This window comes from Eurosta solidaginis, chromosome 2 (assembly GCF_040869045.1).
Source record: "Eurosta solidaginis isolate ZX-2024a chromosome 2, ASM4086904v1, whole genome shotgun sequence".
Lineage (NCBI taxonomy): Eukaryota > Metazoa > Arthropoda > Insecta > Diptera > Tephritidae > Eurosta > Eurosta solidaginis.
In genome coordinates, this window is record NC_090320.1 from 234,085,952 (window position 1) to 234,158,040 (window position 72,089).

General features: G+C 36.8%; 1 long non-coding RNA gene across 1 annotated transcript; it reads right to left on the reverse strand.

Moving 5' to 3' along the window:
• Positions 1–18,023: 18,023 nt before the first annotated feature.
• LOC137242660 (uncharacterized) lies at positions 18,024–22,454 on the reverse strand. The gene is made up of 3 exons (XR_010950328.1): positions 21,973–22,454; positions 18,530–18,788; positions 18,024–18,468 (listed from the first exon to the last, which is right to left on the reverse strand). It is a non-coding gene; the product is annotated as an uncharacterized lncRNA (long non-coding RNA).
• Positions 22,455–72,089: the final 49,635 nt, after the last annotated feature.

Below are 72,089 nucleotides of genomic sequence, written 5' to 3' on the forward strand. Positions count from 1 at the left end.
TTTGCGGGGAAACCAAATTCAGACATAGCGGCATATAGGCAGCTCCTTGTCGTGCTGTCGAAGGCGGCTTTAAAGTCGACGAAGAGGTGATGTGTGTCGATTCTCTTTTCACGGGTTTTTTCCAAGATTTGGCGCATTGTGAAAATCTGGTCGATGGTAGATTTACCAGGTCTGAAGCCGCACTGATAAGGTCCAATCAGCCGGTTCACGGTGGGCTTCAATCTTTCGCACAATACACTTGAAAGGACCTTATATGCGATATTAAGAAGGCTGATTCCACGATAGTTGGTGCATTTTGCAGTATCCCCCTTCTTGTGGACTGGGCAAAGAACACTTAGATTCCAACCGTCGGGCATGCTTTCGTCCGCCCATATTTTGCTAAGAAGCTGCTGCATGCGCCTTACCAACTCCTCGCCGCCGAACTTGAATAGCTCCGCAGGCAATCCATCAGCGCCCACGGCCTTGTTGTTTTTCAATCTGGTTATTGCTATTCTAACTTCGTCATAATCGGGCGGGGGGACATATATTCCATCATCATCGATTGCGGGATCGGGTTCTTCATCTCTGCGCGGTGAATTGCTGCCTCCATTTAGGAGAGCAGAGAAGTGTTCCCTCCATAATCTAAGCACTCTCTGGACATCAGTTACAAGGTCGCCGTTTTCATTCCTACAGGAGTTTGCCCCGGTCTTAAAACCTTCCGTCTGTCGCCGTATTTTTTGGTAGAATTTTCGGGCGTTATTCCTGGTGGCTAGCAGCTCAAGCTCCTCGCACTCACGCCTTTCTGCTTCTGCTTTTTTCTTCCTGAAAAGGCGTCTCGCTTCCCTTTTCAACTCACGATAGCGTTCACACACTCCTCTTGTCGCGCTCGCTTTTAACGTAGCCCTGTAGGCAGCGTCTTTTCTTTCGGTTGCAACGCGGCATTCTTCATCATACCAGTTGTTTTTTCGTGGCCGCCGGTAACCAATTTTTTCCTCGGCGGCAGTATGAAGTGCTTTGGAGATATGCTCCCACTGCTCCTGTATTCCTTCAGGATGAGTTGTGCCCTCAGAGAGCAGGTGTGAGAGTCGAGTTGCGAAATCATTGGCAGTCTGTTGTGATTGAAGCTTTTCGACGTCTAGCTTTCCTTGTGTTTTTTGTTCCTTGTTTTTAGCCGCGTTGAGGCGGGTGCGTATTTTGGCTGCAACGAGATAATGGTCCGAATCGATGTTAGGTCCTCGGATCGTTCGCACATCTAAAACACTGGAGGCATGCCGTCCGTCTATCACAACGTGATCGATCTGATTGCGAGTATTTCGATCAGGAGACAGTCATGTAGCTTGATGTATCTTTTTATGCATGAACCTCGTGCTTGATATGACCATGTTTCGAGCACCGGCAAAGTCAATCAGCCTCAGTCCGTTAGGAGAAGTTTCATTGTGTAGGCTGAACTTTCCGACTGTAGGGCCAAAAACACCTTCTTTGCCCACCCTGGCGTTAAAGTCACCAAGCACGACTTTTATATCATGACGGGGGCAGCGCTCGTATGTGCGTTCTAATCGTTCATAAAAAGTGTCTTTCACCTCATCGTCTTTCTCCTCTGTCGGCGCATGGGCGCAGATGAATGATATATTAAAAAATTTTGCTTTTATTCGAATAGCGGCGAGACGCTCGTCCACAGGCGTGAACGCCAGCACTTGGCGACAAAGTCTCTCTCCCACCACGAATCCGACGCCGAAACTGCGCTTATTCGCATGGCCACTCCAATATATGTCACAATTTTTGATCTTCTTTCTTCCTTGCTTCGTCCAACGCATTTCTTGGATGGCGGTGATGTCAGATTTTGCTTTGACGAGGACATAAACCAGCCGGGCATCTGCACCAATCCCATTCAGGGAGCGGACGTTCCAGGTGCATGCCCTCAATTCATTGTCCTTCAAACGTTTGCCATGGTCGTCATCAATAGAGAGTGTATTTATCCGAGGCTTGTTGTTATATTTCATTGGAGTATGGTTTTACGTGACGGGTCCCAAGCCCAGCGCACAACCCGCTCAGCGGGGGTGAAAATATTAATTGGCACGTTTATATAGCGAGCCGCTTGCTCCAAGACAGATGCCCGCTTGCAGCCGCACCTAGAGGTGTACAGACGCTGCCGATGAAATCTTCCCCGGCTAGCCCTTAAACCGACTATGTCAGAGTGGCCTAGCCAGGTTGTCGCCTTCTCACATTAGCTCACCGCTAAACGGGTGTTTAGCGGCTACCCAGAGGATACTTGGCCGCAAGCGACCGGCAGTAGTGAGCTGCTTGAACCGCATGCAAAAGAATCGCTCTGGCCATTCCCAGGTGAATGGCGGTCAGAAGCTTTCCCCACTTTCGTGGATTTCTACACACGGCCCCATCCTCCTCCAACCACCACTTCCTATATCTGCTATCACTGGCCAAGCCTAATTTAAAAGCGTGTGACGCCAGAAGACAGTGTCCAGCTAGATTACACGTCCTCTCTTTTTATTGGTAGTAGTAACTTTTTAATCTAAATCCCAGCCCCGCGCTTAAATCCATGTCTTCCCGTTTGGTCGATCATTTGCAATTCTCGACTTCTCTATCACATGAAGCCAAATCAACCGACAATAAATATATGCAATGTACTTTTCGCCATCTTATACTGAATCGTGGTATTAGGGCTAGGTTAAGTCTGTTAAAAGTTGTTCGCTAGTAAGAACTTTTATACACTTGCCCCTATTCAAATCGCTCTGTTTTTTGTATATCTCCTGGATATATTTCTGTTTCCCTAACAGCTCGCATTTCCCTTACTTCTGAAATATTTACAAATCATAATATCCCGGAAGCTGATCTAATCACGTGCTGGCCATTAAATGTTTCTCATATTCAATTGCTTATGACAAATACTGCAAAGCGAAACCCCATCTCAATTCAACGCCTAATCAAATAACGTCACTCAACAAACTATACCGTACCACACACGTCCTAGCAACTTTAAAATTTCTATTTACAGTATTTTTGTATTGAGGTACTTTATTATAATGTATACGTGCTTACATGCGTTAATATGTAACCAAGTTTGTGCAGTATCCTTTGACCTATGTAAACTGTCGCCCAGCTGTTCTTCCCGCACCATATTTCTCTTTTTCTTGGTTACAATGAAAATAGACACTAAAAACCTGCATTTAAGTTAATGGTCTCTGGACCACGATATCCTGAATAGCTTAGCGATTTGTAGCCTTTATAGCTACAACAAATATTTAAAATTAAATGGAAGGGGGCGCATTCATGCGCAGCATAGAGCGGTGCCAATACTGATAGTAGATATTGATCCCGTAGTTTCGGGATATTATTGACATAATTTTGATGTGTAAATATCTTTGCTCACGGTATGGGGGAATCCTGAATCCTAGTCTTGGTAAGAGGTATGCTATGTCGGGGATACCTGTAGAATGTAAATGCAGGCGTAGTGTGTAAGATTGTTGTATATACTGTATGAGTTATCCGTTTTTTATCGAAAAGTTTTGGATTTATCATCGAAAAAATATCGATATGTTTTCAATACTTTCTTGATTTGTTTTCGGAATGTTACCAGTTTCTTAACGGAGTGGTATCAAAAAGTGATCGATTACTTACCGAAAATTTGTCGATATATCATGAAAAGGATATAAATATTTTTGGGAAACTTATAGATATGTTATCGGAGTGTTGCCAATTTGTTATAGCGTGTTATGTAAAAGTTATTTATTTCGTTATCCAAAATGTATCGATTTGGTGTGAAAAAGTTATCGATTTCGTATCGTGTTACCAATTTTGTATCGACATGTTATGGATTGGTTATCTTTGACCCATCTTTATTTCTTTGTAATGATACATTTACCTATAAAGTTTAATATAAAATCTATGACAAATGTGGAACCCTTCTATGACAAGCCGATAAGAAACCCATCGGTCGTTTTTAGGATTTTATTTATGCAATCTCCACTCAAACACAATTTACTAAGAACGAAGAAAACAGGTCTTAAAATAAGGAAAGTTGATATATCATATTTCACAATAGAAATCCTTCAATAAATCTGGACGAGTAATTTTCTTAAAATTAAAACTATTTTTTCCATCCTTTTCGGACAGCGTTTTATAATTTTTCAACGAATTTTTTATCGAAAAGCTATCGATATCATCTCTGCACCGAACCTGCAACGCTATCTGCACCGATTTCACCATCAACTCTACTACTTTGCATCCTCTTACAACGAATTTCCACAGTATCTGTACATACGGATGCTTCACCGTTTCTGATCCACTCTGCATGGCCTCTGGAACTATGTCTGCATCGGTTTCTGCATCAACTCTGCGCCAATGTGGTAGAAATACTATGCAGCGCAAAATCGATGCAGTCGGTGTTGCATCGGCAGAGTGATTTTTTGCAATCCAAATTGTAATTCAGCGTCAATCCAGAAGTAGTGCAGAAATGCCACGGCGCAATACTGCACAGATTGTTTCAGCGCAGATTCTGCACCACTTTTGCATTGATCCTGCGTGGTTCCTGCACAACTTTGCATTAAATTTGCGCCAATTCTGCACAGTTTCTGCGTGGGTTCTGCACTGATTCTGCACAACTTCTGCATTGATCCTGCACAGAATCCGCGCAGTACAGAATCAGCACAGAAGTGGTGCAGAATCGGCGCAGAATTAATGCAGTTGAGCAGTGTATAATTAATACAGAATCTGCGCAGGATCTGGTGCGGAACTGGCGCAGAATTAATGCAGAAGTTGAGCAGTGTGGAATTAATGCAGAAGTGGTGCAGAGTCTGGGCAGAAACCACGCAAAATTAATGCAGAGGTAGTGCAGCATCTGCGCAGAAACAACGCAGAATCCGTACAGTGAAGAATTGGCGCAGAATTAATGCAGAATCTACGTAGAACCCAAGCATAGTCTGCGCAGTGCAGAACTTGCGCAGAATTAACGCACAATCAATACAGAAGTTGTGCAGAATCTGCGCAGTATTGGCGCAGAAACCACGCAGAATCTACGCAACGCAGAATCGAGGGATGATCCTATAATTTGCTATGGAGTCCTTCACTCAGAGCCATCGTTGTCTAATAATGGGGGTATTGACTACCTGGTCCAGTACCCCTGATCATAAAGAATAGATGTGCGATGCACTCGCAAGTAAGATAGGTCCTAAAGCTTTTAACTTTTAACATCGGGATCCCGATTTTAGTAGCCGCAATGTATAGACCCAATTCTTTCACATGTTCATTTAGTTGTATATGAATTGATAATTGTCATAGCAGCTGCTAACTTTTACCAATCATTCTCTTATTGAGCCCCTCTCATCTTATTCGCTAGTGGTTTTTGCCTTTGCTGCCTGCAGTTGCCACCTTTTAAATTGTTGGTCTGAACATTTCGACCGGCAGCTGTTTTTTGAGTTGTATTGACCTTGTTTGTGGCCTTTTGGCGTAAAGCAAATCCTGGTTGGCTGACTTTTTATTTCATTATCCTTCATTGCTATCTTTACACACACACATATGTGGACATACCTGGCATGTATTTATGCATATATTTACTTTGAGATTATTAATAGTGTTGTTTGTCTGTTTGTCCTTTATGTTGCGTGTTTATGTTGGCCATGTGTCTGTGCAATTCGTTTGTGTCCTGCTGCCAATTGTTCTTAATAATAGAGTTTGTACGATTCATACCGCTGGTCTTGTAATTGCTCTCGCTGGTGCCGTTGGTAAGAGACCAAACCCGCAAGCTGACTAACTGACTTCCTTATTTTCTTCCTTGCTTCCTGTCTCCCGCTTAGAGGTTTATATTCACTATAGTGCATAATTGAGGTGAAAGTCAAATATGCAACTGTGAATGATAATGATGCCAATTTTCATGTTAAAAAGTGTTGTTAACAAATCATTCCCGAGATGGTCGGGCTTGGTAAAGGAATGTACCGGATTTGCATACGGCAAAGGAGCATCTACTCAATAACAATCCCCATGGCCTTCGGGGAGCGTCCTTATCTCTACAACAACAACAACAAAAACATGGGACATCCTCAAAAAAAAAATATGTATCGAGCTCTCTTCACAGTCTTTCAGACACTAGGTGGTCGGCTAGAATTGAGGCAATCATGACCATTCGCAAATAATGTTCCAGGATTAACACAAGCATTCAACGCATTACTTAAGCTAAATTTGACTGCACAAACATACGCCCCCCTGTGGGTTAGGGTTAGAATATGCGCACGGTAGGTATACCGGTCGTAAAAAGCGACCATAATACCATGGCTAACAATCCATGAGTAAGATGGTTTTACTCCAAAGGGAGCAAGGTGGACGCTGGTATCACCCTGTGGGACCCTATGCATGGTCTTTATAAACACTGCTACCGCGGGAGCAGGAAAAGCCAGTTGTGACCTGATGCACTGCATCGTACGATGCTTGTATTCAGGTCTAATCTCCTGTCCTGGGATGCCCCCCTGGTGGGAGCATCGCGATGGCTGTGGTTTCAAATAAGAGTTCACTTTATGACACGCTCTGGGTAGACTTGTTTTCCCTTGGGGCGTGCAAAGCCAAGGCAATTCGGTCTCTTGGTTGTCACAGTATACCCAATTTTTTTGAAAACTGAACCTGAGGGGCAGACGAAAGAGTTGGTCACATCCCATAATTGTGGCAACCGGAGTCTAAATGAAAGCCAAAATGACGCACAATATGGCGCATAATGTTTGTCAACGCAGTGCGGTGTTAAGCGATGTCGAGAGACATTCCTGAGGCAGGCACTCGGTACTAACAGGTGTGTGGAAAAGGTTGCATAATTGGTGTAGGCTCACACTTTTTGTCAACGTAGTGCGGCCTTTAAGCAATACCTAAGCAAAACCAGCTCCGTCGTCAACAATGTATTGTACATTGTTGTACCACTGCAGGACAGAAAAGGTTGGTCACATTCCTAAATTGCGACAAAACACAATATCTCAATCTGATTAACTTGTTAATCAGATGTCGAGATATCAAATCAATGAAAGAGGGATATTGAGGCAAGCACGGAACTCGCGGTGGGGTTCCGTGCAACCGGGTGCCCTTAACCCGAAATGGAAGGGGGATGGATAGTCCTCCCCGGCCAAACCAAGGCTGGTCGACTTGAACACCCAACTCACCGATTGGTAACAAATTGTTGGGCCGAAGATCAACGGACATTGAACTGTGTTTAACACCGTGGGGTAGGTCTTCTAAGATAGGTATCCACGTTAAGCACTTATCGCCTGCACAAGCATACGAAGATGTTACATCAACAAGTTCCAATATGTCTAGCTGTCCTCAATTTGGTCCAAAATACTGACTACCATTAATGAAAGAAACGTCGTATTCCAAGCTAAAGACGCCACCATAGATGTTGAGGTCCGACATCTAGATGCCTTATTAGGTGATTTGAAGTTCATCTGGAACCAATGGGAAACAATTTTAAACGAATGCAACACAGTTGTTATTCAATTGAACATCTCGCCAAAGTTTCCGGACATTCGAAAGGGAAAACCCAAAAGACGTTTTGAAGATAATGGAAATGAGATGATTACGGATGATCCAGAGTCTGATTTTAAAAACAATACATTCTTGGTGATCGTTGATTCGGTAATCACTGGCATTACTGAGCGATTTGCAGCTATGCGAAATTTGAAAAACGTTTTCCTTTTTGTAGTAATTTGAAGACATTGGATGAGACTACGGTTCGGGCGAGCGCTGCAAAATAAAGTCGAACGTTTCTCAAAGCTTAGAATACGAAATAATTCTCTTGAAATACATTTACGAAGCAAATTTTGATAAAGGTCTGTCACCATTGGAATTGCTAAATGCCATCTATGTTCAAAATCTGTATAAAATTTTCCCCAACATTAGTGTTGCTTTACGTATCTCTTGCTTTATACCTGCCACTGTAGCTAGTGCAGAACGTTCTTTCAGCGTCCTTGCAAGAATCAAAGACTTTCATAAATCGTGTTCATCTCAAGAGTGAGTTTCTGGACTTGCCACGCTTTGTGTTGAATCCGTTTCGGCAAGACAGTTAAATTTTGATATTATTATAAAACAAGTAAGGAAGGCTAAGTTCGGGTGTAACCGAATATTACATACTAAGTTGAGAGCTATAGTGACAACATAACCATGTAGGAAAATGAACCGAGGGTAACCCTGAATGTGTTTGTATGACATGTGTATCAAATGAATTTAAAGAGTATTTTATGAGGGAGTGGGCCATAGTTCTATAGGTGGACGCCATTAAGGGATATCGCCATAAAGGTGGACCAGGGGTGACTCTAGAATGTGTTTGTACGATATGGGTATCGAATTAAAGGTATTAATGAGGGTTTTAAAAGGGAGTGGTGGTAGTTGTATAGGTGGTCGCCTTTTCGAAATATCGGCATAAAGGTGGACCAGGGGTGACTCTAGAATGCGTTTGTACGATATGGGTATCAAATGAAAGGTGCTAATGTGTATTTTAAAAGGGAGTGGGCCTTAGTTCTATAGGTGGACTCCTTTTCGAGATATCGCCATAAAGGTGGACTAGGGATGACCCTAGACTTTGTTTGTACGATGTGGGTATCAAATGAAACCATTTTACAAAGTTTTTTTCTAAAGTTATATTTTGCGTCAATAAACCAATCCAAATACCATGTTTCATCCCTTTTTTCGTATTTGGTATAGAATAATGGCATTTTTTTCGTTTTTGGTAATTTTCGATATCGAAAAAGTGGGCGTGGTCATAGTCGAATTTCGCCCATTTTCAATAGCAAGATAAATTGAGGTAATATAAGTACGTGAACTGAGTTTAGTAAAAATATATCGACTTTGTTCAAGTTATCGTGTTAACGGCCGAGCGGAAAGACAGACGGTCGACTGTGTATAAAAACTGGGCGTGGGTTCAACCGATTTCGCCCTTTTTCACAGGAATAAGTTATCGTCCCAGAAACTAAGCCCTACCAAATTTCGCAAGGATTGGTAAATTTTTGGTCGACTTATGGCATTAAAAGTATCCTAGACAAATTAAATGAAAAAGGGCGGAGCCACGCCCATTTTGAAATTTTCTTTTATTTTTGCATTTTGTTGCACTATATCATTACTGGAGTTGAATGTTGACATAATTTACTTATATACTGTAAAGATATTAAATTTTTTGTTAAAATTTGACTTTAAAAATTTTTGTTTTTTTAAAGTGGGCGTGATCATTCTCCGATTTTGATAATTTTCATTAAGCATACATATAGTAATAGGAGTAACGTTCCTGCCAAATTTCATAATGATATCTTCAACGACTGCCAAATCACAGCTTGCAAAACTTTTTAATTACCTTCTTTTAAAAGTAGGCGGTGCCACGCCCATTGTCCAAAATTTTACCATTTTTCTATTCTGCGTCATAAGTTCAACTAACTTACCAAGTTTCATCGCTTTCTCCGTCTTTGGTAAAGAATTATCGCACTTTTTCGGTTTTTCGAAATTTTCGATATCAAAAAAGTGGGCATGGTTATAGTCCGATATTGTTCATTTTAAATAGCGATCTGAGATGAGTACTCAGGAACCTACATACCAAATTTCATCAAGATACCTCAAAATTTACTCAAGTTATCGTGTTAATGGACGGACGGACGGACGGACATGGCTCAATCAAATTTTTTTTCGATCCTGATGATTTTGATATATGGAAGTCTATATCTATCTCGATTCCTTTATACCTGTACAATCAACCGTTATCCAATCAAAGTTAATATACTCTGTGAGCTCTGCTCAACTGAGTATAAAAATTTGCAGCGAAAAAAGCAAGAAAAGCCACTCCTTGATATCCGAACCTTCTATATTGAATAATTAAAATTTATAATCATCATTATATTTATCTGAAATGTACTAAAATGTTACCACATAACTAGAAAAGATTTTTTGAAACAATATGTGGCTGTTAAAAGAGAATTTTATTTCTACGTTACAATAAAACAGTAAATATTCTGTGTAAATTTTATTTTCAGCTCTTAGTCAAAAATCATTTATGTAGTTGATGTGGCAAAATTAGTTTTGGATGTAATCCATCAATAGTGATTCATGAATGAGACGTCATTAATTCAAACTAATCAAATGTTTTAATGGACTTTTATAGGGGGCCCGTAAATTGTTTAGTCCCGGGCCTGGATTATCTCTCTACGGCCCTGCATATGAATATACGATTTTCGAGAAAACATATCGTATGAGTTTGCCAAAAGTGGCTTCACTTCGGATATCAGCATCTTCGGTTTTCAGATCTTTCTCGTTCAACGCTAACGCGGTGTCAGGATGAAAAAGACTCTCAACCAAATTACTGATACGAATCGCTACGTTTAAATAACTCTGACTGAGTATGAGTACACGATTTTTTATATCATGATCGAATATATTGGGGCATATTCATAATCGAAGGAAAATGTGACTAAGTTAGTTGAAGCATTTTTGACAGAGAGCACATATAAAATTGTGTCAAACAGTGTTAACTAACTTAAAATCATATTTGATTGTGACTTTGCCTATGTCGCGTTCAGTTTACAGAAAATTGTCTCATATAAAATGGCATGGTGAATCCCACACCCGCGCAGTAATGACATGGAATTGCTACAGCGGTTCGTGTCCGTGGTTCTCGCAGTTCGTTAGTATGCAATATAAATATCTATGGTTACAAGCAACAATCGCCTAAGTCTCAGACTACGCGGATAGGTACCGCTGTAGCTAGGCCGGGTTTGTATGGGACTTAGGCTTTTATTGCTTGTGAGCACAAATCTTTACCGTCAATCTGTTATCGATTAAATTATCGAATTCTCGCAAAGTAATATTGCATTGTCAGCGGAGTTATACATGCGTGCAAAATTATAACTCAATCGGACACCGGGAAGTGTATCAAATTTATAGATTACAGACAACAGCCAAGTGAAACTAAATAAAAGCTTATAAAAACGAAGCACCGCAGACAATGGCGAATATAGAGTAGAACATGATATTGGCTGCAATATCGACATAAATGTCCGAAATGCCATCACAAATATCCACCAACATGTCATCACAACTGGATGAACAGAAGACATATATGGCATCGCAACTGGAAGCGCAAGAGGCATGTATATCTGAAATGTCGGCAAAAATTTGGGAACAGGTATCATCAAAACTGGAAGCACAGGATGGAAAAATGGCTCAATTTCAGGCAGAATTATATGATTAAAAAGACGCATGGAGCAGTTACAACTAAATCGCCCAGCTGTTCCAGCGAGCAACGCGAAGGTAAAAAGTCAATCTTTTGCGGCTCTGTTCCTTTCCAGGTCTTTAAGCTTCAATTTAAAAAGCCGTCAGCAGTGAACAGCTGGAATGCTGAAGATAAAGTTGCTGCACTATTCGTGGCATTGAAAGGGCCTACAGCAGCCTACAGAAATCTTACTGACTACTCCAGAGTACGAACGGAACAGTTATGAAGCATTGGTGGCCGCTGTCTAGAGACGTTACGGAAGCGAGCATAGGAAACGGATATATCAAATTGAGTTGCAAACTCGCTACCAAAAAGCGAATGACACTTTGCAAGAGTGGAATACACCGAGAGGGTAAAAATCCAGAGCTTTATAAATGGCATACGGGACGTGGAAACAAAGCGAGCTACATACGCAAACCCAAAGCCAGCATTTCCTGAAACGGTATCCCATGCATTGACTAAGCAAACGGCCTCACTATTGAGTAAACCACAATACAGAGATCATCGTGTGGAAGGAGAAAGGCCAGATTGGGTAGACACAATTTTGGAAAAACTGAAGGGATCACAACAGAAAATGCCGGAGTTATGAACTGTTTCAAGTGCAGCAACCCAGGTTACATTGCACGTCTTTGCAGCACCGGTCCTAATAGTTCCAACAATATGGGTGGCCGTAAACACAGAGCTGAAAGAGATGAACAAGTCTCCAAGTCCACTCAATCGTTAAACTAAAGCGAGTCAGCCGCAAGAGGCGACAGCTAGCTCTCGCAATTGAGTGCCCCATAAATTTATCTCGCAAATTAGAAGAAGGTCAAGCAATCTTACTGTCGGAGGACATGTGGATAAAAAGGAACGTTTGGTGACTGTAGATACGGGTGTATTTCATTCAATCATTCTATCGGATTTAGTAAACAAGAAGATAATACCATTCCATGGAGCAAGATTGCGTACAGCCACTGGAGAAGACACCACGGTTCTAGGATAAGTAGCTTGTGAAGTCGCAATTGGGAGCGTCACGGTAGTACACAATTTTAAAGTGGCAGAGATTGTTGATGAAATCATAATTAGAGTGGACTTCTTAATAGACCAAGGAATCAAGATCGATATGCAAAGCAAGACGATGCGATATAAGAACACTTAATTTCGGCTACGAAAAAGGCTACAACAGTAAAAGAGTGCTGGTGGACGAGAATCAGCAAATACCACGAAAATCGGAGGCAGTAGTCTGGGCAAATGTTGATGGAGATTGTGGGACAAACAAATTGTGGGTTGTTAGTTTTATGTTGGCCATGCAACTTGTCAAGTGTTTTGTTCATTTTATTCACAAAAAACATATCACTGTAAACATTTCATACATCTCAATGACACATATTGTAGCATAGTTTGGTGTTGTTGCGGAATTTGTGCAAAAAAACGGAATTTCTAGCACGACCATTGGAAAGATCGCATCACAATTTTGTTTTTTTGTTAGAAACTTTTTACTAGCACTATGTTACCATTCCATTGCACGCTAGGTGTTACCATTCCTTTGCAGATGGCTGCTATCAAGTTGATGACTGCGTGTGGGGCGGACAGGGAGAGGCGGGAGTTTATGATCCTGATTAACAATGGACACGAGGTAAGATAGGACTGATGGTGAAAAAAAAAATTTTTTTTTAGATGGCTGGATCAGGTGCGGAAAACTGCGCACGGCGGGAGCTCGGGAGTGACGGGGTGCGGCTGGTGCTGTATAATGTACCGCGGCACTGGTCCGCTGATCCCCAGATAAGGGTCATTCTGTATCAGGAGGGAGTATGTAGGGTTTGCCACGTACCGGCGCCCTCGGTGTACCAAACGGTACCCGTCGGTCAGCTCCCTGAGCCTTCACCGACGGTGCAAGCACACCCGGGCCTATGCGATTGGATTTGTTTTTTTTTTTCTTTAGTGACTGAATTGGTATTTATGTCGTTATTTTCTTTTTAAAAGTATATACCAATTCAATTTAGTCCCATAAAATCCATCATCCCATCTTTGAATAGACATATCGATTAACAACAAGATGAGCCATTCAACTGTTGGCTGAGATTGCTAGTTTCTGAACTTTTTTTGAAATATGACCGATCATTGTTTCTCATATTCACTAATTGCTATATATTTTTAGTACGCACCCTTAAAGAAGGCAGACGTTATAATCTCCACGAACATACAAAATTTGTTTTGTAATACGTTAAGCCATTTAAAGTTTTAGAAGAGCTAGCTATTAAAGAAAATATATCATCTACAAGTATGGATCAACTTGAGGATACCAAAGATCATTTCGAAGAAGTTTATACGGAAGTAAACAGTTTGGATGCTATTGTCGAAACGCCAGATAAGCTTAAAATGCCGAAAGCAAAGAAACAGGAATGCTAACAAAGTGAGATACATTGCAGATGCTGTACACCAAAGCAAAAATTAGAAGTTAGTACCGGTGTGCGGCTGGTGCTGCATAATGTACCGCGGCACTGGTCCGCTGATCTCCAGATAAAGGTAATTCAGTACCAGGAGGGTTCACGCTAGGTGTTCCCGGTTTTACCGGTGGCAGGAGGGAGTATTGTTGGAGCGGGTGGCTGAACCCGTAGGATAGCCCCGCTTCCAATGTAGGGTTTGTCTCCACGTCCTATATTCGTGGGGTACTATGACAGTCCACCTAAATGGGCATATGGGGTTTGCCCCATACAGGTGATCTCGGTGCACCAAACGGTACCCGTCGGCGAGCTCCCTGAGCCTTCACCGACGGCGCAATCACCCCCGGGCCTAGGCGATTGGATTTGGGTTTTTTTTTTTTTAGTGAGCTGAATTTGTATTTATGTCGTCATTTTCTTTTAATAAGTACATTTCAATTAAATTTAGTCCTATAAAATCAATCATCCCATCTTTGAATAGACATATCGATTAACAACAAAATGAACCATTAAAAAAATCAATCATGTATAACTACACGTATTCGATAAGGTTAGAATTATTTCTTGACCTTTTTCCAAATTTTTTGAGTTTACTTTATGAAGAATATCCAACGTGAAAAAAATCTTTGATTGTGCGTTTAAATATGAGAGTCGCTTTCTCAGAATTTTTTTTTTAGCATTCAATATATTTTGACAACTGTATACATAAAATACATCTAACAAATTTTTGGTTTTTTAAAAGTAATCATAATTAATTAAACTTAATAAACTTGGTGGGCATGGATGGATTGTTCTAGTAGTGCATCCATTTTTTTTAAGATACTTAACTTGTTATGGTCCCCTTGTGAGAATTCACACTGTGAACGCACTAGTTGGTTAGTTAATAGGAAAAGGCCAGGATGCACCTCACTCATGTCTTCCTGGGGCGGCTGAAACGCTTTCCGTGCTAATTTCGTGCTGGTGGCATCGCCAAGATTTCCGTCTCATCAGCTGACTTTGGTCTTCTTCCAATTCACTGGCATAGGAATTGTCAAAAGGAGATGACAAAGACAAAACGTAATCAACACAATGCGCACAATTCACTAACGACACAAAAGTTGCCTCTGAATCCCATACGCTTATCATCAATACGGCGACTTTGAAATCTGAACATGGTATGGGTGGCAGGGATATGAGCCAACCATGGGGTTGAACGAAACGATATAGCGATAAAACATCGGTGTGTATCGATTAATCAGATAGTGGCAGCCATGCACGGAAGCTGGGTTCTTGGTTTATTTCTGTCTTTTCATTTTTGGTGACTCACGAGGAAAGTCGTTTTTGGTGTTGGTTTGCGGTTTTTTTGCTGCTATAGTCTGCGTGGTGACGTCCAACTTTTAAATTTTTTTTGTATGAAGACGAAATAACACTATTAATCATCGTATACAAAGTTTCGATAATTGTACGTAATTCTGGAGATATTATTGTTACTGAACGTTCGCCTACACATCAAATACAAATCTATAATCCTAGACAGTTGTACGTCTAGGCCAACGCAATAATTGCCGGCACAACAACGGCAGGCCGCCACACATAGGCTGCCTACAACATCTGTAACGACGCCGGCCAACGGCAACAATTGCCGGCACAACAACGGCAGGCCGCCATACATAGGTTAGCCGAACAACACCTGCTACGACGCCGGCCAACGCCAATAATTGCCGGCACAACAACGGCAGGACGCCATACATAGGCCAGCCGAACAACACCTGCTACGAGGCCGGCCAACGCCAATAATTGCCGGCACAACAAAGGCAGGCCGCCATACATAGGCCAGCCAAACAACACCTGCTACGACGCCGGCCAACGCCAATAATTGCCGGCACAACAACGGCAGACCGACATACATAGGCCAGCCGAACAACACCTACTACGACGCCGGCCAACGCCAATAATTGCCGGCACAACAACGGCAGGCCACCTACAACATCTGTAACGACGCCGGCCAACGGCAACAATTGCCGGCACAACAACGGCAGGCCGCCATACATAGGTTAGCCGAACAACACCTGCTACGACGCCGGCCAACGCCAATAATTGCCGGCACAACAACGGCAGGACGCCATACATAGGCCAGCCGAACAACACCTGCTACGACGCCGGCCAACGCCAATAATTGCCGGCACAACAACGGCAGGACGCCATACATAGGCCAGCCGAACAACACCTGCTACGAGGCCGGCCAACGCCAATAATTGCCGGCACAACAAAGGCAGGCCGCCATACATAGGCCAGCCAAACAACACCTGCTACGACGCCGGCCAACGCCAATAATTGCCGGCACAACAACGGCAGGCCGCCATACATAGGTTAGCCGAACAACACCTGCTACGACGCCGGCCAACGCCAATAATTGCCGGCACAACAACGGCAGGACGCCATACATAGGCCAGCCGAACAACACCTGCTACGAGGCCGGCCAACGCCAATAATTGCCGGCACAACAAAGGCAGGCCGCCATACATAGGCCAGCCAAACAACACCTGCTACGACGCCGGCCAACGCCAATAATTGCCGGCACAACAACGGCAGGACGCCATACATAGGCCAGCCGAACAACACCTTCTACGACGCCGGCCAACGCCAATAATTGCCGGCACAACAACGGCAGGCCGCCATACATAGGTCAGCCGACCAACACCTGCTACGACGCCGGCCAACGCCAATAATTGCCGGCACAACAACAGGCAGCCGCCATACATAGGCCGCCTACAACATCTGTAACGACGCCGGCCAACGGCAACAATTGCCGGCACAACAACGGCAGGCCGCCATACATAGGCCAGCCGAACAACACCTGCTACGACGCCGGCCAACGCCAATAATTGCCGGCAAAAGAACGGCATGCCGCCATACATAGGCCGCCTACAACATGTGTAACGACGCCGGCCAACGGCAACAATTGCCGGCACAACAACGGCAGGCCGTCATACATAGGCCAGCCGAACAACACCTGCTACGACGCCGGCCAACGCCAATAATTGCCGGCACAACAACGGCAGGCCGCCTACAACATCTGTAACGACGCCGGCCAACGGTACCAATTGCCGGCACAACAACGGCTGGCCGCCATACATAGGCCAGGCGAACAACACCTTCTACGACGCCGGCCAACGCCAATAATTGCCGGAACAACAACGGCAGGCCGCCTACAACATCTGTAATGACGCCGGCCAACGGCAACAATTGCCGGCACAACAACGGCAGGCCGCCATACATAGGCCAGGCGAACAACACCTTCTACGACGCCGGCCAACGCCAATAATTGCCGGCACAACAACGGCAGGCCACCTACAACATCTGTAACGACGCCGGCCAACGGCAACAATTGTCGGCACAACAACGGCAGGCCGCCATACATAGGCCAGCCGAACAACACCTGCTACGACGCCGGCCAACGCCAATAATTGCCGGCACAACAACGGCAGGCCGCTGTACATAGGCCAGCCGAACAACACCTGCTACGACGCCGGCCAACGCCAATAATTGCCGGCACAACAACAGCAGGCCGCCACACATAGTCCGCCTACAACATCTGTAACGACGCCGGCCAACGGCAACAATTGCCGGCACAACAACGGCAGGCCGCCATACATAGGCCAGCCGAACAACACCTGCTACGACGCCGGCCAACGCCAATAATTGCCGGCACAACAACGGCAGGCCGCCATATATAGGCCAGCCGGACACACCTGCTACGACGCCGGCCAACGCCAACAATTGCCGGCACAACAACGGCAAGCTGCATACAACAAGGGGTGAGTTCGTTCCGTGATACGGACAAATTAGGAATATTATACCTTTTGTTATTACTTTTTTATATTTCACTTAATACGGCTTAAGCCTTCAAAAGGTAAATGCATTTTTTTTATTAACCGGATGTTGTTTTAAAGTAATTTGCAGCGTCTTGAATGAGTACTGCGCCTTTGTCAGTTTTTTTAAGGCATGATATGACCTTTTTTCTGTTTATGGCGCAGGATAGCAGGGTTGGCAAGAACCCAGCCCAGCCGGCATGACTAGCCACAGTGCACCCCTAGATCATGCCGACTACCTGCCTTGCTGCTCCACTATAGATGCGTTACCATAACAAATTGCAGTCTTGTTAGCTTTCTGAATTATCGCAATTTAGGGTTCCTAGACTATTTAATCCATAAAAGGCAACTGGAATACCTCTTTAGAAATTTGAGTTTTTCGAAATCAGACAGAACTGGCAACCTTATTGTTCCACGATATAAGTATCTTACATATTCCAGAACATTCTTTGTCAGTGCGTCAGTCCTATCAAATTGGGAACTCACTACCAAATTACATTAAAAATGAACGCAATACCAGGCGCTTTAAATTGGCTTTATTGGAATTTCTGCAAAATGGACATATATACATAATACCGTTTCTTTATTTTTATATATATAAATTTTTTTTTCTGATTCATTCTTTTATATTTTTATATATTAATATCGTTGAGTTTAACGGGTAGGTAAGTGTTACGTCTGGTAGTAAACGTCACTTGAACGGATTTTGATTCATTGGATTTGATCCTCTATTCACTCAGCCAATGGGTTATTTTATTTAAACTTCCTTGGAGCTTGAGTGAAGCCACGCTAGGGTTAGGGTCAACGGCCAGCACCGCAGCATCATCGTCAAACGTGTATATAGTGACGCCTTCTGCTAATGAGAGGTCATACGTGTAAAGTGTTTAAAGTATTGGGCCCAGTACATTGCGGGACGCCTGCTAAGCACTCATAAAGGGAGTTCCAATTTTCTGCTCATGAATGTCAATGCAAAATCACTATTAAACTACAAAAAAAAAAAAATTATTATAAAAATAAATTTTAATTTTTAAAATTAAAATATTTACCAGTAGCCAACGCTTTGTTTCAAAAGCAGCCATTCAGCCAAAATATCAGACGTAGAGGCAGCAGATCCTCACTTTAGTCCTCCAAGGCATCACAAAAACTATTGCTGACATAATGTGTTGATCCGCTGTGGCACTCTTTGTCGTATCCTTGTGATATTTGCATTAAAAATGATCCTGTTGCCTAACAGAGATTCCTGCACTACATACATAGCTCTCTTAAATGGCTGCCTTTCATAAGCCTCCCACGTTATGTTGTGCTCTAAAAAAAATAGAAATAACAAACCAATTTTATACACTTATGGAATGTAAATGAGACTTTTTAAAAACATACAGAGACTGACTTATTAAATCGTGCAAAATTTAATTTCATAAAACCTAATGAAAAGTGTGACGAATTTTGAAAGTTCAAGTATTTTTTTTCACTATACCAAAAAATTACTTGTTGAACTTACATACATAATAATAAGTAATAATAAGTAAACATTTTTTGTGAAAGGGAAAATCGGGAGCTAGATTCAGTAAGTTAACTGGTATAAAAGAAAGGTGTACATTTCAAAACTAACACTTACTAACACTAGAATATGTCCCATAGTGCTTTTTATGTGGAACTGAACATTTATAAATATTAGCAAAAAACAAGTAAAGGTGTTTAAGTTCGGGTGTAACCGAACATTATATACTCAGCGTGATCTTCAATTGTACATTTCATTTCAGATAAATTACTTTTCTACATAACACGTGGCACCGCCCGTTTAAAAGAAAAATGTCTCCCCATCTCCTCTTACAGTAAAACTTGATAAGTGAAATATCATTTATTCAAAACTATTTTTTGCTAAGTTATGGCTTATTATTCTAGCCTACAACCCTTTTAAATTTGTTTTGCATCTAAGCTGCCGTGGTCTATAAACGATCCCATCCATTTTTACTAGAAATATTTTCTGCTATAAGGAAAATATGTGTACCCAATTTCATTACGATCCGATAATTTTTCTTCGAGTTATGGCTCCCTAAACATGGAAAATTAAAAAAAAAAAAAAAAATTACTTAGTCATAAAAGAGGCGGTGCCACACCCATTTTCAAAAATTTTAGTGTTTTCCAATTTAATGTTATAATTCAATTTAGAAAGTAAAATTCTATTGATACAAAGCTCTTTTTCGCTAAGATATAGCTTATTATTTTCGTCTACGACCCTTTTAAAAATCTTGTATATAAAAGTGGGCGTGGTCTTTAACCGATATCGTCCATTTTTTCTAGAAATATTTCCTGCTATAGGGAAAATTTGTGTACCCAATTTTATTACGATCCGTTAATTTTTCTTCGAGTTATGGCTCCCGAAACCAGGAAAATTGCTTAGTCGTAAAAGAGGCGGTGCCACGCCCATATTTTTAATTATGAAATTTAACCTATTTATTGTTATAAATCCACTTGGGAAATGAAATACCATTGATATAAAGCTCTTTTTTGCAACAATATAGCTTATTTTATTCGTCCACGGCCCTTTAAAAATCGTGTATATAAAAGTGGGCACGGTTCTTAACCGATTTCGTTAATTTTTCTCCAAAGCATTCCTTATAGTAAAGGCAACCTCTCTGCCGAATTTTGTTATGATAGGTTTAACGATTTTTGATTTATGATTAATATTTGTAAAATTGATTTTATTACAAGTGGGCGGTGCCACGCCCATTTTAAACAATGTTTCCAAATTTTTATCAAGAGTCTCAATATCAGTCCACATGTCAAATTTCAACATTCTAGGTATTTTATTTACTAAATTATCAGGTTTTTGTGTTTTCCAAAATTTTATATATAAAAAAGTGGGCGTGGTTATATTTCGATTTCGCTCATTTTCAATACCAATCTATTCTGGACCCAGATAAGCTAGTGTACCAAATTTGGTTAAGATACCTCAATAGTTACTCAAGTTATCGTGCTAACAGACGGACGGACATGGCTCAATCAAATTTTTTTTCAATACTGATGATTTTGATATATGGAAGTCTATATCTATCTCGGTTTCTTTATACCTGTACAACCAACCGTTATCCAATTAAAGTTAATATACTCTGTGTGCAAAGCACGCTGAGTATAAAAAAAATTAATTATATCGACTTTTAATCCATGAGTTAGTCCTTTTGCTATGAAAAGGTTTTGGATTTATCGTTTTTTATCGGATGTCATCGATTTGTTATCAAAAAGTTACCGATAACTTACCGAAAAGTTATCGATATATTATTAAAAGTATATCAATTTGTTTGAGGAAAGTTATGGATTCATTATCAAAGTGTTAACAATTTCCAATCCGCGTGTTATTGGCAAGATATTGATTTGGCTATCAAAAATGCATCGATTTGTGTTAACAGTTTGTTATCGATTTGTTACTGACGACTCATAGGTTTGTTATGATGCAGATAGCTTTAAAACTTTGATATAAAATCGACGAAAATTATTCGTTATCGGCAATAAGCCGATTATAAAACTGTATGGGTTATTACCAATAAGAAACCAACGAACCTTTTCTTTTTAACTTGAAAAAAATTTGTTTCCAGACCTGCATCTGTATGCTGACACATCGAATTTCGCGAATACTCACGCCTTTTTTTAGAACACCTAAGGACCATATAATTAGGCATAAGTTTTCTGACAACAATTATCAAATTAAAATATCATACACAAAAATTTAAGAAAGAACCGCTTCATTTAATTAGATTGCGTTCGTTTATTTTCACAAAAAATACTACGCTGACCTAACCTTTGCTTCACTCACTACTCAGAATTTGAAGATTTGTTTGATTTTATTTTAACATTCCTTTGTGAATGAAGACTTAAATAAATATCATGAACATAAAAATGACCACTAACTTTTTTATGTTAAACATAGAGTACCTATACTTACATACACACATACATATGAACCTAGGTAATGTCATAAGACTCAAAAAAAATATATATATATATGTACACAAGTCATTGTAATAATTTTTATTAGCTTGCTTATTTTTTATGACCATTCTTATTAAAAAAAACTTATGTAAGCTTAATGAATGAAATCATACCAGTGTAAGTTGGTGCTGGTTACTGTGCGGTGCAATGAATTTTTTAGTTAAAACAAGTTAAAATTAATTAGTTTTGTGTATTTTAATACTGAGAAATTATAACTATGGTGGCAGCTATAAATTTATAATTCTATAAATCACTTCTGTCTAGATTAAGTGTATTAGGGTTGGCCGATTTTGCTTTTCTTCAGAAATTGCATAGCATCCAAGCGAACACATTAAAGCGCTCCAATGTTTGATATGTGAGTGAGTATGTTTGCTACGTTTTCACGCGCAAACTTCTTCATAGATTTTTTCAAATTTTCTAAATTCTTAAATCTGCTGGAAAAGGTGCTTTTTTTGTGATGCACCCTAATATAAACATCAACGCGTCTTTTATGTGTACCCACCTTAAGTTTCCTTAGTTCGTCAGACCATTTACAGCCTTGCTTGTGATGTATGCAAAACACGAGTGAACCCATGATTGCTTGTTTGAGATCGGAACCAAGGTAAATCTGCAAAAGCAAGAAAACGAAAAAGAACTTTAATTAGTTTATTCTGCAAATAAATAAGTAAACTAAGGCGTATGAGAATATGGATACTTATGACCTCTGCTCTAGGTATGATAAGGTAAAGGATTTGGTCGGACTAGAGTTTTTGCGTTAAAGCTGGATAATTTGTTGCTGTATCAAAAGAACAAACAATCCACCTTTAACTCTAGGCGAATCAATGCAAGGTGATGGCAAAGCGAGTTCAGCCAAATTCGCCGTGCAGAAGAATGTCAAGTCAAAAGAAAATTAGCATTGATTTCGATTAACTGACACACCCTCTGTTCCCAAAATAACCGAAATTTTTCAAAATAAAAACAACCAGTGTACATTTTTAGATATTTCTTTTTTATTATTCAATATACTCTCCTTTCATTTCGATACACTTCTTCGCACGCTCATACAATTTGTCAAATGAGTCGGAAATGTCCTTTTTAGGAACCTTGCCTAGTTTGTCGGTCGTGGCCTTTTGAAATCGGTCAATTGAGTTTTATTAATTTGAGTAAAATTTATTTTCAATTCTGATTCTATTTTTCTTTAACTCTCTAGAATTTTATGTTTGTAAGAAAATTTTACAAGTATTTTAATTTTCCGGGGGCCCCAAACAAATAAAGGCCCCAGGCAACTACCTATTCTGCCTACTTGTTAATCTGGCCCTGATTTTGTATGTGGTATTTTTATTCAACTATCAATTTTTAAAATATTAGGAAATTCACAAGGTATGCTTTAATTAAATTTTATATTTGGAACCATGAAAACAACTCAAATCTTAAAGTTTTGCATGAATACGGCTGTTTCAAATACAAAAAGTAAGGAATGCTAAGTTCGTGTGTAACTAAACATTACATACTCAGCTGAGACCTTTGGAGACAAAATAAGGGAAAATCACCATTTAGCAAAATGAACCTAGGGTAACCCTCGAATGTGTTTGTATGACATAGGTTTCAAATGAAAGGTATTAAAGAGTATTTTAAAAGGGATCGAGCCTTAGTTCTATAGGTGGACGCAATTTCAGGCTATCGCCATAAAGGTGGACCAGGGGTGACTATAGAATGTGTGCTGTACGATACGGGTATCAAATTAAAGGTATTAATGAGGGTTTTAAAAGGGAGTAGCCCTTAGTTGTATATTTGAAGGCGTTTTCGAGAGATCGGCCAAAATGTGGACCAGGGTGACTCCGAAGATTTTCTGTCGCGTACCGCTAATTTATTTATATATGTCATACCACGATTCCAAGGGCTTCGCCCTGCAAAACTTTTTCATTTTCTTCTACTTAATATGGTAGGTGTCACACCCATTTTACAAAGTTTTTTCTAAAGTTATATTTTGCATCAATAAACCAATCCAATTACAATGTTTCATAACTTTTTTCACAATTAGTATAGAATTATGGCATTTTTTTCATTTTTCGTAATTTTCGATATCGGAAAAGTGGGCGTGCGCATAGTCGGATTTCGGCCATATTTTATACCAAGTTAAAGTGAGTTCAGATAAGTAAGTGGGCTAAGTTTAGTTTTAGATATATCGATTTTTGCTCAAGTTATCATGTTAACGGCTGAGTGGAAGGACAGACGGTCGACTGTGTATAAAAACTGGGCGTGGCTTCAACCTATTTCGCCCATTTTCACAGAAAACAGTTACCGGGATAGAAGCTATGCCATTACCACATTTCACAAGGATTGGTAAATTTTTGTTAGACTTATGGTATTAAAAGTATTCTAGACGAATTAAATGAAAAAGGGCGGAGCCATGCCCACTTTGAAATTTTCTTTTATTTTTACATTTTGTTGCACCATATCATTACTGGAGTTGAATGTTGGCATAATTTTCTTATATACTGTACAGATATTAAATTTTTTGTTTAAATTTGACTTAAAAAAAATTTTTTTTAAAAGTGGGCGTGTTCGTCATCCGATTTTGCTAATTTTTATTTAGAACATATATAGTAATAGAGGTAACGTGCCTGCCAAATTTCATAGTGATATCTTCAACGACTGCGAAATTACAGCTTGCAAAACTTTTAAATTACCTTCTTTTAAAAGTGGGCGGTGCCACGCCCCTTGTCCAGAAAGTTACTAATTTTCTATTTTGCGTCATAAGGTCAACGCACTTACAAAGTTTTATCGCTTTATCCGTCTTTGGTAATGAATTATCGCACTTTTTCGGTTTTTCGAAATTTTCGATATCGAAAAAGTGGGCGTGGTTGTAGTCCGATTTCGTTCATTTTAAATAGCGATCTGAGATGAGCACCCAGGAACCTACGTGCCAAATTTCATCAAGATACCTCAAAATTTACTCACGTTATCGTGTTTACAGACGGACGGATGGACGGACGGACGGACATGGCTAAATGAATTTTTTTTCACCCAGATCATTTTGATATATAGAAGTCTATATCTATCTCGATTAGTTTATGCCATTACGGATTACCGTTATGCGAACAAAGTTAATATGCTCTGGGAGCTCTGCTCAGCTGAGTATAAAAATGCCGTATATAGAAAGGATATATGCGGTCATCGTAGTGTGATGGTAGCGTGCTCCGCCTATCACACCGTATGCCCTGGGTTCAACTCCCGGGCAAAGCAACATCAAAAATTTTAGAAATAAGGTTTTTCAATTAGAAGAAAATTTTTCAAAGCGGGGTCGCCCCTCGGCAGTGTTTGGCAAGCGCTCCGGGTGTATTTCTGCCATGAAAAGCTCTCAGTGAAAACTCATTTGCCTTGCAGATGCCGTTCGGAGTCGGCATAAAACATGTAGGTCCCGTCCGGCCAATTTGTAGGGAAAATCAAGAGGAGCACGACGCAAATTGGAAGAGAAGCTCGGCCTTAGATCTCTTCGGAGGGTATCGCGCCTTACGTTTATTTTATTTTTTTTTTAACTTTGCTATCAACTTAACTCCATTATATGTGATGAATCGATGAGAGGTGGAAGTTTATTTGGTTTCTCCCGCATTACTATGACAATGAAATTAAGCAGCTTTCTTTCTTCAGATCTTTAAGTTTCGATAGACGATCTATAATTGTCACAGCGAGGAACTGCCTAGTCGCTCCGTTCTAAACCACCTCAATTTGTCAAACACTTCGTAGCAGCAGCACCTTTTGCTGCGACAAGGCCACCCTTACTTCGAACGTGACCCAGCGAAGGGAAGGCTCTGTCTGGAATGCAGCGCAATTCACACCTGCAAGTGCCTTAGTCACTCACCTACATAGTAGGGTTAAGCCCTCATACCACGGTCAAGTTGCCTGTCATATCAAAGGCTTAAGACTAAACTAAGATATTTACTTGCGCGGGTGTTAAGTCTGGGATGAAGTTGATGTATACTCTTTCTTTTTGATGCATTTATGTTTTAAAAATGTGGTACCGCTGTTTCAGAAGGCAAGTGGGAGTACCTCTCTATATTTGTGTTATGACCTATGCTGTGTTTGGTTAACAGGTCAAACTTTTGTATTTAAATCGTTGTCTTGTTACACTAGACGATAAAGACTGGTAAAATCAACGGAAATATAGGTCAATTTAACCGAAATTTCTGTCAATTTTTATCCATCGCAACAAGATGTTGAATCAACTGCGCGTAAATCGTTGGTTCGTAATTTACCGTTTCAGTAGTTAAATAAACAAATATTACTGTCGCTCTAAGAATACCAATCAAAACTGTTAATATGAGAGGGATTTCTGTTCTTTTGAAATTACCAGTGCAAACTGTTTTTAATTTTTAATAATCGGGGATTGCCCATATTACTTTTTTTTTTTTTTTTTTTTTGTTTTTTTTTTTTTAAATGTATGAAAACATTTATTTGAAGCAATTTTTTTAATTTTTATAATTTATTTAATAATTTGGGAAAAATTTAAACAACGTGACATCAGGACGGACAAGGCGACAGCTGTTTCGATTATACCTTGTAAATCTCTTCAAAGCCTTTTCTCCCGGTAGTGGGAATCGAACTCGCACCCCTACGATAGTTGAAATGGTTGTAAACGCATTCAGCTACGTCATGCCTGTTGTGAAGTCTTTCCCAATTGCCTTCTTTTTGCATATTTTAATCTTTTACACATTGCATACTTCGTATGCAATTATGTGTTAAAGCTATGCTTGGTACGGCGGTTTTCAAAGAAACTTTGGTTTTTGTTGCTGTTTTCGTTCTATTTATAGAACTACAACGAATTAACCAATTTTGTCTGTTTGTATGATTTTTAATAATCGGGGATTGCCCATATTGCTTTTTTTTTTTTTAAATGTATGAAAACATTTAGTTGAAGCAATTTTTTTAATTTTTATAATTTATTTGATAATTTGGGAAAAATTTAAACAACGTGACATCAGGACGGACAAGGCGACAGCTGTTTCGATTATACCTTGTAAATCTCTTCAAAGCCTTTTCTCCCGGTAGTGGGAATCGAACTCGCACCCCTACGATAGTTGAAATGGTTGTAAACGCATTCAGCTACGTCATGCCTGTTGTGAAGTCTTTCCCAATTGCCTTCTTTTTGCATATTTTAATCTTTTACACATTGCATACTTCGTATGCAATTATGTGTTAAAGCTATGCTTGGTACGGCGGTTTTCAAATTATCAAATAAATTATAAAAATTAAAAAAATTGCTTCAACTAAATGTTTTCATACATTTAAAAAAAAAAAAAGCAATATGGGCAATCCCCGATTATTAAAAATCATACAAACAGACAAAATTGGTTAATTCGTTGTAGTTCTATAAATAGAACGAAAAACTGCAACAAAACCAAAGTTTCTTTGAAAACCGCCGTACCAAGCATAGCTTTAACACATAATTGCATACGAAGTATGCAATGTGTAAAAGATTAAAATATGCAAAAAGAAGGCAATTGGGAAAGACTTCACAACAGGCATGACGTAGCTGAATGCGTTTACAACCATTTCAACTATCGTAGGGGTGCGAGTTCGATTCCCACTACCGGGAGAAAAGGCTTAGAAGAGATTTACAAGGTATAATCGAAACAGCTGTCGCCTTGTCCGTCCTGATGTCACGTTGCTTAAATTTTTCCCAAATTATTAAATAAATTATAAAAATTAAAAAAATTGCTTCAACTAAATGTTTTCATACATTTAAAAAAAAAAAAAGCAATATGGGCAATCCCCGATTATTAAAAATCATACAAACAGACAAAATTGGTTAATTCGTTGTAGTTCTATAAATAGAACGAAAAACTGCAACAAAACCAAAGTTTCTTTGAAAACCGCCGTACCAAGCATAGCTTTAACACATAATTGCATACGAAGTATGCAATGTGTAAAAGATTAAAATATGCAAAAAGAAGGCAATTGGGAAAGACTTCACAACAGGCATGACGTAGCTGAATGCGTTTACAACCATTTCAACTATCGTAGGGGTGCGAGTTCGATTCCCACTACCGGGAGAAAAGGCTTTGAAGAGATTTACAAGGTATAATCGAAACAGCTGTCGCCTTGTCCGTCCTGATGTCACGTTGTTTAAATTTTTCCCAAATTATTAAATAAATTATAAAAATTAAAAAAATTGCTTCAACTAAATGTTTTCATACATTTAAAAAAAAAAAAAAGCAATATGGGCAATCCCCGATTATTAAAAATCATACAAACAGACAAAATTGGTTAATTCGTTGTAGTTCTATAAATAGAACGAAAAACTGCAACAAAACCAAAGTTTCTTTGAAAACCGCCGTACCAAGCATAGCTTTAACACATAATTGCATACGAAGTATGCAATGTGTAAAAGATTAAAATATGCAAAAAGAAGGCAATTGGGAAAGACTTCACAACAGGCATGACGTAGCTGAATGCGTTTACAACCATTTCAACTATCGTAGGGGTGCGAGTTCGACTCCCACTCCCGGGAGAAAAGGCTTTGAAGAGATTTACAAGGTATAATCGAAACAGCTGTCGCCTTGTCCGTCCTGATGTCACGTTGTTTAAATTTTTCCCAAATTATTAAATAAATTATAACAGATTTAATGTTAAAATGAGACTAACAGCGAAAGCCGTAGAAATGACAGAGATTTTTGTTCATTCGAAATAACTAGCGTAAACTGTTAAATTAACAGAGTTTATTGTCTAAATGACACTTCCAGTGAAATCTATTAAAATAACAGATATATCTGTTTTTTTCTAGATTAATAGCGTAAACTTTTACATCAACAGACTTTTCTGTTCATATGGCATTAATACCTGTGGAAAAGTAAAAGCCGGATAAAGACATATTTAAACTTGCTACATACATAAGTACATATTCACACACGCGTTAGTGCATGCTCTAGCGAAAATAAGTAAGGAAGGTTAAGTTCGGGTGTAACCGAACATTACATACTCAGTTGAGAGCTATGGTGAGAACATAAGGGAAAATAACCATGTAGGAAAATGAACCGAGGGAAACCCTGGAATGTGTTTGTATGACATGTGTATCAAATGAAAGGCATTAAAGAGTATTTTATGAGGGAGTGGGCCATAGTTCTATAGGTGGACGCCATTTAGGGATATAGCCATAAAGGTGGATCAGGGTTGACTCCAGAATGCGTTTGTACGATATGGGTATCAAATGAAAGGTGTTAATGAGTATTTTAAAAGGGAGTAATCCTTCGTTCCATAGGTGGACGCCGTTTCGAGATATCACCACAAAGGTGGACCAGGCGTGACCCTAGAATTTGTTTGTACAATATGGGCATCAAACGAATGGTGTTAATGAGTATTTTAAAAGGGAGTGGGCCTTAGTTCTATATGTGGATGCCGTTTCGAAATATCGCCATAAAGGTGGACCAGGGGTGACTCTAGAATGTGTTTGTACGATATGGGTATCAAATGAAAGGTGTTAATGAGTATTTTAAAAGGGAGTAATCCTTAGTTCCATAGGTGGACGCCGTTTCGAGATATCGCCATAAAGGTGGGCCAGGGGTGACTATAGAATTCTTTTGTGCAATATGGGTATCAAATGAAAGGTGTTAATGAGTATTTTTAAAAGGGAGTGGGCCTTCGTTCTATAGGTGTTCGTCTTTTCGAGATATCGCCATAAAGGTGGGCCAGGGGTGACTCTAGAATTCTTTTGTGCAATATGGGTATCAAATGAAAGGTGTTAATGAGTATTTTTAAGAGGGCGTGGGGCTTAGTTCTATAGGTGGACGCCTTTTCGAGATATCGCCATAAAGGTGGACCAGGGGTGACTCTAGAATGAGTTTGTACGATACGGGTATCAAATTAAAGGTATTAATGGGAGTTTTAAAAGGGAGTGGTGGTAGTTGTATATGTGAAGGCGTTTTCCAGATATCGACCAAACTGTGGACCAGGGTGACCCAGAACATCATCTGTTGGATACCGCTAATTTATTTATATATGTAGTACCGGCCAAGATTTTAAGGGTTTTTTATTTCGCCCAGCAGAACTTTTTCATTTTCTTCTACTTAATATGGTAGGTGTCATAACCATTTTATATAGTTTTTTCTAAAGTTATATTTCGCAACAATAAAACAATCCAATTACCCTACCATGTTTCATCCTTTTTTTCGTATTTGGTATAGAATTATGGCATTTTTTTCATTTTTCGTAATTTTCGATATCGAAAAAGTGGGCGTGGTCATAGTCGGATTTCGTTCATTTTTCATACCAAGATAAAGTGAGTTCAAGTAAGCACGTGAACTAAGTTCATTAAAGATATGTCAATTTTTGCTCAAGTTATCATGTTAACGGCCATGCGGAAGGACAGACGGACGACTGTGTATAAAAACTGGGCGTGGCATCAACCGATTTCGCCCATTTTCACAGAAAACAGTTAGCGTCATAAAATCTATGCACCTACCAAATTCCAAAAGGATTGGTTAATTTTTGTTCGACTTATGGCGTTAAAAGTATCCTAGACAAATTAAATGAAAAAGGGCGGAGCCACGCCCATTTTGAAATTTTCTTTTATTTTTGTATTTTGTTGCACCATATCATTACTGGAGTTGAATGTTGACATAATTTACTTATATACTGTAAAGATATTAAATTTTTTGTTAAAATTTTACTTAAAATTTACTTAAAATTAAAAAAATTTTTTTTTTAAAAGTGGGCCTGGAGAAGGACCGATTTGGCTAATTTTTATTAAGCGTACTTATAGTAATAGCAGTAACGTTACTGCCAAATTTCATCATGATATCTTCAACGACTGCCAAATTACAGCTTGCAAAATTTTTAATTACCTTCTTTTAAAAGTGGGCGGTGCCACGCCCATTGTCCAAAATTTTACTAGTTTTCTATTCTGCGTCATAAGATCAACTCATCTACCAAGTTTCGTCGCTTTATCTGTCTTTTGTAATGAATTATCGCACTTTTTCGGTTTTTCGAAATTTTCGATTTCGAAAAAGTGGACGTGGTTATAATCCCATATCGTTCATTTTAAATAGCGATCTGAGATGAGTGCTCAAGAACCTACATACCAAATATCATCAAGATACCTCAAAATTTACTCAAGTTGTCGTGTTAACGGACGGACGGACGGACGGACATGGCTCAATCAAATTTTTTTTCGATCCTGATTATTTTGATATATGGAAGTCTATATCTATCTCGATTCCTTTATATATGTACAACCATCCGTTATCCAATCAAACTTAATATACTCTGTGAGCTCTGCTCAACTGAGTATAATAACGGCACTGCATCGTTTGTTAAACAACATTGGCGTCGGTTTCAAGAACTTTATTTCAACTTTTTCTTCAAAAATGTTTACCATATTGTTATATTATAATTATATTTATAATTGTGTACGCACATTTGATATAAAATGTTTCCATTTTCGTTGAATTTAAAACAAAAATCGGACAAATAAGTACATATGTATGTACATGCTAACCGAACTTCAATTGGGCGTACATTCAATATGCTGGCACACATTAAACATTATATGTACACTTTGTTACTTTGTCTTGTTAAACGCACTTTCATCAAATTTTATTTTTTATAATTTATTTAATTTAGTTTTGAACTTCGTAGTACTCACGAAACTGATTCTCCATTGTTTCAGTTGCAGCTCATTCTCAATTTCTTCTCTCGCATGTAGAGTTGTCACACTTGATTGTTTCGAACAAAACTTGTAGTATAAAGGTTTGACGTAACATTTTAAAAAGAGAACTTGTAAGTTATAGAATAGTAAAGAATCAAATCGCAGGAAGGTAATTCACAACTATAGTAACTTTACATGTAATTCGGCAAGTTTAATTTTCGTAACACTTTAAGTTGAAACGATTCCAAAACAACTCAAACTTTTATTTTGTCGGAAAAATCAACATTAAAAAAGGATGTTTTTTTTTATCTTATTATATTCGTTCGCGTGATTGAAAATCCATAAAAACTTGAACAAAATGTTACAACTTTGGAAAAATCCTCCTCGTTCAAGCAAAACTTTTGCAACAAGAGGGCGCAATTTCGCATTTCGCTTGGAGGAAAAGTGCAAAATTGTACCCGATAAATAGGTGTCCCGGTATCTCATAATTTTTTGCACAGTAAATTCAAAAAGGGTTTATTCGTTTTGTATTCATTACTGAAAAACTATTTTTTTGTTGTTTTCCCATTTTGTGTGTTTTTTAGATTTGATAGTTTTCTTATTTTGGTGTTTTTTTTAACAAGTGGCACCATCGTCATAAGTACAAAGTAGAGAGCGCAGTGAGCGTAAAATTCTCTTTGAAATTTGCCCGTGCCTTGACTATTGTTCGCTGTTGAAATGACCAGTGAGGTCAGTTGTGTTAACAGAAAAATCAGTTAGATTGATTAAGAATCTGTCAATTTTACAGAATTTTGTTAACTTAAGAGCCACAACTTCTCTTCTGTTGAAATGACTAGACTAATTTGTTCGCTTGACAAAGAACTCGGTCGAATTAACCATAATTCGATCAATTTCACCGAATCTCCTATAAGTCAAGAACCACAGAACTGATTTGTTGATTTTACTAGCACCATTTCTTTCAGTGTATACAAATTCACTTATTTACCTTTTTACTGAAAATTTTTTATAAGTATAACAACAATATTGACTCTCTCTCAACAAACACTCACTGACTGTCGAAAATAACAAATGTCATTATTTTTGTAGCTCAAATAATGTTGACATAGGCCCCAACCTACTGATTAGTTTCACTGATTAGATTGATGACCTGTTGGACTGTAAATAAAGTATTTATTCTTTAACATATGCATGTATTTAAAACTTATAAACATATCTACACATACGATAAATTGACTTTCTGAAAGCTGTTAATATTAAAGTAAATAATCAAGTGAGGTGATGAGTATACACCTTGAACGTGGACACATGAGTTGAAGTGGAGTCCTTACGGTCAATGCAACCTAACAATTCCCATGCCTTCACACATTTTCTTCAAATATTAGTTTGATTTCGTGATATGGTGTGAAAACTATTTTCAAGTAGCTGATATGATGTTTATCTTTTAATAACGCATTTTTTTCATTTTCAACCTTAAAACGCGATAACCACACCGCAAAAAATGAAAAGTTCCATACAAAAAAAAAAAAAAAACAAAATACTCAGAGAAAATTTCGTTTGTCAGCGGAATCCCGAAATCCCTACAGCCATCTTCATCCGGTTGAGTTGAAGCGATGCGGGCTAAGAGATCCGCTTGACAGTTGCCCGGGATATCACTATGGCCCGGGACACAGATGATCTTAATTATAAAATAGTTTGATGCAATCGCAAGCGAAGTCAGGCACTCCCAGACCACCCTCGATCACACTGTAGTTGAACTCAAGGCCTTGATAGCCGTATCATAGTCGATGTTAAATTCCTTAACCGTAGTAGCACTGGATAGGATTTCATCCACCGCATCCTTAATCGCAACAACTTCCGCTTGGAAGACGCTGTAGTGATCAGCCAACCTAAACTTGCGGCTTACATTTAGCTCTTGACAAAAGACATCCGCACCAAACTTTCCGTGCAACTTCGACCCATCCGTGAACAAGTTAACTGGTCCCCTGCCCCAGATGTGCCCTCTTCCCCACTCCCATCTAGGGTGAATGACTGGGGTGAAGGTTATATAGCGAGCAGTTATCGGCATACAATAGACCGTCCTGTCAGGGATAAAGTCGAACTTGGTAAGAAGGCTAGAGTGCCCGAAGTCAGAAAGCCTATAGCCCATATCACGAAGCTTTACCAACGACCGGGCTGCGGCCGCCTTTCCCGCAATATATACTGGATATATGTTCAAGTACAGTTGAGTTTTTTTTATACTCAGCTGAGCAGAGCTTATAGAGCATATTAATTTTGCTCGCATAACGATACCCAGTAACAGTATAAACTAATCGAAATAGATATAGACTTCTATATATCAAAATGATCTGGGCGAAAAAAGTAATTCATTTAGCCATGCCCGTCCGTCCGTCCGTCTGTCCGTAAAGACGATAACTTGGGTAAATTTTGAGGTATCTTAAGGAAATTTGGTATGTAGATTCCTGGGCACTCATCTCAGATCGCTATTTAAAATAAACCAAATCGGACGATAACTACGCCCACTTTTTCGATATCAAAATTTTCGAAAAACCGAAAAAGTGCGCTAATTCATTACCAAAGACGGATACAGCGATGAAACTTGGTATGTGGGTTGACCTTGTGACGCAGAATAGAAAATTAGTAAAATTTTGGACAATGGGCGTGGCAACGCCTACTTTTAAAAGAAGGTAATTTAAAAGTTTTGCAAGCTGTAATTTGGCAGCTGAGTATGTAGTGTTCGGTTACACCCGAACTTAACCTTCCTAACTTGTTTTAATTCAATTACAATAATATATTTAACATATGCTTCCGGTTTAAAACTTACTAAAATTTACCGGCATGAAAATTAAATTGCTTATTTGGCATTGTAAAACGAAATGCTCGAAACTGAAAAAAAAAAAACAAAAATAAAACAACTCACCAGCTGCTGCAAGTCCTCTGCCAACCGAAAATTTAATTCTACGTTGCTGTAACATTTCACTTAAATTTATTAGTGAATATACAAACTACAATCAGTTGTTTGCACTGCGCATATGAATACACAAAAAAATATGGAGAAAAAAATATTAATGAAAGAAAAATGTAAGCTCATATTGAAGTACGACTTTTGAAAGGGGCGCGTAGTGTTTGGCGAGTTGTTGAGTGGGCACACAAGAGTAGTGGTGGTGTTATACCCAATCTCATACCACAAATGGTCATGCAATGTTGCGTTCTACCACAAAAGAGCCAAGTGGGTACATAAAGGGGAGCGGCATGCATTTTGCAATGTACATAGTGCAGAGCAACACCACATCCGGTTGATTATGTAGAGTACAATGATATGAAATTAAAATGCAAAAAAAACACAGTTTTTGTAAATGCGCAAAACTCCAAAAAGGTCGATTTAATGGCCAAACGCACGCCGAGTATTTGCAATCATAAACTGCAGACTTTCGGTCGATTTGAACCGCCAGCTGTTCAGAATGGATAAATGCACAAAAAAATGTTGTTGATTACTGCTCGCAATTCTTTTTCTGCTACTTCTTTTTGCACTGTTTATAGTAAAAAGTGCGTTGTAGTTTTTCTGTGTTGTTGTCAATAAAGACCGTGGCACAATGAAATTTTTCATATAGATGCGTTTAACGCAAGCTTATGCATCCAGTAATATCGCCACAATCAACCAAGACGTTGCGCTTATAAATATGAAGGAACTTCAGATTTGGCAATTGAAGTTTATTTCGTCTTACCAATTCACACACAAAATTTCGCGAAGCATTGTTATAAACATTCTCCCTATACAACAAAAATACTTGCTAACATATTTTGTGTCGTATTCGATTGTTATATTGCAGTTTTTAATTGCGAAAAATGTTGGAAAAGTTACCAACGAGTGGGAAAAATAATTTCACTTGCAAAGTGTGCCAGCACCCTTAAACAAAGGAAATGTCAAATTCATCTTCTTATGCTTTGCTTGCAACAAAATTATTTGAGTTTTTTCTGTTTTTTTTCTTTTTTTTTTTTTTTGCATCCAATATATTTTGCCAACTGTATACATAGAATACATCTAACAATTTTGTGGGTTTTTAAAAGTAATTCATAATTAATAAAACTTATTAAACTTGGTGGGCATAGATGGATTGCACTCAGTAGTGCATCCATTTTTTTTAAGAATTCATTAATACAACTTAATAAACTTTGCGGGCATGAATTCATCAGTGTTGAAGATCCGTGATTGACTTTCTTTTCGACCAACTATTGCTGACCGGGCTAGAATGAATGGATTGGAGTGAGCTAGAAGCCTCGTGTTGAATGAAATAGCATACTTTTTGATTTCTTCACCTATAGTTGGAACCTTTAGATCCCGGTTTAGCTGGTTGTTAGTCACATTATAGGGTGCGCTTACAATCATGCTAAGGGTTTTCGTTTGGAATCTTTGGAGAATTTCTATGTTTGAGTTTGTTGCAGTTCCCCACAGTTGTATTCCATATGTCCAAATGGGTTTTATGATGGCTGAGTAAAGCAGGACTTTGTTATCAACTGATAATTGTGAATTTCGGTCCATAAGCCAATACAGATTTCTTAGTTTGATACCAAGGGCTTTTCTTTTGTTGAATATGTGGGTCGTCCAAGTTAATTTTCTGTCGAGGTGCATACCAAGGTATTTTGTTTCTTCGCTTTGTGGTATATGTGATCCGCCCTATGAAAAGGTGGCTTATGACTCAAAAAAGAAATTGCTAGAAACAACTGTTAAAGATAAACAATGCATTTCTTCAGGACGATTGTGCTCTTCTTTTTTTTTTTTGAGTCATAAGCCACCTTTTCATAGGCATGGGTCACATATTAATATCGTTGAGTTTAATGGGTGGGCAAGTATTGCGTCTGGTAGTAAACGCCACTTGAATGGATTTTGATTCATTGGATTTAATCCTCCATTCTTTCAGCCAGGCATGCTTAACGAACGAAACGATATCATTTCGTTACGATAATCAACGTTAATAAACGAAACGAAGTCATTTCGTTTCGTTTATTAACGTTAAGAACGACAAATTAACGTTAATTTGACGATCTTAACGTTAATAAACGAAACGAAGTGACTTCGTTTCGTTTATTAGCGTTGATTATCGTAACGAAATGATATCGTTTCGTTTGTTAAGCATGCCTGCTTTCAGCCAAATGGGTAATTTTATTTAAACTTCCTTGGAGCTTGAGTGAAGCCACGCTAGGGTTAGGGTCCACGGCCAGCACCACAGTATCATTGGCAAACGTCCCTATAGTGACTCCTTCTGCTATTGGGAGGTCACACGTGTAAAGTAGATAAAGTATTGAGCCCATTACACTGCTTTGTGGGACGCCTGCTAAGCACTCATAAAGGGTCTGCTGCTCTACACCTTGTTTAACGAAGAAATAACGATCTTTTAGATATGATTGTATAAATAAGAAATGTTTTATAGGGAGGGTGTACTTTACTTTATAGAGGAGTCCGTCATGCCATACGCGCTCAAAAGCTTGTGGGATGTCTAGAAAAGCAGCTGTGCAGTATTTTTTCTTCTCAAAAGCGTTGTATATTTGCTCGGTGAGTCTGTGGACCTGCTCAATTGTTCCGTGCCCTCTTCTGAAGCCAAACTGGTGATTGGCTATAATTTTGTGCTTTTCTATTATGGACAAGAGTCTTTTAAAGAAGAGAACTTCCATGATTTTTGAGACGATAGGCAGCAGACTAATAGGTCTGTAAGATGCAACTGTATCAGCTGGCTTTCCGGGTTTCAGAATCATTTTCATCTCATTGAGAGTTGGCTACTTTTTCATATCAGATGGCGCCAGTGTCGCTCGATCTATCGTTTTCCATAAAAATATGTACACTCTACTCATAATTCATAAGATTGAGTAAAACGCATCTATGTATATGAAAAACTGCTTATGTGACTGGGCTTTAAAGGATTGTGAATTATAAAAAACCACACAAAAAATAATAATATGTAATAAAAGTACAAAAAATTAACATAGTGCTGTCATAGAAAGTTCCCTTTTTAAATCTCATTCATAGATATAAACGTTTTTAGTTAAATAAAACGATCTTAAGGCGAATCCCGCCAAATTCAGTTGCTTTTCGTTCACCAGATAAGTAAGTAAAATAACACGGTCCATGCCGAAACGCTACTAATCCTTCTTCAAAGAAAAAATTTTCGACCAAATGTTACTTTTTTATTTCTTCTTTTCACTGCCACAGATTACGTACTATTTACTGTAGTTTTTGCTGCCATTACCATGTCGCGAACTATTGTCGGCATTATTTGTAGCCAACGAGTGACAAACATTTCCGCTTGCCTTTTTTAATTGACCTTATCATTGGTTGGCGCAGCATAGCTCAAACCTTGAGGCGCACATTGAGTGGCCTTTAAAGCGCAGTTCCTTGAGCAAAAGGCAGCTAGTATTGGAGGAAAAAGGAGGCATGCAATGTGTTGATAAGTTGCATCGCCACATCACAACATACTAGTAAAAGGACAAGTGCAGCAGCTTAGATGGGATAGTCGAGTACACAGACAGCGTCACATTTGCTAAAAAATAAGAAGAGGTTATGATGGAAAGAAACTACGAACGAACAATGGTTGAAGGTAGTGAATATATGTACTACATAATGATATGGCATGTTTGGACGTCAATGAATGTTAAGATTTCTTTTGAATACATTATTGAAATTTCATTAGAAACGAACTTCCGGCTTTTGAGTACCTCCTTTTTTTAATTTCGATATTTGAAGAAAAAACTTCTATGAAATTTTTAACTGAAACTATGCAAACGAATCTTAAAAACGTTTTCGAAAAAATTCGAACATTCGAAAATTTCGAACTTTGGTGTTCTCTGTACTTTTTTGAGTGTGTAGTTTTTATTAGGTCTCCAAAGTATAAGTTATAGGGCTCTTGAAATTTGCACATATTTTTCACAACTAGTTTCCGAGTTTGTTTTTAGATTTTCCTTCATCCAACGTGTAGGTAATTTTTTTTTTACATGGAAGATAAATTTACAACACCCTTCGGAAAAAAGTTGGTAGAAATCAACGCGGGTTTTAGAAGTCCTGTAACTGCTACTTTGTTAGACTAAAATTGATTGAGCATACTCAAAAAAAATTCACAGCACTTTAAATAAAGAGTTCAAAATTTTCGTAAAATTTCTTCAAGTTTCGAGATTGGTTCGCACAGCTTTTTCATATCTAAAATAATTCAGAGCACTCAAAATAAAAAGTGCGAAGTTTTCGTAAAACTTTTTCGGATTTTCGAGTTTTTTAGAAAACGTTTTTGAGACGGGTTTGAAGTATTTCCATACTCAAAGCAATTCCAAAAAAAGTTCGAAATTTTTGAGACGGGTTTGCAGTTTTCCCATACTCAAAACAATTCCAAAAAAAGTTCGAAATTTTCATAAAACTTTTTCGGATTTTCGAATTTTTTAGAAAACGTTTTTGGGTTTCTTTTTTATAGTTTTTCCATACGTATCGAAAACCATTTTCACTCAATAATATGAATAAATATGAAACTGTCAAACTATTAATACAAATTATTATAAATTATGGATATAATGTGTACGCATTGTAGAGGTTTAAAAAGTTTAAAAAATTGGATTTCGATCACGGATCGTAAAACGCGATACGTCCCCAGAGCACCCGAAATTAAAAGTTTGAAATTTTTGTAGAATTTTATCGAGTTTCGAACTTTTTCGAAATTATTTTTGAGATTGGTACGCATAGTTTTCCATAATCGAAAATTTAAAGAACTGCAAATAAAAACTTCGAGACTTTCGTAAAACTTTTTCGATCTTAAAATTTTTCAAATTATTTTTGAGATTGGTCCGCACAGTTTTTCCATGGTCAAAATAATTCAGAAAACTCCAAATAAAAAGTTCGAAATTTTCGTCAAATTTGCTTAAGTTTCGAATTTTTTTGAAAACTTTTTTTATAATGGTTTCCACAGTTTTTTCATACTCAAAATAATTCAGAGAACTCCAAATAAAAAGTGCGAAATTTTTTTCGAGTTTTGAACTGTTTTTCCATAATCAAAAAATTAAGAGAACTGCTAAAAAGGTCGAGATTTTGTTTAGTTTGCTCAGTTTTTCCATACTCAAAATAATTCAGAGAAATCTAAATAAAAAATTCGAAATTTTCGTAAAAAATTTCTTGAGTTTCGAATATTTCGAAAACATTTGTGAGATTGGTTCGCAAAGTTTTTCCATACTAAGAATAATTCAACGTACTCAAAATAAAAAGTTCGAAATTTACGTAAAATTGTTTAAGGTTTCGAAATTTTTTGAAAACTTTTTTGAAATTGGTTCGCATAGTTTTTCCATAATAAAAAAAATTTAGAGAACTGCAAATAAAAAGGTCGAGGTTTTGTTTGCTAAGCGTGATCCGCCTTTCACAGCGAACGTCCGGGGTTCAAGTGCCGGTCGAAGTAACATCCAAATTTTATTTTTTTTTTGTATTATTCAAATTTAAATTTAATTTTTTAGAATATTTTTTTTCATCTTGGGGATGAAATTCATACTATTTTGGTTTTTATATAGAACAACACCATAAAATGCGGTTTCGATACCAAACATTTTTTTTGTGATTGTTTCCTTGCTTAAAACATAGCACAACGACGAAATGGAGACCTTGTCAATTGGCTCATTGTTTGTCAAAACTAAATAAAAAAAAAAAAAAATGTTTCTAAAAAAGTACTTTACTGTTTATGTTTCCACAAGGGTTTTAACTATAGCTTTTTCAATGCATAACTTTTACCATTTAGCAGCTGCTTTCTTGGAGTTTGACACTGCTGACAAACAATTTTATTTGAATATTTAATTAACATAAATAAAACTTAGATCTAACATCGAAATACCGGAAAATGTATTACTAACACGTGTGTTTATTTGTCCAAATACGTTCGTATTTCGCTAAACAGTTTATATGACACTTCCGCTACGAAAAGAATAAAAAAAAATGACTACATTATTAGAAAAACAAACATACAAACAACTCCGCCCATGCCAAGCTTTCCAACGGCAGTCATTTAATAATTTATTAACATAAATCTTTGTATCTGAAAAAAACGACAAATTTGTTTGCCTACTTTATTAGTGATATCTCTGTTCATAGGGGCAAGAACACACCGAACAACAACAACAACAACAACTTCAATACCGTGTCTCCGATACACGTGATTGCATTTAAATTACCTTAAAGGAATTTCAAATTTATGTTAATTTGTTGGCTGATCAAAATTGGTGTGCTGCTGTTTGCAGTTGTTGTATTCAACGCATATCACACTGGGAAACAATAAAGTTCTTTGACTTTCGATTTCTAACACAATGTTCAAAAGTTGCTTGTGGATTGCGATAGAAATTTTTTAATCTAAAACAAATTAAGCTTACTTTGGGTATTTATGGTTGATTTTAATGCGCTTCTGATTAGAAAAAAAATTGAAGTATTAAGAGACAATCCTATTTTAAATGTGATTGCGTATGCGGGGTAAAATTTCCCGATACTTTGGAGGAAGTAAAATAAAAAAAAAACCTCGGAAAAAATGTCAGGAATAAATGCAAATTTTACGAAGCGTATTATATATAACTTGTTGGGCTAAAATGAAATGTTCGAAATTTTCGTAAAACTTTTCGAATTTTGAATTTTTACAAAAACGTTTTAGAGTTTGGTTTGCACAGTTTTCCAAGCCACAAAAATACAAAGAACTCCAATATGAAGTTAAAGATTTTCATAGGAATTCTCGAGTTTCGAATTTTTTCATAAGCAGAAAAAGATTAGGAGAACTACAAAATGAAATTTTCGATTTTTTTTTGGATTTTCGAACTTTTTTCAAAAACGTTTTCGAGTTTGGTTTGCAGTGTTTCATTATTCACAAAATTCAGGGAATTATAAATAAAATATTTGAAATTTCGGCAAATGTTTTATTGGATTTCTTAATTTTTTTGAAAATGTTTTTCAAATTGGTTCGCAGAGTTTCGCCATAATAATTCGGAGAGCTCTAAATAAAAAATTTGAAAATTTCGTAAAATTTTTTCGTGGTTCGATTCAATATAATAAAAAAATCAATTAATCTGTACGAAATTTCCGTAAAATTTTCGAATTTTTTCAAAAACGTTTTTGAGTTTGAAATTTATTTAATGATTTGGCGAAAAATTTAAACAACGTGACATCAGGACGAACAAGGCGACAGCTGTTTCGATTATACCTTGTAAATCTCTTCAAAGTCTTTTCTCCCGGGAGTGGGATTTGAACCCGCGCTCCTACGATGGTTGAAGTGTTACAAACGCATTCAGCCACGCCATGCCTTAGTTATTGTAAACCTTATCCCAATTGCGTTTGGTTTGCACAGTTTTCCATGCCAAAAAAATTCAAAGAACTCCAAATATGAAGTTCTGTATTTTCGTAGGAATTCTCGCGTCTCGAATTTTTTCGAAAACGTTTTGAAATTAGTTTGCACAGTTTTTTCATAATGAAAAAAAGATCAGCGAACTACAAATAATATGTTTGAAATTTGTTTTGATTTTCGAACTTTTTTCAGAAACATTTTCGAGTTTGGTTTGCAGTGTTTCCATATTCATGAAATTCAGCGAATTATAAATAAAATGTTCGAAATTTTGGTACATTTTTTATTGGATTTTCGAGTTTTTTTGTAAATGTTTTTGTAATTGGTTCGCAGAGTTTCGCCATACTTATAATAATTCAGAGCACTTTAAATAAAAGTTTTTTTGATAATCAAAAAAGATCAACGAACTACAAATAAAATGTTCTAAATTTTTGTAATTTTTTTTTGTATTTTGAAACTTTTTCAAAAACGTTTTCGAGTTTGGTTTGCAGTGTTTCCATATTCATGAAATTCAGCGGATTATAAATAAAACGTTCGAAATTTCGGTAAATTTTTTATTGTATTTTTGAATTTTTTTGAAATTGGTTCGCAGAGTTTCGCCATACTTATAATAATTCAGAGCGATCTACATAAAAATTTTGAAATTTTCGTAAAATATTTTCGTGTTTCGATTCAATATAATAAAAAAAATCAATTAATCTGTACGTATCAAAGAAATATTCAATTTTCAAGCACCTGTATGTATCTTGGAAACCCGTTTTTGTAAAGTCTTGTTTTACGGCATATAAGCTAAGGTCCAATAGTACAAAAAATCTTCAAAATTTCCCCGAAATCAGAGATATAAAAAATTTTGGGTGGTACACTTAGAATATTTTACCCCCTCATATATTATGTGGAAATATTTTGTACTCAGTTTGAAGAATAAAAAATAAACATAAGAGTGAAATAAATTTTGCCCAGATAACTTGTTAACCATTCTAATGTAAATAAAAATTTTGTTTTTGACAAATCCCATATTTTTTTAGTTTGGCTTTTGTGTTAATTGTTTGTTAAACAAATTTAATGTTTCCATTTTTTTATTTTTTCATTATTTTTTGTTTCTTTTTCATTGTTGTTTACGAAAAAACTCAAAAATTCGAGAAAATTTTACGGAAATTTCGAATTATTTATTTGGAGTGCTCTGAATTTTTTCAGTTTCATTTTTGTAGTCCAATCAATTTTAGTCTAATAAAGTGCAAGTTATAGGTCTCCCAATGGATTTTAAACATTTTTTTTTTTCGAAGACTATATAGATTTTCCTACACATAGAGTGTGAAACCTTTTTTCGCTACGAAAGATAATCTAAAACACTATTTGGAAAAAAGTTGTTAAAAATTGATGCGCATTTCGGGGGACCTATAACTTGCACTTTATTAGACTAAAATTTATTGAACTACAAAACTGTATACTCAAACAAATTCGGAGCACTCCAAAAAAAGTTTGAAATTTTTCGTAAGCGTCTTTTCAATAAGGTTTTCGAGATTGGTTTGCATATTTTCAGTTACAAAAGTGATAGAAGTTGTTTCATAAAATATTGTAAACAAGAGCCCTACTTCCCACCTATGTAAACTTCCACTCGAAACAATTGTCTTTAATGTCCTGTTGTGCCTGTGGATGAATGGATGATCGTTTCCCGAAAACAATTTAAAAAAAATATTAAAGTTTTTAGTAAAATTGTAGCTTTGACATTTTAGTTATTTTGTATGGATCTACTATCTATGGATTAGCTTGTTTACTACTTTTGAGCTGAAAACCAGTTACATATTATTTTTTTTTTTGTTCAGTTAGTTGTTTGTTTTTTGTTTTTTGTTTTTTTTTGTAAAACCTTAAACATTAGTTGAAGAAAATTTGTTTATATCATACTGACTGCATGATCTTCACATATCAAATATGTATTAAAAATATTATACAAAGTGCCACTTAAAATGTTGCACCCTTTATACGTACTTAATTGTGACAGCTATTCGATTTTATTATTTGAAAATATAAATATACATACATTTGTAGATTAATATTTATCATGGCGGAACGATACAAGGTGGCAGCATGGTGGCATACCTACAAACATAAATAAAAATTCCATGTACTTTGTTTTTGTAAATTCGATGGACAAATGTCAAAATCGTACTGCTTAGGAAGTTTATGTATCAAATAAAATAAAAAAAGTGTATAATCAGCCGTTCCATGCTGCCACCTTGTATCTTTCCGCCATGATATTTATGCAGATAGTGAAAACATACAACAAAGCAATTAAGAAAAATGTGCTACTGTGTTTGCGGCGTATGATTAGTCGCATGTGGGTACTTGTAACATATGCATGGACGGACACACAAACATAGAAGAGACTATGCGTATCAGCGCTTCAAATTACTCTCTGGGGACCCATGCCGAGATGATTGACTTGTGGCTGATTGCTTCTATAAATTTTCCTAGCTTTAATTCTTTGAGTGGGTAATTTTATGGATTGTTAGCTAAGAAATTTTAAGTTTATATGTCTGTCTGTATGTGTAGAAATTTATATTTTTAGTGAGGTATGTGAACCCATTTCTAATGAAATTTTATTATATTATTTTTAAATTTTAATGCATTTGTAACTTTAGCTTGTCGCTTCTTAATTCTTAAACATTTTTTTATATAAAATTTTTTCCTCCTTTTTGTTTGTCAGTAAACTTGCCACAAATTAATGTGAAAAATGTGTTCTTGAGTAGTCGGCATAGCAATAAAATGCATAATAAAGTGCAGTCGAAAACCAACCACCCGTATTGAATTAAAATAGGACAAATCTGATTAATAAAGAAAAAAAAAAAATTGAATGAAAGAAAGCAACAATGATGATGGGAAAACTGCCGTATAATTTTGCTTTAAAATAATCATAGAAAAAAAAAATAAATAAATAAGCATACACTCACGGACAATGACTTTTTGCAGTTTTCACCTGATTTTGCTTAAGAAAAATAGTTTTCATTATACACTGTTTTTCTACTGGCTCGCTATTTTTTTTTTATAAAAACATGTACAGATATTTAATAACTAAAACCAATATAGACCAAAGTTTAAGGTCTTATGCAAAATACGTGAAAATTGGAATTCGAAAGATGAATCTTCAGTAAAATCTTCGCTCATTGAATTATAGTCTAAGATGTTAATCCTAATCCAATGAAAAAATTCCTGATTTTTGGATATTTTTTTTTTTGTGAGGCGGGTTGAGCATTTTCTGCCTTAAAACAATTACGTTCAAAAGATTGTATTTTTATTCATATGTACATATGTACTGCATTTTGGAACAGATCGTTTTAAATTTTTTTGCATTTCATACATATATTTAAATAATTAGCGGTATAACTTTTCTTGACAATCCGTTTAATAAACAATTTAAAACTTCTTCAAGTTTCAATTATTATTTTTTAATTCTGATTTAAAAAATATGTTTGTGTCAAAAATCATCAAATAAATTGAAACAAAAATCCAAAATTATTATTATAAATTTTTTTTTCGTTTTATTGAAACTTTTCTGGAAAATCCATTTCATTAACAATTAAAGTTTTCAAATTTGAATCATTAATTTTCATTTTTGAGTAAAAAAAAAAAACAATCATAATATTTACAAAAAAAAAAAAAAATAAAAAATAAAGAAAAGTGATCATAATATTTATTTTTGTCAAAAATAATCAAAGACATAAAAGAAAAAAATATCCAAAATTAGTCGTTAATAAAGGTTTACAAAATTTTTAAATTTGAATGATTGTTTTTCAATTCTGATTAAAAAGATTAAAAAAACAACCTTAATATTTTTATTTGTCAAAAATAATCAAACAAATGAAAAAAAATCCAAATATTTTTTATTTTTGTTGTTTGTTCCATCGAATGAATGATAATCTTTCAATTCTAACTTCAAAAATAAAAAAAAAAATGATAAATATTTATTTATTGTCAAAAAAAAAAAATCAAACCAATTTAAAAAGGAACAAAAATTTTGTTTGTTTGTCCAATTGAATGAATGGTCATTTTTCAATTCGCACTTGAAAAATATAAAAGTAATCATTATATTTTTCCTGTCAAAAATAATCAAACGTACGTCCTGATGTCGAGTTATTTAAAATTGTCTCAAACAATTAATAAAACAAAGAGACAAGTTTAAAATAATAACCAAAATATTTTCTTAACCTTTTTGTTTGTTCAGTTGAGTTTATGATTATATTTTAATTTTGACTTGAAAACAAAAAAAAAAAATTATAATAATAATTGTGGTATTTTTTGTGTCAAAAATAACAGCAACAACAAAATTAAAATTAAAGACAAGGATTTCCGGCCGTAAGTTCAATATTAAATTTAGGAACAACGCTTCGGAAAATCAAACGGCCCATTGTAAGGATACGGTCGCCTATCCCGAATTTCCAGAATCTTACTATATTGGACATAGAGAAACAATATAATAAGCGCTTCACCATGGAAATGCTCCACATTATGAACATGCCTAATGTTAAGAGAATTAATTTTAAAAGTGACACAGACCAATGCGCATATGCATATCGCAATTTATTGCTTAAGCAACAACACAAAATGCAAGTCTCACGGCGCATATGAAAGAAAGCAGCGTACAGAAATTATTCCGCTAGCAGCATATTTAGGATCAACAAATCATATTGTTGGATGACGACATATTCTTTGTTCTATTGTTTGTATCCCTATATATTTGTTTGTGCATATTTTTGTTTACACTTACTATAATTGTATACATTTTTGATGTTTATTTTACTTTTGTTTTCCGAACATATGATCAGTAGATCAAGAATAACCACAAGTGTAAGTTGTGTCTCGTTTATATGTATACCTAGTTGCATAACGTAAATTTTAATGACCATGTATCTGAAATGAATGTCCCCTTTTTATACATTTGTGTTTACTTATAGTCCTGAAGATGGCTTCAGACTGACGCCGAAATATTGACAAATTAAAAAAACGAATGAAGTTTTAAACATTAGGTTTTATTTAACCACGGCCTTTAAGCTTATTATTATTAAAATAACAAAAATAATCTAAGAAATTTAAAAAATGCAAAACTTTTTTAAATAATTTTTTTTTGTTCGTTTCACAAAAATTTATTTTTTTTTTGTTCGTTTGATTGAAACTTTTCTTGAAAATCCATTTAATAAATAATTGAAATTTATCAAATTTGAATTATTATTTTTCAATTCCGATTTAAAGTAATAAAAAAATGATTATTAGTCTAACAAATCGAAAAAAAAATCCAAAATTTTATTTTTATTTTTATGTTTATTCAATTGAATTAATGATTATTCTTTAAACCTGACTGAAAGAAATATAATAATAAAAATATTTTTTTTGTCAAAAATAATCAAACAAATTGAAAAAAAAAGAATCCAAAAATTTTTTAAAGAGTATTTTTTTAAATTTTTTTGTTTGTTCCATCGAATGAATGATAATTTTTCAATTCTAACTTCAAAAATGAAAAAAAAAATCAATATTTATTTATTGTTAAAAATAACCAAAAAAAATAAAAAAAAACCAAATATTTTCTTGTTTGTTTAATTGAATGAATGATTATTTTTCAATTCTCACTTGAAAAATATAAAAATAATCATTATATTTTTTTTGTCAAAAATAAAACGTACGTCCTAATGCCGAGCTGTTTAAATTTTTCTCAAAGAATTAATAAAATAATCAACCAAGTTTAAAAAAATAACCAAAAATTTTTTTTTAATCATTTTGGTTGTTCAGTTGAGTTTATGATTATCTTTTGATTTTGACTTGAGAAATAAAAAAAATAATCCTGGTAGTTTTTGTGTCAAAAATAATCTAAAAAATTTAAAAAATGCAAAACTTTTTTAAATACATTTTTTTGTTTACAAAAATTTAAAAAGAAAATCCAAAATTTATGTATATATTTTTTGTTCGTTTGATTGACACTTTTCTTGAAAATCCATTTAACAAACAATTGAAATTGAATAAAAAATATAATCATAATATTTTTATTTGTCAAAAATAGTCAAACAAATCGAAAAAAATCCAAAATTTTATTTTTATTTTTATGTTCGTTCAGTGGAAATTATGACTATTCTTCAATCCTAACTGAAAAAAATATAATAGGAATAATAATATTTTTTTTGCCAAAAATAATCAAACTAATTGAAAAAAAAAAAAACCAATATTTTTTAAGGACATTTTTTTGTTTGCTTCTAAGAAAATTTAAATAAACTTGCTAAATAGTTGACAGCTAATCGTAATCCGATAGCATTTTTTGGTGTTCGAAAATTTTCGCCTTTACGTATCGCAAAATTGATTAAAAATTTAAAGAAAAAACTATTTGAATCTGTTACTAATCGAGTGCAAATAACTAGTCGATTAGTGGTAATCGATTGTTTTGCTTAACAACTTTTGCTTATCGATTATTCGAATAGTCCACTATCAAGAGTTCTAATTGCATGGGCTTCCTTGGTCTAGATTTTTCGAGATGCTAGTCTATTCCACAATATAGTGCAATAGCAAACTAAAAAAACTAAATTTATATGGCAAATATTTTAACTTTCTAAATATTAGTTGTCTAGTGCTAACTAAATATTAAAAAGCTTGTAATGAAAATTTTAGCGCCCTGAGCATACATAACGCATTTTGTTGACCTAGGTACGCTATCTGCGCATGCGTCATGCGTTTTTTGTCTAGTCTCCGGCCGTTTTTGTGTTTTCTTCTTGTTGATTTTACCAATTTTTATCTATAAACACAATTCACAATCATTTCAAGCATAGTTTTCATGTACTTAATTACTTTAGAGCTGCTTACTTTACGCATGCGCTTATTATTTATTTAAACGTATTATTAACATCTGGAAATGAAAGCGTTGCATTTAAAAAAATGTTTATGGTTTGTTGTTATTCAATTATTTTATTAAAATTTGTTTGCCTTCTCTCTTAAATTCTTTTTTCATCCAAATTTTTTTTACATTTTTTAACACTATGCTAATTACATTCAAAGTCCTAACTCAGGCCGTATGCTGGCTATTATATTGTCATTATATTTTTCCACATACTTTTATCTGTTTGCTTGTTGTTGTTATTGTTGTTGGTATGTAACTTGTTTTGTTTACTTTAACGCAAATCTTCCCACACTCCGATTTCTATGAAATATCGTTAAACAATTTTTCTTCTAAATAGTCGTAAGTAGCTGCTGGCATTTGGTAGGTGTTGGCTAAATGTTTAGGTAAACCAGAATATTTTCATTATAATTTCTTGGCTTGTATGGCAAACCTTTGACTTTTTTAAGTGCCCAGATTATTGACAAACAAATATACTTATAGAGATTGGTTCTAGTGGCTATCGGAAGTGTAATTGGTAAACAGAAGAGCCATTGTTCTTATGTAGAAACTTAGTAATAGCAGATATGTTCCACTTATGCTACATTACGGCTTCAATCCTTAGAAATATTATTGTACTTTCTTGTATATCCTTTCTGCTTAAGTTAAACGTCTGAGTAGCTTTCCCGTTCTGATATCTTTCAGTTGTTAAAAGCTTTCGAAGATATTTCTTCCAACTTCGATTTAAATGCTGGGTAATTGAAAAGCAGGTGCTCCAACAGCTGTTTTTCTCTCTGCATCAATCGTAATAAAGGTTTCGTACATATTCTACCGTTTGTAACTATTTCAGCATACCCGGAAGACATTTTGCTGCACGAAAATTGGTTGGCCTACATGGTTGATTGCTGTGCCGCCCGGATACCCAAGACCCCAGCCCCCAGTTCGCGACTTGAAGCAACCTCTTGCAGCTGATTGGACGAAATGATGGGGGAATTAGGCGTTGTTATTGGCTTCCTGAGTAAATGCACACCACACTATTGCTCTATACCAAGAACTTCTACCCAATATGGGAGAACAGAGTGACAGCGACACTTTAAGATGCTCACAGAAGACACCCGCTCTCACATCAAAGTCCATTTTGAAACCGTCAGTGTAGAGTAAAATTGTGTGCTTTGTTTGCACCCAGCTCCCTTCCAGTCTCCTTTTGAGGAAATCTTATGACGCCTGTCAGACTCATATAGTTAACCTCCTTTTCCCCTATCACTCTCTATGTTTTCGAACAATTTACTACTTTTTCTGTCATTTCTCCTTTTTACCTTATTTTTTTATCTACTTTTCTTTCTCATTCTACTTCTCCCATCCACTTCACACTCCCACACCCACTCCTACTCTAATTCCCATTCCCTCCCACCTGATTTTCCTCACATATAGAATCTCTATGCCAAATATTGGAGATAAAGCGAGTTTAAATTTTTGTTTCACTCCCACTCTCACTCCCAGAGATAGACTCTCCCACCTTAATGACCTCATACATGGAATCTATATACCACACATTGGATAACCACTTCAAATAATTTCTGAGATATATCGAATTTATATTTATTTTACACCCACTTCCACTCCCACTCGGAGGGTATACCGTGAACTATGGGAAGTGGAGATTAAGTTTCCTTTAAGCTATTGTGATCTATTTCGTTATACTGCGAATAAAAACAAGGAAATTTGGAGAAACGTTGGGCTGTAAGGTGGAATAAACCTTCTTTTTATTCGCTCTTTAACGAAATAGAGCAGAATAGCTTAAAGGAAACTTAATCTCAACATCATTCTTTAACATTTTCTTCTTGGTGAATATCTTGATATCTTGTAGAATGATAATAACTGTGATAACTCAAGACAGCCTCAGCCTGAAGCAATTAGTCAGGAAGGATGTCCATTGAAGGGAAACAATATCTTTCGAGGTTACGGTTACTGCGCTTTCGCCAAAAAATACTGCTCTTCTCCGAAATTTTGTAATATGTACTAAAATAGTACTATGGGGGAATTTATTTCGCGTCGTTTTGACACATGCATAAGCGCTTTTAGGAGGAAAGTTTCTTTTGACCAAAGTTTGATTTTACCATTTCTTCGGTTCAGCAAATTAGGCTTGAAGAAAGCGACACGTATTTCACCCAGTAGTTTGGTATCCGCCTTGGCATTGATGTGTTGTTTTTTGCGGGACCAAAGTTCCGAGGCAGAATAGCACACAAGCGCCATTTTGGTACACATTTCTCCTGGAACCAATCGCTGCTCTTTTGGTATGGCTAATCGGTACTCTGTTTGAATCATTTGGTGCGGACAATGAATCTGCTGATATATTTTACAGAGCTACCGACTTAAGTTCCAGCAGTATATAACTGCACATAGTTTTTCTAACTAGAGTGTGCTAGAGTTTGGCATTCACACAGGGAGTGCGCGACTTTTTCTTTGATGCCCTCTTGATTGTAGCTCCCGAAAATGCTGTTAAAATGGATGCTCATTCTCTCAGCATGCAGGCGAAGCGGCCAGTGTCCCATGATTGTGGGACAGTGATCCCAAAGATTTCTTTCTCTGACACATTTAGTAGGTCATCTCTTCTTTTACTACCGTGGAGTACCAGTTGGAGACTGCTCTCTCTCTCTCTCTCTTTTGAATCTGCTATGTATGTTTCTTTTGATTGATGTAAGTGGATGACGCATCTCGACCGCCTCCGCAACCTTCAGCAGTGCGCCTGCCCTTGCAGGTTTGTCTGCCTTTCCATTGCTCTCGATGTTCATGTGACCAGGTATCCATAAAAGTGTTATATATGCGAAGTTAGCTGCGGCTTGAAGTGACCTAGATGGGAGGTGGGTTCAGCTTTTTTGCCTAGGTGAGTTTCAAGAGAGATTCTGCAGCCGTCGATATAGCTAAAGCTCTGTTTTCCAAAATTTTTTTTAGCAACTTTAATAATTTGGAAAATGCCTCAAAAATATATTTTTTCCATAAGGTTGCTTACTGATTATTTTAGTTCTTTTGCACCAAAACCCAAACTGCACTCAATCAAGGCATTTATTTCTGTAAATTTTTTTCCAGCAACTCAATTATTCCTTGCATACTAAAAAGTATGTCAGCAAGCAAAAGTTTTGTGTGTTTGGGTAGCTAGCCTTGTAAAAACAACATAAAATGTATGACGTTTTGTTTTGGAAAATAAAAAAATTGCATACAAAAGACTTAAGCAAAAAACTTGATGCATAGCGGCATAAATAGCAGAAATATTTCAAAAGTATGCAAACACTTTTTGGAACTTTTGAAATACTGCGTAAAGTTTTTTAATGAAAAATGCATTTCAATTAAAAATTTGTAAAAAAAAAGATATTGAATGTCATCTTTACTCTATAAGTAAATTTAACAGCAAGCAATGTGTTAACAAATCTTGCATTATATAATCGCATCAATTTGTCTATACATTTTCGAATATGAACACCCTCATACCACAACTTCATAATATAATCTTAACATCGCCGTTTATTTGCCTCAAAAATCCTCTAATAATATTTCAACGGATGGTGAAATTCTCATTCACTGATTTACTTCCTTTGGCTTTGTGTCTTCTTTGCAATTTTTGTTTTATCGTTTTATTTACAACCTGTTTTCTTAAATTTTCTCACACTTTTAATTTGGCATCGTCAGCATAAACATTGGAATTGAGCAAGGCAATCGAGCAGAAAAAATTGCAGCATATTCTTGCTCGAGTGGATGTTAAACACGGCGCCGCTGTTAATCAAACCTGCTCCTGCCTAACCTGCGCTGTTAATGCTCTGGTAACTTTAGGCTGCTGCATACTGACACTTCGCTCTTTGTTATGCTTCGAAACTCGTAAGATATATTCATGTTGTTGTCAAGTTTCTGTGAAAGAGCAGGTGAACGTAGTTGTTGCAAACAGCTGTCATTTATTACATGTATGTATAGCGCAAAGGAACAACAAAACGTTCAGGTAGTTTGTAATGGCACTGCATTTTTTTTTTTTTATATAAACTCAGCTGTCTTTTGTCAACAGCACCAATAATTGAAATACAGTAGACTCAAAAAGATGCAAACCGAAAATAATATTTTACGAGCCGGCACGGGTCCATCTTTCGCAACCAATATAAACATATCTTAGCAAATATCAACAGAAATCAGCTGTTCTATCAATCAATTAAAACTTACAGCCTGCGCTGCCATCTGGCGTATGGTAGTAACTGCCGGTAATGCAGTGCAAATATTCACAATAATGCCATACCAAAGATTTTAAAAATTATAAGATGGTACATTGTAGACTTATAAAACTTTGTGGAATTTGTAGGACGGCTGCGCCAGGAATTCACCATACTTTTTGCTATGCTGTCCGCCTGAACATAGCTGATTTTTTAAGGCTGTTTAACTCTGTAATCCTTGCTGTAATTTATTTTGCTTTTGGAAAAATTACCTATTTGAAATAAGTTGGCTGAAAAATATTGGCATAACAGCTTAAGTTAAATCAACAATGGAAAATCTAGGAAAATTTGAGCAGATGTGGCAATTTCGCGCATTCGTTGAACGAAATGTTGACAATCTATTGATCATCACTGGAAATTAGCTACATTCCATCAACTAAGCAGCACTTTAGCAATACTACTGTTATTATTTGGCTGCTCAAACACACCCATATTAATTGGGGAATAAAACTAAAATATAAAACTCAAAAATGACTCTGGTTGTTATGTCCGCAGCATTTATTTAGTTCAAAGTCAAAGCCATAATAATTTACACGGGTCATCAATTCTTTCTCTGATTCAAAAGCTGAACTACCAGCGCTACCGTCATCAGCTCAGTGTCATCATTGCCAGTAGCGCCAATAACACCAAACTCGTGCCTGACACACAAAAATCGTTTCACTCCATAGCGTAAGTGAAATGTACTACGCACTCACTACTAAGTAGCGCCAAAAATTCGCTTGAAGTCATTGCGTCAATGAGTTGGCATCGGCATTGGCGCTGGCGCCATGCAATTTACATCCCTAAAATTGCGCGAATGCCCAGGCTCATGACTTTTTTAATCCAGATGGTCAAAACGAAGCAGGAGCAAAACGTATGGTGTATTCCTGGTGCAGCCGTCCCACTCTGTGGTGAATGAACGGCTCTACAATGCTCCCTCTTATTAATCTACTCTCTTTTGCCATAGTATAAATAGATTTCTTTGTGTGCTCACAATCGTTTATTTTTAACAAATTATTTCAATAAAATATAGCTAAACAAAAGCAGTACGACCAAAATTGCCCAAAGATCGCTAATAGCCCGAATCTCCATCTTTACAACCAAAACTTTATTTATAGATTTGTATTCCAAATAAGATCGAAAAAGGGACCCGTGCATAAAAACAGCAATTAGAAATAATATATATGATGATTTTTCGCGTAAGGCGCGCTTACCGACCTAGGGCGCTACGAAGTAAAGACGCAACAAATGGTTTTTCATAACGCTTCTTTGAAAATTTAGGGAATCTTGTGACACTAAATTTATGATTTTGATTTAGTTAACGTTAGAAAATATCTTAAACAGGCCTGTTCGCCGGAAAATTGTGCGATTTTAAATTGCAGCCAAAATAATGATTTAGAGTTTTCAAATATTGATGTATCTGTAATTTTGCCACAGCGATTAGATATAGTGACAGCTTCGATGTAATTGCCGTGTCTGACTCACTGGGACGGTCTCGTTCCCAATCATGCTTACCAATCATGGAATCACACATTCAATCACAGCTCTCATCAAAAGCAAAATAAGCTGCAATACCAATGGTCCTGTGATTTCTGCTGCGACTAACAGTAAATAGAAGCACCAAACCACGGACTCATTGATTCATACTTTTGATGGCACGAAAGCTGTCATAGCATTAGTGAATAAAGTTGCTGACAAGCATAATTGTTAACTGCGATTTAGAGCAAAATTTTTTGCTATCACTGATCAGTCACTATTACTGAGAAAAATTGCTGCGATTCAGAGGTCACAAATCACGTCGGGGGAATCGATTCTCACATTCGGTATTTTGTTACTAGAACAGCAAAGAACAAATCGTGCTATGTGGATTCCAAATCGGTTAGTAATTTTTTGTGAAAATCGGATCGTGTATTATCTAATTTAATGGTGATTTCTTTTCAACACGAAAATGTCGCCACTTTCAGGGGCAAACATTTTTAAGATTCTCACTTCGCCCTGTGAAATTGTAGCCACTAAAAATGTTCAGTGCCACCCTGCATGACTTGAAAAGAACAAAAATTGTAACCCTGTCACGTAATCAGTTGTTTCTTCGCGCCAAATAAACAAAAACTTTCGCAAATTATATTTCCAAATAGAATAAATTTCATTTTAGTATACTGTTTTTAGTATACTGTGTTTTTTTGTCAATGTGATTCATCAGCTGATGGACAGGGCACTGTCAATGGCAGCGAGGCAAGTTATGTTAAATTTTTGGCCATTTTTAGGGGTAGGTTGTTGAGAAAAGATAATGATGCCCTCTATTGAGGCTACACTGATTTTACAACAGAACACAACTTTTTGAAGAGTTGGCGTGAAGGCGACATTTTCGTGTAGAAAAGAAATCACCATAAGTTTAGTATAATTTAGTTTAGTGCAGTTTAGTTTAGTCTAGTTTAGTTTAGTGTAATTTGATCAAAAATCTTAAGACTAGGTAAAAAAATAAAGAAAACCCTAAGTAAACTTGATGCATTACGGCTGCAGCAGCCTTTTGGAGCACCTCTGTTCAGTGATTTCTTGGCATTATATAGTCTCCATTGCAAAGTAATGCTCTTGCACCTCAACATTCTGTCAATCCAACGCGTCAAGGCGGAATTTACCTCAATGAAATTACGATCATCCACTAGCGCTCCATCGTTGAAACCCCCTGCAACGTCTAGAAAGACGACGTGAGATGTTTTCGAAGAGTATGGTACACGCTTCAATCTTATGTACACACCAAAATATGTCTTGTGCTATCCTATTATTATACTCCTGGATATTTGGATCCGGTGATTCACACCAGAAAAAAGTGTTCACCATCCATTCGATGTGAGAGTGAGTTAGCAATTTAGTCCCAGCGCTCGCGTTCCACGAATTTTGCCAGCTTAAAAATATCTTTCACGTGCTTCCCAATAAAATCACAGTTCCTTGCTCCAACAAGGCACGAACACATAAGATTTTCGATGCAGCCTCGTGCGTTGACAGATGAGTGGAATGCATGGGTTTGTATAGGGAGCGACAAATAGCTTTATTCATGATGGCTGTCTCTGGATCTTCCTAGAATGCAGGGTTTATTGTACGATTTATTAACGATGTTGCTGTTGCTTTGTAAAGTGGTTTTAAATAAATTTCCCAAAAAAAAAAAAAAACATAAAAACATTGACGATGCGTGCGTTTCTTCAGTTTTTTTTCCTGTTTTCTGACTAATGAAGTGTTGTTTGCTTTTAAACAGAGTTCAATACATTTAAAAAAAACATTGACTTTTCAAACGTTCAATTTATCACAAGCCCACTGTACTGCAATTTCACTCAATGCACACACAGCGTGTCATAACCAACAAACAAACAAAAATCAGCAAAAAATCAACCACTTTATGAATATAAGCGAACATGTTTCGACAGGTAAAATACAATAAATTGTGAATGAAAGATATTGGAAAATGTTGTTGTAGCAGCTGGTGCATGAGAAAACTACAATCAAAGTAAATCCAGTCAAATATCAAGCAGTGTCAGACAGTTTAGTTTGATGTTCGTTAAATGATATGATACCCAGCTTATGTATGTAGTTATGTGCTTGTAGGTAGTAAGATAAATAGACACATATTACTGGTTCGTAAGTTAGTTTGTAGTTTAGTTACATGCGACTAATGACAACAACAAACAATCACTAACAGTTGGTGAGATAATTTAATAACAATATTAATGTATAGCTATGCATGGATGTGTTATTAAAGAAATTAAAGAAAAAAAAAACTTTTTTAAAAATAAGCTTTTATTATTGGTTAATAAAATTAACTAAAAAGTAAACAATAAATTGACTCTAAAGAAATATAACACTTAATAAGTTCATTGTAAGCTTTAACGATAATTAAGCTTTTTCGTCTGCGACAAAAGAATTCTATATTGTACTTAATTATATATTTTTAACATTAAAACTTTACACCTAAATTATTAAATCTTACAGTTTATATCACAGTCCTAATTGTTCTAATAAAAGCGTGTTACATTGCGATAGCAAGAAAAGGAGATCCTAAATGTTCTTAATTATACCATCAAAATTCAACACGTTTTTTATTAGAACAATTAGAACTGTGATATAAACTGTACGGTTTAATAATTTAGGTGTAAAGTTTTAATGTTAAAAATATATAATTATGTGCAATATAGAATTCTTTTGTCGCAGACGAAAAAGCTTAATTATCGTTAAAGCTTACAATGAACCTTTTAAGTGTTATATTTCTTTAGAGTCAATTTATTGTTTACTTTTTAGTTAATTTTATTAACCAATAATAAAAGCTTATTTTTAAAAAAGTTTTTTTTTCTTTAATTTTGTTTTATATTTGGTATAGAATTATGGCATTTTTTCATTTTTCGTAATTTTCGATATCGAAAAAGTGGGCGTGGTCATAGTCGCATTTCGTTCATTTTTCATACCAAGATAAAGTGAGTTCAAGTAAGCACGTGAACTAAGTTCATTAAAGATATGTCGATTTTTGCTCAAGTTATCGTGTTAGAGGCCATGCGGAAGGACAGACGGACGACTGTGTATAAAAACTGGGCGTGGTATCAACCGATTTCGCCCATTTTCACAGAAAACAGTTAACGTCATAAAAGCTATGCCCCTACCAAATTTCAAAAGGATTGGTTAATTTTTGTTCGACTTATGGCGTTAAAAGTATCCTAAACAAATTAAATGAAAAAGGGCGGAGCCACACCCATTTTGAAATTTTCTGTTTTTTTTTTTTTTGTATTTTGTTGCACCATATCATTACTGGAGTTGAATGTTGACATAATTTACTTATATACTGTAAAGATATTAAATTTTTTGTTAAAATTTTACTTTAAAAAATTTTTTTTTTAAAAGTGGGCGTGGTCCTTCTCCGATTTTGCTAATTTTTATTAAGCGTACATACAGTAATAGGAGTAACGTTTCTGCCAAATTTCATCATGATATCTTCAACGACTGCCAAATTACAGCTTGCAAAATTTTAAATTACCTTCTTTTAAAAGTGGGCGGTGCCACGCCCATTGTCCAAAATTTTACTAATTTTCTATTCTGGGTCATAAGTTCAACTCACCTACCAAGTTTCGTCGCTTTAGCTGTCTTTTGTAATGAATTATCGCACTTTTTCGGTTTTTCGAAATTTTCGATATCGAAAAAGTGGGCGTGGTTATAGTCCGATATCGTTCATTTTAAACAGCGATCTGAGATGAGTGCTCAGGAACCTACATACCAAATTTCATCAAGATACCTAAAAATTTACTCAAGTTATCGTGTTAACGGACGGACGGACGGACATGGCTCAATCAAATTTTTTTTCGATCCTGATTATTTTGATATATGGAAGTCTATATCTATCTCGATTCCTTTATATATGTACAACCAACCGTTATCCAATCAAACTTAATATACTCTGTGAGCTCTGCTCTGGATTGGATACCTGTAAAGAAGCTTACAAAAATGATATTAGTAAAAACCAATTTACTTGCTAATTAGTTTTCAACCAGTTGTTTTCCCATCCCGAATTCTGAAGGGAGTTTTACGGATATAGGCAGTCCTTCCCCGGATATGAATCTGGTGCGCTAGTCCCTATACTGTTGGTCCTTGACAGACTACCTCGGAACGACTTTTTAATGACCTCTTGAAACTTTCGGTCTGTGATTTTCAATCACCTCTTACGTCGGGCATGTATTACCGCGGTAAAGCTTTCACATGGAGCTATTATGACACCCGTACGTGCATATTCTCGCTGTAGATTTGTTTAGTTTTAGACGGAAGCTCAAACCATTCCTAGCCAAATAGCTCTAATAGTGTCCTCGATTTTCCACAGGCAATAACCAAGTGGGCGTCGTATGAGAAGCTGTCTTCTTCGTTTATATCCATTTTGGAAACTTTCTTGGTCATAATATCAGTAAATTCATCCCTTTCAACAATATTTTACCCGAGGATCCAATAGCAGCAGGCATTAAGATGCCCTATGGACTGCAGCTCTACTCGAAACTTCTGTAGGTTAGGTTAGGTTAAGAGGGCGTGCGTGGGAGTTACCCACACTCGTAAGTACCCTCACCGCAGATTTATTCAGTTTGAGAAGGAAGCTGGTGCGTTTCCTATCCAAGCATGGCTATGAGGACCTTGAGACTTTGCTCTACAACTCCGCACGATGTCCGATTTTATCATGTTGGATTCTAATGCCTTTAAGGTGGCTTGGCTGTCAACAAAGATTGTTACGTCGGTGTTGGAGACCGCACTATCTTGGAGCAGCTTTGCCGCTATGTCTATGGCATAGACCTCGGCTTGGAATACACTGCATGCGCCAGGAAGTCGGAATGATTAGCTTAACTGTAGATGTGTTGAGTACATCCCAGCTCAAGTTCCCTTTTCTATTTTCGAGCCGTCGGTGTATATTGTGGTGTCCCTGCCGTTGTCGGCTTTCTGTACGATATCAAACTTTTTCAAATTGAGTTCCAATACCTTTAGGGCAGCCTAGACGTCAAAAATGATCATTACATTGGTACATGGTACTCGGCTGTACTGGACAAGTCTCTTCCCACCGCTTTGACATAAATCTTCGCTTTGAAGATACTGTAATAGTAAAGAAGTCGATACGATTGAACCACAGATGCTTCGAGTAAAACCCATACGAGGATCTATTTTTAGTTATTGTCCCGCCTTGTCTACACAGGTAAGGTCCGTTACACTACCTAAGTCCTTAGGTTTTGTACTTGGAAATAACCAATTGCTGTAACATAGTCACTGTCGGACAATACGCATTCCCCATTCCAATATTCTGTTCGTTGATCTTTTTGTCTAGCGCTTTCCATCAAACTATGATACAGCACTTTTGAAATAATTCCTTTGTACTAGCCGTTGAGATAGGCCAACCTATCAGCAGAAAAGTATATTCCACATAAACAGTTTTGCACATCACTGTATATATAGTTAAAAAGAGGCGCCATCATATAACTCTTAAGTCCGTTGTACGTCAAAGTATCGTCAGCACTTAACTTGTTTTCAAAATTACATACACACAAAAGAAGAGGCAGATAAATTAACTACGTAATAACAATAACTTAGGAAAAATAGGTAAGACTAAATACAAAAGTGTAAACAGTTAACAATAGACAACTAAGACGCTTTAAGAAGTCGAAGGCAGTTGAGGTAACAACAAAAACAAAAACATTGACGCTGGGAGTGTTATTTACAATTAACCGCGTGCGGAATTACCCGAAGAGTGTTCACTCTGACTAAATGATTATCCCTTTGAACATTTGAAAAATAATAAAATATGATTTAATTTAATGTTTGTGTGAATATGGGGCATTCTTTGGTAAAACGCACACTATTCAGAGATTTCGAGTCTTTTAGGATGATATTTGCGATTAAAGCAGTGGGAATCAAAATTGAAACTGTGGTTGTGTTGATAGGAGTAAAATCATCATAGTGGTAGAGGTTTAGTCGTTGATAAACGAGCAACGAGACAAGACGTATGCACGCATATTTGTTAACACTCATAAAGTAATTTGTAAATATGCCATTAAAATATTATTTTATTGCTCGAGTGTAACAAAAAATCTAAAACGAAGAATATTGCTAACAGTAAACAATTAAAACATTCTGCGCATGAGCGTATATTGATAAAATATATTTTTCGAAATGCAAAAATAAACAATAATAGCATACTAAACGAAAGAGAATAATGTTGTCAAGTGAGCGCGAATAATTAATTTAATAGCTCACCTCTAGATTAATGGCTAGGGAGGTTTTGTAGGTTGAAACGATTTGGTTCTTACTTGAAATATTGCAGTTCGGTAAAACTAAAATTACATGGTCTTTATTTTAGAGCTTTTAGTGAAATAAGGAAGCAAAAAATTATAGATTAAAGAAAGTCAAATGCTGGTTGATTCAGTGTGAAATGCGCCATTCGAAAGTATGTAGATAGAGGAAGTAGATCTGCATTGCATTGTTGTAATAGTTGTTAAACGGAAATGGCATTAGTGCGTGTTCTAACCAAACGCAATACTTTAGTCGATGTGCCACATTAGACCGGTTCAGCTTCTTTTTTAAGACGCTCAACAAAACAATTTAATGTATGATAATAAACCTCGTTAAATTCTTAGGGAATAAATTTTTTACATTAGAAAACGTGATCAATGAATCACTCTAATATCATTTCGACTGCTGAGTAGAATATCACCCTATTTCGGCTGCCGCACAGTGGTCGGTTCCATAGGCCAAAAATAAAAAAATTAAAGTCAAAAGTTTGTCACCAAATGTGTCGTTAGTATCCCTTATTAAAACAGCCTTTTAAAACGCATATTTATTTTTGTTGTATTCGAACTGTTCTCTTTAAGAAAAGTTTCAAAAGTGAGGTTATGGTATTAGTTGGTTTTTGCAGTGTGCGCAAGTTAAAAACAAAGTGCAAGTTTAAGTTATTTAAAAATACATAAAATATTATGGTATTGATATAAATAAAAATGGCTATTGAAGTCAAAGATATTTACTTCATTTTGAAATAATTTTAGTGTCTTTAGCTTGTTGAGTTTTTTTTTTTTTTTTTTTTGTTATTTAAAATTTCACCAGTGCCTTTTTTTTGTGTTTATTTGCACAAGTATTTCAAATTCAGCAAAAGGTTTAGTTGGGTTCCTCACCGATCCTCACGTTGGGACTTATATCTTATTATTAGCCATAGTTTTAGGATTCTAAAGTGTTAATATCAGCTGCCACTTTCTGCCACTAACTATGTTTTGGGACAGTTTTCTGATAGCGTGAACCTGATAAATTATTGTCGTATGTCATATTTACTTACATGTAACATACGACATTATTTTATCCAGTCGACGATATGCAAATGTAAACTTTTGTGTGTGTTTGTTGTTTTGTTATTGGTTTGTATGCAAGATCTTTTGATAACTTTAATTTCTTTATTTAATCCTATTAAACATTGTATTTGCGATAGACACATCTTACCACTTTTCCCCCACATCTACTTACTTTTTGTATGCATGCGGTGAAAGTGGGTGGTTGTGGGTCGGTATGAAGGTATCACCCGCACCAAATTTATTGAAAAAATAGTTCTCATATATTTGTAAAGCCGTGACCAAAGGTTTACGTTGATATCTCTACTGGAAGTATTTTTGGCCACCAGCTCCATATAAGACCGACCACTGTGTGCCGCTTCGAAACCCCTCCTTAAAAAACATTTGAATGACACTCTATTTCAGAAATTGCTTGAAGAGCGCCCTATCTCAGAGTTTGTTTCAAAAACGCCATATCTGAGCTTATATGCAATACACTCTGACATTAGCAGGGGCGTTTCTGAGATAAGGCGTTTTCGAAGCAAATTCTGAAATACAGTGTTTTCGAAAAATATTCTCAGAGAGGACGTTTTCGAACTAGCAGCCGAGATAGGATGATATTCCACTCAGCCGTCGATTTGCTCAAGGAAATTTGTAAATTCAGTTTAAACTTATAATTTGTGATACTAAAAAAAATTCCAAATGGTCTAATGTAAACACAAAGCAATTGATCGTGCAGCCATCAAAAGTAGACATTTTTACCAAACTAAAAATGAAACAAACAAAACTTACTGAAGAATTTAAAATAAACAATAAAACATACAATATAGGAAATATGCAATGTAAAAAAAAAGCTAACAACAACAAATTATTTACAAGCAGGCAATGTGCGTAGATAATTGAAAATTCTTCGAAGGTGCGTCGTCGTCGTAGGTACACTGTCTGGAATAGAGAGCCAGGGGAGGGTTGGCTGACAGCAGCTGCCCTTTTGCAGTTATTTTCCAAACGATCAGTTGATTTTCTTTTGTTTGCTACACACACACACATAAACAATAACTACATCGCATTATTCCGCATGCAATATATGCATACAAAATGCATTCTTTTTTACTCAGTTCATTCACAGCCATATATTGAAATATATTTGTATTTCAGTATGTAAGGCATATAATGAACAGCATTTAATATGGCCTAGTGTCGGCGATACGCTCTGCTGCTGGTTCTTCTGCATTTAATTCGCTGGTCTTTTTTGGTTTTGTTGATTTGGTTGATCGATTCGAAAGGGAAAAATTTACCTCTGCACGTTGCTCTAAGTAAGCAAAAGTTGTTGTTTGGCATTTGCTATGAATGATTTGTTGTTTAGTTTTCTATTTTCCCTATGTTCAAATACGTAAATTTGTGTTTCGGAAATCGTCTTCATACGTTGGCTATTATTATTTTATTACATGGGGAACTCTTTTACACTGCGAAGAATATGACTAAAGTTGGTTTTATTTGTTTGAACGCTTTATTCATGTTTATATTGAATATTTTAGGTTAATTGAATATTTTATGATTGCTAGGCTGACAGATTTTTTGAACCGGTTACTTTTTTGGAATTGGCCACTTTTTTGGAACCGAATACTTTACCTACTGATCTTTATTTACGATTACTTTATCTACTTAAACTACCTGGTACTTTAACTGAACCGGTAAGTTTTCTGGAACAAGTTACTTGTTTGGATCCAGTAACTTTGTATGAACCGGTTAACTGGTTACTTTTTTTTAGAACTGATTACTTTTTTACATTTACATTTTCTGAGTCTTTCTTAGATTGGTTTGTTTTTTCGAAATAGTTGCTTTTTGGGAATCGGTTACTTATTTGAACGGGTTTCCTTGTTTTACTCCGCAAATTTTTTTTTTAAATCGCTCATATTTTGGAATCAATTGCTTTTATTTAAGCGGAAACTTTAATTGCACCGAACAGTTTTATGGAACAATTAATTGGTTTGGATCAGACAATCCGTTACTAACCGGTTATTTTCTAAGAAATCTCTTACATTTTTAAATTTCTCATTTTTGAAGAACGAGTAGTTTTTCTTAATAGATAGAGTTTTTGAAAATCGTTACTGGACCTGGTTTTTATAGGACTGGTAAATACTTTGGAGCCGGTTATTTTTTGGGAAAGTTTGTTTTTATATTTGAGAATTATTACAAGCTTGTAACTAATTTTTTTGTAAGCAGCGTCTTTTTTGGAACCGGTTTGTTGTTAAACGGTTTAATTTAGCACTGATATTTTTTTTGCAGTGGTTTTTTTTTGTGGGACCGGTTATTTTTCTCGGTTCCTTTTTTGCAACTGGCTATATATTTTGGAATCGGTTACTTTTTTGGAAATGGTTGTTTTCATCGCAACCGGTTACATTTTATGATAAAATGCTGTTTGAAAATTGTTCTTTTTTGGAAGTGATTTTTTTGAAACCTCTTTGGTTTTTTAGAACAGGCTCGTTTTTTAGAACTGACTACTTTTTTGGCACTGGCTACTTTTTTGTAACCGGTTATATTTTTGGAAGCGGTTCCTTTTTGCGAAACTTTTTTGGAATCGGTAGATTTTGTAAATTTTAACTTTCTTGGAACGGATTTTGTTTTTGGAACTGGTTTACTTTTGGTAACCGGTTAGTTTTTGAAACTAGTTCCTTTTCTAGAGCGTGTATATTTTCCTTTTTGGTAATATTTATATTATATATATATATATATATATAGTTATATTTTTTTGGTATCTGGTGAGGTTAGGTTGAACTAGCTGGTCCGTGAGGGCCTCACGTAGACTGAATGGGTCCATAGTGTTACCATAAGTTTGCTCAACGATCACACTGGAAAAGCTTATCAGAAATTGACAATATTTTCGAAACCGCCTATTTTTATCGAAACCAGTTACTTTTTTCGGAACCGGTTACTTTACCAAAACTGATTACTTCCTAGGTTTTTTTTTTGGATGCGGTAACTTTTTTGGAACCCGTTTCTTTTCTTTGAAAACTGAGTTTTTAGAACTGTTAACTTTTTTGAAATCTTCGATTTTTAGTACTGGCGGCCACCGTGGTGTGATGTTAGCTTGCTCCCCCTACCACACCGAAGATCCTCGGTTCACGCCCCGGAAAAAGCATCATCAAGAAACATTAGAAACAAGTTTTTTCAATTAAAAGAAAATTTTTCCAAGCGGTGTCGCTCCTCGGCAGTGCTTGGAAAGCCCTCCGAGTGTATTTCTGCCATGAAAAGCTCTCAGTGAAAACTCATCTGCCTTGCAGATGCCGTTCGGAGTTGGCATAAAACAAGTAGGTCCCATCCCGCCAATTTGTAGGAAAAAAAGAAATAGGAGCATGACGCAAATTGGAAGAGAAGCTCAGTTTTAGATCTCTTCGGAGATTATAACTGAAAGTTTTTTCTAAATAAAAACCATCCTTGCTCAAAGACTTCATTGGTTTGATTTTTTAAACTTATAAATAGAAGATAACAATAATTTTCATTCCCGGCTTTCAGGTACCAGAGCAACTGCCGGTTGGTTGATTTAATTGGTCCACGTATAGTATTCTAAATCGTTTCACCTTTCACCATTCTGTTCTTTCTACAAGGAGCTCGATATAAGCCGCCAGTTTCAGCTTCCCAATATCTGTAGTGTATTTTAAGCGGTGCTTCATGAGGTTAGGGATTTGGTGAATGGTATTTTTTCCAGTGAAACTACGGTAAGAGCATTTACCATCTTCTCGGATAGCCAAGTGGCTTTGAAGCTCCAAACCTCAACTGTGACGCGATTGATGGTGGTCCGAGGTTGCATGAACACTACTGCCATTGCATTGAAATATTTAATGCTTAGGATCGGCTTCATCTCGAGTCCGAGCAGTAACTCAGGCAACTGTCACTTGGATCCCTGACTCCCTATGTGTACAAGCTTGACTTTCCAGTTATTGTCAAACTCAGAGAAAAATATTTCGGTCTCGGCTCAAATGGATCGCTGGAGGGTTTATCTCGAGCAGAGGTGACCAGCTAGAGAATTGATTATTCGCGCTCACCTCACATATATTATCATCTTATTCGTTTATTCCCTATGTGTTTATTTGTGTGTTTCAAAAAACATGTTTTGCTAACGTTTTAATTGTTAGCAAAATATTTTGTTTTAGTTTTTTTTTTGTTAAACTCAAGCAATAAAAGAATATTTTAAAGCATTTTTACGAATTATTTTTGGGGGCTTCCAAACATGCGTGCATACGTTTTGCCTCGTTGCTAGTTAATCAACAACTATAGCACTACGATGATTTAACTCTTACCGACACAGCTACAATTTCTGTTTTGGTGGCCACTGATCTAGTGTTAATATGTGCCTTATGCTAAACTATATTGTGTCTAAGTAGCTATAGCTCCCGCCGCCCTCGTGCTATCTGGTATCAGAAAGGGCCTTCATACCACCAGTCAAGCTAACCTAACCTAACTTTGGGTGTATTTCTTTCGCGCCTGTAGCATTTATTACTTAAGAGCAACCATATGTGTTTCTTAGACAAATGCAATTTCTCAGTATTTATAATAAAGAGCGAAAAAGCAACTACTGATAATACACAATGGAATGTGAAATCTGTGCAAGATTGCAGATCATCAAAGACAGGAGAAATACTTGCAGTGGAACTTGTTTGCCTTTGCAAGGATGAATTTCCACCACCGACGCCCATAAAAAACTGTATTTGCACCATACAACGTTTATGTTGTTGCATTTTTGCACACTTGTTTTTATACTCAGTTGAGCAGAGCTCACATAGTATATTAACTTTGATTGGATAACGGTTGGTTGTACAGGTATAAAGGAATCGAGATAGATATAGACTTCCATATATCAAAATCATCAGTATCGAAAAAAATTTGATTGAGCCATATCCGTCCGTCCGTCCGTTAACACGATAACTTGAGTAAATTTTGAAGTATCTTGATGAAATTTGGTATGTAGGTTCCTGGGCACTCATCTCAGATCGCTATTTAAAATGAAAGAAATTGGACTATAACCACGCCCACTTTTTCGATATCGAAAATTTCGAAAAACCGAAAAAGTGCGATAATTCATTACCAAAGACGGATAAAGTGATGAAACTTGGTAGGTGGGTTGACTTATGACGCAGAATGGATAATTGGTAAAATTTTGGACAATGGCGTGGCACCGCCCACTTTTAAAAGAAGGTAATTTAAAAGTTTTTGCAAGCTGTAATTTTCCAGTCGTTTAAGATATCATGATGAAATTTGGCAAGAACCTTACTCCTATTACTATATGTATGCTTAATAAAAATTAGCAAAATCAGAGAACGACCACGCCCACTTTAAAAAAAAAAATTTTAAGTCAAATTCTAAAAGAAAAGTTAATATCTTTGCAGTATATAAGTAAATTATGTCAACATTCAACTCCAGTAATGATATGGTGAAACCAAATACAAAAATAAAACAAGTAAGGAAGGCTAAGTTCGGGTGTAACCGAACATAACATACTCAGTTGAGAGCTATGGAGACAAAATAAGGAAAATCAATCTGGGGTAACCCTGGAATGTGGTTGTATAACATGTGTATCAAATGAAAGGTATTAAAGAGTATTTTAAGAGAGAATAGGCCATAGTTCTATGGATGAACGCCATTTAGGGATATCGCCATAAAGGTAGACCAGGGCTGACTCTAGAATTTGTTTGTACGATATGGGTATCAAATGAAAGGTGTTACTGAGCATTTTAAGAGGGAGTGGGCCTTAGGTCTATCGGTGGACGCCTTTTCGAGATGTCCCCATTAAGGTGGACCAGGGGTGATTCTATAATGTGTTTGTACGATATGGGTATCAAATGAAAGCTGTTAATGAGTATTTTGAAAAGGAGTGATCCTTAGTTCCATAGGTGGACGCCGTTTCGAGATATCGCCATAAAGGTGGACCAGGGGTGTCTCTAGAATGTGTTTGTACGATATGGGAATCAAATGAAAGGTGTTACTGAGCATTTTAAGAGGGAGTGGGCATTAGGTCTATAGGTGGACGCCTTTTCGAGATATCGCCATTAGGGTGGGCCAGGGGTGACTCTAGAATGTGTTTGTACGATATGGGTATCAAATGAAAGGTGGTAATGAGTATTTTAAAAGGGAGTAATCCTTAGTTCTATAGGTGGACGCCTTTTCGAGATATCGCCATAAAGGTGGACCAGGGGTGTCTCTAGAATGTGTTTGTACGATATGGGAATCAAATGAAAGGTGTTACTGAGCATTTTAAGAGGGAGTGGGCATTAGGTCTATAGGTGGACGCCTTTTCGAGATATCGTCATTAGGGTGGGCCAGGGGTGACTCTAGAATGTGTTTGTACGATATGTGCATCAAACGAAAGGTGTTACTGAGCATTTTAAGAGGGAGTGGGCATTAGGTCTATAGGTGGACGCCCTTTCGAGATATCGCCATTAGGGTGGGCCAGGGGTGACTCTAGAATGTTTGTACGATATGGGTATCAAACGAAAGGTGTTACTGAGCATTTTAAGAGGGAGTGTGCATTAGGTCTATAGGTGGACGCCTTTTCGAGATATCGCCATTAGGGTGGGCCAGGGGTGACTCTAGAATGTGTTTGTACGGTATGGGTATCAAATGAAAGGTGGTAAGGAGTATTTTAAAAGGGAGTAATCCTTAGTTCTATAGGTGGACGCCTTTTCGAGATATCGCCATAAAGGTGGACCAAGGGTGACTCTAGAATGTTTGTACGATATGGGTATCAAACGAAAGGTGTTACTGAGCATTTTAAGAGGGAGTGGGCATTAGGTCTATAGGTGGACGCCTTTTCGAGATATCGCCATTAGGGTGGGCCAGGGTGACTCTAGAATGTGTTTGCACGATATGGGTATCAAATGAAAGGTGGTAATGAGTATTTTAAAAGGGAGTAATCCTTAGTTCTATAGGTGGACGCCTTTTCGAGATGTCGCCATAAAGCTGGACCAAGGGTGACTCTAGAATGTTTGTACGGTATGGGTATCAAACGAAAGGTGTTACTGAGCATTTTAAGAGGGAGTGGGCATTAGGTCTATAGGTGGACGCCTTTTCGAGATATCGCCATTAGGGTGGGCCAGGTGGACTCTAGAATGTGTTTGTACGATATGGGTATCAAATGAAAGGTGGTAATGAGTATTTTAAAAGGGAGTAATCCTTAGTTCTATAGGTGGACGCCTTTTCGAGATATCGCCATTAGGGTGGGCCAGGTGTGACTCTAGAATGTTTGTACGATATGGGTATCAAACGAAAGGTGTTACTGAGCATTTTAAGAGGGAGTGGGCATTAGGTCTATAGGTGGACGCCTTTTCGAGATATCGTCATTAGGGTGGGACAGCGGTGACTCTAGAATGTTTGTACGATATGGGTATCAAACGAAAGGTGTTACTGAGCATTTTAAGAGGGAGTGTACATTAGGTCTATAGGTGGACGCCTTTTCGAGATATCGCCATTAGGGTGGGCCAGGGGTGACTCTAGAATGTTTGTAGGATATGGGTATCAAACGAAAGGTGTTACTGAGCATTTTAAGAGGGAGTGGACATTAGGTCTATAGGTGGACGCCTTTTCGAGATATCGCCATTAGGGTGGGCCAGGGGTGACTCTAGAATGTTTGTACGATATGGGTATCAAACGAAAGGTGTTACTGAGCATTTTAAGAGGGAGTGGGCATTAGGTCTATAGGTGGACGCCTTTTCGAGATATCGCCATTAGGGTGGGCCAGGGTGACTCTAGAATGTGTTTGCACGATATGGGTATCAAATGAAAGGTGGTAATGAGTATTTTAAAAGGGAGTAATCCTTAGTTCTATAGGTGGACGCCTTTTCGAGATGTCGCCATAAAGCTGGACCAAGGGTGACTCTAGAATGTTTGTACGGTATGGGTATCAAACGAAAGGTGTTACTGAGCATTTTAAGAGGGAGTGGGCATTAGGTCTATAGGTGGACGCCTTTTCGAGATATCGCCATTAGGGTGGGCCAGGTGGACTCTAGAATGTGTTTGTACGATATGGGTATCAAATGAAAGGTGGTAATGAGTATTTTAAAAGGGAGTAATCCTTAGTTCTATAGGTGGACTACTTTTCGAGATATCGCCATAAAGGTGGACCAGGGGTGTCTCTAGAATGTGTTTGTACGATATGGGAATCAAATGAAAGGTGTTACTGAGCATTTTAAGAGGGAGTGGGCATTAGGTCTATAGGTGGACGCCTTTTCGAGATATCGTCATTAGGGTGGGCCAGGGGTGACTCTAGAATGTGTTTGTACGATATGTGCATCAAACGAAAGGTGTTACTGAGCATTTTAAGAGGGAGTGGGCATTAGGTCTATAGGTGGACGCCCTTTCGAGATATCGCCATTAGGGTGGGCCAGGGGTGACTCTAGAATGTTTGTACGATATGGGTATCAAACGAAAGGTGTTACTGAGCATTTTAAGAGGGAGTGTGCATTAGGTCTATAGGTGGACGCCTTTTCGAGATATCGCCATTAGGGTGGGCCAGGGGTGACTCTAGAATGTGTTTGTACGATATGGGTATCAAATGAAAGGTGGTAAGGAGTATTTTAAAAGGGAGTAATCCTTAGTTCTATAGGTGGACGCCTTTTCGAGATATCGCCATAAAGGTGGACCAAGGGTGACTCTAGAATGTTTGTACGATATGGGTATCAAACGAAAGGTGTTACTGAGCATTTTAAGAGGGAGTGGGCATTAGGTCTATAGGTGGACGCCTTTTCGAGATATCGCCATTAGGGTGGGCCAGGGTGACTCTAGAATGTGTTTGCACGATATGGGTATCAAATGAAAGGTGGTAATGAGTATTTTAAAAGGGAGTAATCCTTAGTTCTATAGGTGGACGCCTTTTCGAGATGTCGCCATAAAGCTGGACCAAGGGTGACTCTAGAATGTTTGTACGGTATGGGTATCAAACGAAAGGTGTTACTGAGCATTTTAAGAGGGAGTGGGCATTAGGTCTATAGGTGGACGCCTTTTCGAGATATCGCCATTAGGGTGGGCCAGGTGGACTCTAGAATGTGTTTGTACGATATGGGTATCAAATGAAAGGTGGTAATGAGTATTTTAAAAGGGAGTAATCCTTAGTTCTATAGGTGGACGCCTTTTCGAGATATCGCCATTAGGGTGGGCCAGGTGTGACTCTAGAATGTTTGTACGATATGGGTATCAAACGAAAGGTGTTACTGAGCATTTTAAGAGGGAGTGGGCATTAGGTCTATAGGTGGACGCCTTTTCGAGATATCGTCATTAGGGTGGGACAGTGGTGACTCTAGAATGTTTGTACGATATGGGTATCAAACGAAAGGTGTTACTGAGCATTTTAAGAGGGAGTGTACATTAGGTCTATAGGTGGACGCCTTTTCGAGATATCGCCATTAGGGTGGGCCAGGGGTGACTCTAGAATGTTTGTAGGATATGGGTATCAAACGAAAGGTGTTACTGAGCATTTTAAGAGGGAGTGGACATTAGGTCTATAGGTGGACGCCTTTTCGAGATATCGCCATTAGGGTGGGCCAGGGTGACTCTAGAATGTGTTTGTACGATATGGGTATCAAATGAAAGGTGGTAATGAGTATTTTAAAAGGGAGTAATCCTTAGTTCTATAGGTGGATGCCTTTTCGAAATATCGCCATTAGGGTGGGCCAGGTGTGACTCTAGAATGTTTGTACGATATGGGTATCAAACGAAAGCTGTTACTGAGCATTTTAAGAGGGAGTGGGCATTAGGTGTATAGGTGGACGCCTTTTCGAGATATTGCCATTAGGGTGGGCCAGGGGTGACTCTAGAATGTTTGTACGATATGGGTATCAAACGAAAGGTGTTACTGAGCATTTTAAGAGGGAGTGGACACTAGGTCTATAGGTGGACGCCTTTTCGAGATATCGCCATTAGGGTGGGCCAGGGGTTACTCTAGAATGTTTGTACGATATGGGTATCAAACGAAAGGTGTTACTAGCATTTTAAGAGAGAGGGGGCATTAGTTCTATAGGTGGACGCCTTTTCGAGATATCGCCATTAGGGTGGGACAGGGGTGACTCTGGTATGTTTTTGTACGATATGGATATCAAATTAAGGTATTAATGAGGGTTTTAAAAGCGAGTGGCCCTTAGATGTATATGTGAAGGCGTTCTCGTGATATCCACCAAAATGTGGACCAGGTGATCCAGAAAATTATCTGTCAGGTACTGCTAATTTATTTATATATGCAATACCACTAACAGTATTCCTGCCAAGATTCCAAGGGCTGTTGATTCCGCCTTGTAGAACTTTTTCATTTTCTTCTACTTAATATGGTAGGTGTCACACCCATTTTACAAAGATTTTTCCAAAGTTATATTTTGCGTCAACAAACCAATCCAGTTACCATGTTTCATCCCTTTTTTCGTATTTGGTATAGAATTATGGCATTTTTTTCATTTTTCGTAATTTTCGATTTCGATAAAGTGGGCGTGGTTATGGCCAGATTTCGCCCATTTTTTATACCAAGAAAAAGTGAGCTCAGGTAAGTACGTGGGCTAAGTTTAGTAAAGATATATCGGATTTTGCTCAAGTTATTGTGTTAATGGCCGAGCGGAAGGACAGACGGTGGACTGTGTATAAAAACTGGGCGTGGCTTCCACCGATTTCGCCCATTTTCACAGAGAACAGTTACCGTCATAGAATCTATGCTCCTACCAAATTTGAGAAGGATTGGTAAATTTTTGTTCGACTTATGGCAATAAAAGTATTCTAGACAAACTAAATGAAAATGGGCGGAGCCACG